The sequence below is a fragment of the Astyanax mexicanus genome, chromosome 17 (genome assembly GCF_023375975.1).
Source record: "Astyanax mexicanus isolate ESR-SI-001 chromosome 17, AstMex3_surface, whole genome shotgun sequence".
Taxonomy (NCBI): Eukaryota; Metazoa; Chordata; class Actinopteri; order Characiformes; family Acestrorhamphidae; genus Astyanax; species Astyanax mexicanus.
This window is the reverse complement of record NC_064424.1, coordinates 34,122,126-34,194,214: the sequence shown is the minus strand read 5'-3', so window position 1 is coordinate 34,194,214 and position 72,089 is coordinate 34,122,126. Positions and strand designations below refer to the sequence as shown.

General features: G+C 39.6%; 1 protein-coding gene and 2 long non-coding RNA genes across 6 annotated transcripts; 2 read left to right on the top strand and 1 right to left on the bottom strand.

Annotated features, from left to right (window-relative positions):
- Positions 1–6,388: 6,388 nt before the first annotated feature.
- LOC125782374 (uncharacterized) lies at positions 6,389–7,639 on the top strand. The gene is made up of 2 exons (XR_007425015.1): positions 6,389–7,418; positions 7,503–7,639. It is a non-coding gene; the product is annotated as an uncharacterized LOC125782374 (long non-coding RNA).
- An 8,550-nt stretch (positions 7,640–16,189) lies between these two features.
- larp1 (La ribonucleoprotein 1, translational regulator) lies at positions 16,190–70,517 on the bottom strand. Of its 4 annotated transcripts, none has more exons than XM_015602156.3 (19): positions 69,817–70,517; positions 49,891–49,952; positions 49,277–49,345; positions 30,818–30,965; positions 29,369–29,503; positions 27,437–27,589; positions 26,051–26,213; positions 25,610–25,754; positions 25,098–25,281; positions 23,450–23,631; positions 21,692–22,060; positions 19,576–19,699; positions 18,862–19,067; positions 18,574–18,680; positions 18,157–18,314; positions 17,866–18,010; positions 17,353–17,462; positions 17,123–17,250; positions 16,190–16,624 (listed from the first exon to the last, which is right to left on the bottom strand). In XM_015602156.3, exons 1-19 carry the CDS (start codon positions 70,202–70,204, stop codon positions 16,472–16,474), a joined length of 3,129 nt encoding a protein of 1,042 aa, XP_015457642.2. In that variant the 5' UTR covers positions 70,205–70,517; the 3' UTR covers positions 16,190–16,471. The 4 variants fall into 4 exon arrangements, with proteins under 4 accessions (XP_015457642.2, XP_015457644.2, XP_015457643.2 ...); XM_015602158.3 differs by having other exon boundaries at positions 23,450–23,607; XM_015602157.3 differs by having other exon boundaries at positions 49,277–49,342.
- Positions 39,270–44,273, top strand: LOC125782376 (uncharacterized). Its single transcript, XR_007425019.1, has 3 exons — positions 39,270–39,328; positions 41,649–41,896; positions 43,881–44,273. It is a non-coding gene; the product is annotated as an uncharacterized LOC125782376 (long non-coding RNA).
- Positions 70,518–72,089: the final 1,572 nt, after the last annotated feature.

Here is a 72,089-nt window from a genome sequence, read left to right as displayed (position 1 = left end):
GAGGACAGATAGGTAGATAGAAAGGAGGAGGGCAGATAGGTAGATAGAGAGGGGGAGGGCAGATAGGTAGATAGAAAGAAGGAGGGCAGATAGGTAGATAGAGAGGGGGAGGGCAGATAGGTAGATAGAAAGGAGGAGGGTAGATAGGTAGATAGAAAGGAGGAGGGCAGATAGGTAGATAGAGAGGGGGAGGGCAGATAGGTAGATAGAGAGGGGCAGGGCAGATAGGTAGATAGAAAGGAGGAGGGTAGATAGAGAGGGGGAGGGTAGATAGGTAGATAGAAAGGAGGAGGGCAGATAGGTAGATAGAGAGGGGGAGGGCAGATAGGTAGATAGAAAGGAGGAGGTAGATAGAGAGGGGAGGGTAGATAGGTAGATAGAAAGGAGGAGGGCAGATAGGTAGATAGAGAGGGGGAGGGCAGATAGGTAGATAGAAAGGAGGAGGGTAGATAGAGAGGGGGAGGGTAGATAGGTAGATAGAAAAGAGGAGGGTAGATAGAGAGGGGGAGGGTAGATAGGTAGATAGAAAGGAGGAGGGCAGATAGGTAGATAGAGAGGGGGAGGGCAGATAGGTAGATAGAACGGAGGAGGGTAGATAGAGAGGGGGAGGGTAGATAGGTAGATAGAAAGCAGGAGGGTAGATAGGTAGATAGAGAGTTACTTTTATAGTGGAGTAACTCCGTTAGTAACTCAGTTACTTTTTTGGAGAAGTAACGAGTAACTATATGTAGCGCCCCCTAACTAGGGGTTACCAGACTACGCCACCCCTTAAATTACTTATTTTATTTAGAGTAAGGGGAACTCTCAAATAAGACACAAGAACTTGACTGTAGTACAAAATACAATGATTAATTTAAAACCGTACCAAAGTCAAATCTACTGTCAGTTTCATTTATTGGGTGAGAGGAAATATATATATAAAAATTTAAGAAAATCACAATTTACCCACGACCACTGGGTCCAGGGTATGGAGAAATATGAAGTCAATCCAATAGGACCAAAAGAACACACGTGAATAAAGTTTACTTAATCACTGCACAGCAAACTTAAAAATAAAATAAACTAAGTACAAAAAAAAGGATCACACTTCTAGTGAACAGGACTTAGCCGAATATGGTTGACTCCAAACCCCCAGTCCCAGTAACAATTATAGCCACAGCTAAAATTGACTAATTGTACCACGTGGTTACCACTAGGCTAGAGTCTATACAGAGCACATCGTTAAAAACCACAATACTTAAAAATACCTGAGCAGTTAATACACTTAGTGCTACAAAATTTATGGTAGAATAAACAAAATAAAAAAAAGAAATACAAAAAAAGAGCAGAAAACAGCAACTGGCAACCACTGGAACTGTGGCTCTCTATGCAAATACACAAAACACACATTAATACATTCATCACATAAAAACAGTGCAACTTGCATTCAAGTACCAGAAGAGACATACCACTTAACTCAAGGTGGAATGCTAACTTCGCCCATGGACAGGGTAGCAGCTTTAAACCTCTATTAGAAATAAATCACACAACAGCAATTGAAACATGATATAAAACCCATTTTGCATTCTGTTCAGAACATAGAGACATATCTTACCTAAAGTCCCCAAGTGACCATTCTAGAAATGGTACTAGTGTTAAATGTAGTAGTAGCAGTTAAATATAATAGCAGCAACCAAAGCTAAAACACTCAAACTATTACAGGCACAGCACATGGAGCTAAAGCAGCTCAAAAGCATAGTGTCTCTAATAATGTACAATTAGAATGCAGCAGACACTTGCCTACTATTACAGAGCATATGGAGACATACATCTTACCTAGAGCCCCCAAATAACTATTCGAAAGAGTACTAGTGTTAACTATAGTGGTAGCAGTTAAATATAGTGGTAGCAACCAAAGCTAAAATAATCAAACTATTACAGAACTTTAAAAAGTGCAATAGTTTAAGCCTACCTGATCAAAAATACCTTCAAAGTTAGTCAGGATAAGTAGGAATTAACAAGCAGCTTAGCCAAGAGCTAACAAACAAACAGAGTGTAAAAAAAGTTAGTCAGAATAAGTAGTGATTAACAAGCAGCTTAGCCAAGAGTTAACAAACAAACAGTGTAACTTAACCCCAGCATATCATATAATTAGCCAGCCTACCTCTTATATCACGTCACCAGGCACAACCACAGACTGTTGCTATTTATAGCCACTCACAGTCGCTCAGCCTCGGGCACTCCTGTTCTCACTGAGTACTTCACTAGCTCAGAGAATCGTCTCCAGCCCACGCTGCTACTCGCGTTAGCTTAGCCACACAGTGCTACCTTCAATAGGACCCCCTATAGGTGCGTATATAAGTGCCTGCAGGACCACACTGACTCGCTAATGCTGGTGCCCTAGTTAATGACGTAACTCGTTCACGCCCCCTGCACCTGCACGCACACACACACACACACACACACACCCACAATAGCTGGCTACAATCCACCCCCTCCAAATGAATCGGCGTCCCGACGATGACACTGGCCACTCATGCTTCCCGTTCAGGAGGTTCTTCCTCCTGCTGCTCTGTTATAGCTGCTCGGGGGAGCCGGTGAGGGTTAGAGTGTTGGCCTGCATTGGATCTACTTGATCGACGTAGGGGCATAGGCACTAGCAAGGCCTCTCCTTCAGAAATGGGGGGACTATTTGGTCTCGGTCTCACCTGGGGTTCTTCTCCTACTACCAGGACAACCATGTCCCCTGATTCGTCCTCCTCCGAAGCTTGAGGGTTGTGTAAATCGGCCTCACTTACAGTAAGGACAGTGTCTGTGGTGTCCTGCTGTTCATCTGAAGCTGCCCTCAGTTCTGATCGATGTACCTGCCGAACTGGCCCTTCTTCATTAGCAGGGACCACAGAATATACTGCCCCCATGCCCACTGGACTTCTGATGACTCTGTAAACACAGGAGTCCCAGTGATCTTGAATCTTATTCCGCCCTGATGGATGGTTTCGCAGGTAGACAAGCTGCCCTTCCTTAAATCCAGAATCATTTACTCTGTCATTATGATTCTGATTTCTCCTGAGGGCCTGCTCTTTTGATCTTTGCCTTACGTGTTCGTGTACTAATCGAAGGCTCTGCTGATGCTTCTGAATCCATTCCTCCAGATTTTCCACACTTGTCATGTCTTCACCCATTCCCAACAGGAAATCTACCGGTAGCCTCGGGTGACAACCAAACATGAGAAAATAAGGAGGGACCCCAGTGGTCTGATGAGGAGTTGTGTTATAGGCAAAGGTCAATTGGGGTAAGTGATGTGGCCAATGTTTCTTCTGGTCAACGGGGAGAGTTCTTAGCAGATCGTGTAAGGTGCGGTTGAAACGTTCGCACTGTCCGTTCCCTTGAGGATGGTAAGGGGTGGTCCTACTCTTCTGAACCCCATAAATCTTACACAACTGTTGAATCAGCATGCTTTCAAAATTCCGGCCTTGGTCAGAGTGTATACGGGCTGGAGGGCCAAAGCGATGGAACCAATGCTGTACCAGTGCCTGGGCCACTGTCCTCGCTCTCTGATCTTTAGTGGGAACAGCCTGCGTATACTTTGTAAAAATGTCAGTCATCACCAGAACATTCTCCCGACCATCTGATGCCGGTTCCAAGACTGTGAAATCGATGGCCAAGATTTCATTTGGTTGTGATGCTTGCAGAGTGCCCCGGTGTGGCCGAACCTTAGGCTGGATTGCCTTCCCCAGTGTGCATCTTTGGCACTGGTGGCACCATTTTTCAACATCCTGGCCCATGCTGGGCCAGAAACAGCGGCTCCGCAATAGCTGAAGTGTTCGCTCGGTACCTTGGTGCCCATGATCATTATGGACACTACGCAGGACTTCTTCTTGAAGACACTGGGGGAGGAGCAGCTGAAGATATTCTGGTCCACCACCGTGTGGACGGACTAAACGATACAGTAAGCCCTCTTTCTCCACAAACCTATCCCACTGGCGCATCAGAGCTTTACTAGCATTGGATAAAGTTTCACGTTCTCCTGCAGTTGGGTAATGCCTTTCACTATAAAACTTCCACACTGGTTTGATCACGGGGTCAGCTTTCTGCAACAAGCTCAGGTCTTGAGGTGAGCGCCCTGGAAATGCAATCAGTTCACTGCACTGGGCACTGAAACCACTTGGCTGTTCACTCAAGGGGGCTAGCGCTAGTTGTGGTGGAACCCCCGTCCCTACTGCAAAACGCTCTATGTACTGCCGGGACAAGGCATCTGCATTTTGGTTGCTCTTTCCAGGTCGATACTTAATCGTGAAATTAAAAGATGCTAATTGGGAAGCCCAGCGCTGCTCAACTGCACCAAGTTTAGCAGTTTGCAAGTAACTCAAAGGGTTGTTATCTGTAAAGATAGTGAAATGGTTACCTAGCAAATATTCCCTGAACTTCTCGGTGACAGCCCATTTCACAGCAAGCAGCTCAAGTTTCATTGAGCTGTAGTTGTCCATGTTTCTTTCCGTGGGCCTTAGCCCTCTACTAGCAAAGGCAACTGGACGCACCTTTCCATTCTGTTCTTGTGAGAGCACAGCTCCAAGGCCTCCATGGCTAGCATCCACTTCAAGAATGAATGGTTTGTTAAAATCAGCATAAGCCAGAACAGGAGCAGAGGTAAGTTTTGCTTTTAACATCTGGAAAGCCTTTTCGCAGTCTTCGCTCCAAGCTGTGGCCAGAGAGGTCTTGGGGGTCTTCCCCTTCCGTCGGGATCCACTAAGCTTTCCAACCAAGTTGTGTAGTGGTGCTGCAAGCTTGGAAAAGCCCTCCACAAAACGTCGGTAATAACTTGCAAACCCAAGAAATGAGCGCAGTTCAGCAAGATGAATAGGGCGCTCCCACCCTTTAACAACTTCAATTTTTGCAGGATCAGTTGCCACCCCTTCAGCCGAGACAACATGGCCCAAGTAGCTCACTTGATATTGAAAGAAGTGACACTTTGACAGTTTCACTTTCAGTTTCTGCTTCTGGAGCCGAGCAAATACTTCTTCCAGCCTTTCCAGATGTTGTTCAACAGTGGCAGAGAACACCACGACGTCATCGAGGTAAAGAAGCACGGACTGGTAACGACAGTCACCAAACATTCGCTCCATAAGACGTTGGAAGGTTCCAGGTGCATTGCACAATCCGAACGGCATTCGATTGAACTCGAATAGACCAAAGGGAGTGCAGAAAGCTGTCTTAAATTTATCTTTTTCAGCCACAGGAACTTGGTTGTACCCGCTTGCCAGATCAAGGGTGGAAAACCATCTTGCTCCAGATAATGCGTCTAAGGATTCTTCTATTCTGGGAAGTGGATAAGAGTCCCGGCGAGTCTTTGAATTCAACTGCCTATAGTCTACGCAAAGTCTAAGACTTCCATCCTTCTTAGTTACAAGCACGATAGGGGAAGAATAAGGGCTACTACTTTCCCTAATTACCTTGCTGTCCAGTAACTGTTGGATGTGGTTTTTCACCATCTCATACTGGGAAGGAACAATCCGACGGTAAGGCTGGCGCACGGGTACATCATCTACCAACGGGATTTCATGGGTGATCAAGGAAGTACAGCCCAAGTCACCATCACTTTTAGAAAAGATACTACCACATTTGCAAAAGAAGGACTGTAGATGGTTAGGCCTTAAAGCAGCGAATGGGCTAGACATTCCATACATAGGTTACCTTGAACTTGATGTTGTGGTTTTGGGGCAGTGCATACCTGGGAGGGGGATTTTAATAGTGAAGGATCCTATGGATGTTGCTCTTCAGGGTCGTAAAGTAGAGACACCAGGCATTTTGGGAATGAATGTGCTGAGGGATTGTTACCAAACCCTGTTTGAACAGCATGGTCCTCAACTCTTTTGTTCTCCCCCAGTGCAGTCGGTGGTCCCGGCGGTGCGGCATGCTCTACGCCACTGTGAAAAGATGGACGCCATTTTGAATGCTGTCATGCCCTTCAAGGTTCGCGTTCACGGACAACTACCTGTGCGCATTGTTGCTGGTACTTTATCGATGGTTCCTGTTACATGCCCTCAGCTGGAATCAGTGGAGTTTCTTTTGGAGCCATTGGGTTCGCAAGATGGACACCTGCCTGAAGGTTTGCTTTTGTCCCCCACTTTGGTCTTGGCAAAGAAAGGTGTATTGTATGCCCCCATTGTTAACGTCAGTAATGCTGATGTGTGGCTTCCCCCTTGTCATGTAGTGGGCATCGTGCAAGCAGTTTCAGCAGTGTTGGTGGAAACAGAGTCAAGTGTCTTGGTGGAGTCTTCCTTTGAGGAGTGCTCGGCTTTCATATCCACTCAAGAAACAAGCATGTCCAACAATTCTTCTGATCAGATTCTAGTTAATCTTGAAGGACTGACCGAACAACAGGCTGCTCAGGCCAATGCCCTCTGATTGTAGCCAGCTATTGTGGGTGTGTGTGTGTGTGTGTGTGTGTGTGTGTGTGTGTGTGTGCGTGCAGGTGCAGGGGGCGTGAACGAGTTACGTCATTAACTAGGGCACCAGCATTAGCGAGTCAGTGTGGTCCTGCAGGCACTTATATACGCACCTATAGGGGGTCCTATTGAAGGTAGCACTGTGTGGCTAAGCTAACGCGAGTAGCAGCGTGGGCTGGAGACGATTCTCTGAGCTAGTGAAGTACTCAGTGAGAACAGGAGTGCCCGAGGCTGAGCGACTGTGAGTGGCTATAAATAGCAACAGTCTGTGGTTGTGCCTGGTGACGTGATATAAGAGGTAGGCTGGCTAATTATATGATATGCTGGGGTTAAGTTACACTGTTTGTTTGTTAACTCTTGGCTAAGCTGCTTGTTAATCACTACTTATTCTGACTAACTTTTTTTACACTCTGTTTGTTTGTTAGCTCTTGGCTAAGCTGCTTGTTAATTCCTACTTATCCTGACTAACTTTGAAGGTATTTTTGATCAGGTAGGCTTAAACTATTGCACTTTTTAAAGTTCTGTAATAGTTTGATTATTTTAGCTTTGGTTGCTACCACTATATTTAACTGCTACCACTATAGTTAACACTAGTACTCTTTCGAATAGTTATTTGGGGGCTCTAGGTAAGATGTATGTCTCCATATGCTCTGTAATAGTAGGCAAGTGTCTGCTGCATTCTAATTGTACATTATTAGAGACACTATGCTTTTGAGCTGCTTTAGCTCCATGTGCTGTGCCTGTAATAGTTTGAGTGTTTTAGCTTTGGTTGCTGCTATTATATTTAACTGCTACTACTACATTTAACACTAGTACCATTTCTAGAATGGTCACTTGGGGACTTTAGGTAAGATATGTCTCTATGTTCTGAACAGAATGCAAAATGGGTTTTATATCATGTTTCAATTGCTGTTGTGTGATTTATTTCTAATAGAGGTTTAAAGCTGCTACCCTGTCCATGGGCGAAGTTAGCATTCCACCTTGAGTTAAGTGGTATGTCTCTTCTGGTACTTGAATGCAAGTTGCACTGTTTTTATGTGATGAATGTATTAATGTGTGTTTTGTGTATTTGCATAGAGAGCCACAGTTCCAGTGGTTGCCAGTTGCTGTTTTCTGCTCTTTTTTTGTATTTCTTTTTTTTATTTTGTTTATTCTACCATAAATTTTGTAGCACTAAGTGTATTAACTGCTCAGGTATTTTTAAGTATTGTGGTTTTTAACGATGTGCTCTGTATAGACTCTAGCCTAGTGGTAACCACGTGGTACAATTAGTCAATTTTAGCTGTGGCTATAATTGTTACTGGGACTGGGGGTTTGGAGTCAACCATATTCGGCTAAGTCCTGTTCACTAGAAGTGTGATCCTTTTTTTTGTACTTAGTTTATTTTATTTTTAAGTTTGCTGTGCAGTGATTAAGTAAACTTTATTCACGTGTGTTCTTTTGGTCCTATTGGATTGACTTCATATTTCTCCATACCCTGGACCCAGTGGTCGTGGGTAAATTGTGATTTTCTTAAATTTTTATATATATATTTCCTCTCACCCAATAAATGAAACTGACAGTAGATTTGACTTTGGTACGGTTTTAAATTAATCATTGTATTTTGTACTACAGTCAAGTTCTTGTGTCTTATTTGAGAGTTCCCCTTACTCTAAATAAAATAAGTAATTTAAGGGGTGGCGTAGTCTGGTAACCCCTAGTTAGGGGGCGCTACATATAACTTATTACTTTTTCAAAGTAACGTGCACAACACTGGTTATATATAAAATGTAAAACAGTTAATTAAAGCATTTAAATAGTTAAAATGAACTGAACAGAATAGAAAAGAGCTGTAGAAGCAAAAATACACTTTTAGATTTAAGCACTAACCCAGAACTCCTACATTCTGTAAATAAAGTGATATGATCGAACACACATTCACACGATGTCCTGTGATGCATTTAAGAGTGTTCAGTATATTTCAGGCCCAATTCAGTATATTCCAATTCCCTTTTTTTTGTACCCTTCCCCTTGTTTTTGAGGGTAACCCCTTCCCTTTGGAACAGAGTTATGATGGGAAGAGGTGAAATCCTCCCCCTAAGAATTGGAACAACAGTTCAAACACCCAATACAAATGTAGCTATAGCGGTGGAGCACTAAAGTTCAGTAACCTACCTGCTGGTTAACTAGTTAACTTTAGGGCATTATTGTGTGTCTTCAGAAAGGGGGCAGGCTGTGCAGAAATTGATTATTATCATCCATTCCTTAATTCCCCTGTGAAAGGGAGCTGAAATTAGCTTTTATTTTATTTTTTATTTTCGTTCCACCTTAACTCCTGCAGCATCTGTGGTCTGTTGCCCCATTTAAGGTGGAAAGAGAAAGTTAGCTAGCTAGCTACCGATAAGAACTACTAGCAATTTATTTCTGCTTGTTAAGAAGAAAAGAAAACATTAAAACTACACATAAAACTATAGCAATATGGCAAACAACCTGCTCTTCTGCGCAGGTGTAGTGCCTGGAATGACTGGGCAAATGCCAAATTTAAAATTGAGTCAGATAAAATTCATTGAGCAGCTGATTGTCTTTTTATTATTTTGGGCACATGATTATAAATATTTACACAAACATTTTGTTCTAGAAATAAAATAAAATTAAGTTTTAGTTCCAACCAAAAATGTGTAATTTCAGTGCATTACTAGTGTAAATAAATATATAAATAAAATAAATAAATAAAGGCTGTGCAAAAAGAAATTACATTAGATGTGGAATGGGTGGGAAAACTTTAACATATATAAACTATATACTGTATAAACTTCAGCATTTCACATATCAAACCTGGTGATAAACGGTCCTTCACCGTCTGAGTGACTGGTCCGTTCCACCAAACCACACTGGATTCAGGTCCAGCTGCGTGTGTGCGTACAAGAGTTCACCACTTTATTATTTTATCAGTTTATAATCTGTCTGGATCACAATCTCTATACTGATCTCTGAACTGCTGCTCTTAATCAGAACTTCATTACCTAGAACTTATTTAATTAAAAAGTTAAAAGGTCTTAAAATAATCCAGAATGAGTGATTTTACCTGTGTTTTGATGTACTGTTTAATAAAGTGAAACACTTCTGTATGTTTTTGTTTTGTTTTGTTTTAATAAATATATATAAAAAAAATCCCATCTGAGCAGATTTTTTTCCGCTGGTTTGAGACGTCATGTAGCATATAATACCAGGTGAAAAAAAATAACCAGCATGATTTAAAATTGTTTGTGTGTAAATTAACTTATTGTGAGCGCAAATCTAAAGCTTGCGAGCAAAAAAGGGGAATTGTGTGAGCACTGAACAAAATATCTCTCTTTTGAGGTTCATTTTTCTCCTCTCGGTTGTTCTATTTTCCTCTCAAATTCACAGTTCTCCTCACGCACCATTACAATTACCTGCGGCTCTTCTTTTGCTCGAGAGAGGCTTTTGAGCTCGAGTTTTAAAAGGGGTGGTTTTGACAGTTTGGGGGCGGCGACTACCTACACGAGCCGGAGGAGGGCAGAGAAAGAAGGACGGCTAAAGTTAGCTAACTAACTATGCTAACCTCCAAACAACCCGCTCTCCGGCGCTGTTATCCTGGGTATAGTGCCCGGATTGACCTATAGTGCACTATACCCTGGCTAACAGCGCCTGAGAGCGGGTTGTTTGGAGGTTAGCATAGCTAGTTAGCTAACTCTCCTGTCGTCCTTTTTTCTCCGCCCTCCTCCGGCTCGTGGAGGTAGGCGGTCCGTCACAATCCCTGGAGAACTGTGAATTCGAGAGGAAATTAAACACCCGAGATTAGTAAAATGAAGCTCGAGAGAGATATTTTGTTCAGCGCGCACACAATCCCTTTTTTTTGCTTGTGAGCTTCACATTTGCGCTCGCAAGAAGTTAATTTAAACACGCAAAATGTTAACTGGTACATTTTTTTTCACCCGGTATTTTTGCACCCCCGACTTTTGATATTGATGTGACGCCATAGTAGCAACAGCAACAGTAAGAGTAACAAGAGTAGTAGTAAATAACAGTTGATCATTGGCGTAGGCTATGATCATTGGCGTAGGAACCGGGGGATGCTGTAACGTGACTTCTGTTCATTTGTAGTTCACAGTAAGAACACTGACGTTTATAAAAGTCTCTATGAAAGGTAAAGTTACATTCTTTTACATAAAAGGACACCATCTTAAGAAGAGCTCTCAGTAAAAAAAAATAAATAAAAGCGCGGCAGAAAATGTAAATTTACAACAGAATCGACATGACATAATAATAATAATCAAATCTGTTATATTATTTTAAATATTAGGTGATAACTGATTATTTTTATCTATGTATGAAACTTAGACATTGTAACATGTTTAGGTTGTAAAATCACCTTATAATAATAATTTACTTTTAAGTAAAAGTAATTTCCACAAATGTTGTTCTAGGAAACTATAGAGTGGGCTTGGGTTCATATTGGCAAATGTGTCCCCCCCCCCTTGTTTTTGACCAAACAAGTTTACATTAACACCAAGGAGTGAATGTTCTGACATGACATGTAATTACAAAGTTATTCTAAATCTAGTTCTGTATTAAATGGCGCTTCATCAGAGTGATATTGTACAGAGGTCTTTAACATTGTGAGATTACAGCAAATACTGCAATTACAGCAATTTAGGTTAGAAATTCCAAGAATGCACAGATTGCTTGATGCCTGGACACTATTGTATGTGAAATTTTCACAAATGTTTTTAATGAATATTTACCTAGAGACTCTACAGTGTGCAGCAAGACTGAAATGGAGGTGATAGGCCAAATATCCAGAGAGTAGTTTCAATATAGCTATTTTTAAACAATTAGCAATCATGAATAAACAAAGCACTTTTTAAACATAGTTGTATTGAAAAATTTGTCAGAGCCACTGTACTAAATATGGCAAAAACAATTAGATGTCAAAATAGTACAGCATGATTGACATATACTCGTTTTTTTGGAACAGCGCCCCCCAGTGGGCGGATTGTTTCAGCACTTTGCAGGTCACTACAGTGTCTCCACCTGAACATAACTGCCAAATATCATCCAGATTGGGCAACATTCAGCCTGCCAAAATGCTGAATGCTGATTGGCTGATGGTGTTCAGCCATGTTGATTGATTAAGTTGCCCTTTGAACATCCTTTAGAGGCTATATGATGGATTCTGCTTGCAAAGTTTCAGCTTGCTAGGTTGCACGGTTGCTGAGAAACAGTGTTTCAAATTTAACCATTGGAGTGAATGGGGCATATATCTGGAGGGACTCATTTGCATATGGTGGCCATATTGTTTACAAATTTCACCTTTTTCTTAATGAATATTGAAGCGCATGCTCTCACGAGTGTTTTGATACCAAACATGTCAGGATTGGTCAAAATTCCTAGGACTAGTTCACAAAAGTATGTTTTGCATATTAAGCAAATTAGCAAAAAATCTATATAGATGGAAGTGCATGGTCCAAATTGGAAAGTTGTAGGTATTGACCCAAGGAATCCATCCAAAAAAGTTTGAGTTTTTGAGAAAATTGTGAAAAATGAATTTCCTTGTTTATAGCGCCACCACTTGACCAATCTGTGCCATTTTTGTTGTCCGCCGAGATGCACTGATACTACATCTACCTACCAAGTGCCATATCTGTAGGAGTTTTGGTTTAGGCTGCACAACTGCTTTTTCAGAGGAAAAAGAATAATAATAAGAAGAAGAAAAAGAAAAATCTGAGCAAAAACAATAGGGTTCTATCCAAATAATATTGGGTAGTAGTAACAGTAGCAGTCATACCAGTAATAGTAGTAGTAGTGGTGGTAACAGTAGGATTTGTCAAAATTTGGTACTAGTAGTACTAATAGTTAATATCAATTCATGAACTCCAGTATAGTCTTCAGTGTGTTTGTATAATAAGAGTAGTCGTGACTGAACCAAAGCTTTTACCTGGAGTTCCACTGTTTACCTGTTCCGATGATTTTCTTAATTTTGATCCATTCTATTAACTGTCACCCTTTCTGTTCCAGAGAATCATCTTTAGTCATATGTTTTCAGTTAAAACACAGGCATATTTGGTAACATCACATCACAAATATTCAAAACACATTTTTTAATGGACTCTTCTAACTGCAGTTAGTCAGTCAGCATGTGCGTCTCAATCACATCTTAGATTTTTCTTAATGTTTTAAAAACTGTGATCAAGCACCAAGTTTCAAAATATAACCATCCTCTTTATATATATATATATATATAACTAGGGAAGCACATCCTATATAGAATTCCATAAATGTGGGGGGGAAAAGGCACGTGTTTGGCAAAACAAGTGAAAAGAATAAACAATAACCAAATGTATAGTCTATTTTAAATTCTGTGCTTTTTTTTCTGTGCTATTCTGGTGTGTCTGCCAGAATAATAAGGTTAAGTGACCAATAAATATTTATTATTTTAATTTTTTATACATTCAGGTTCTTTACTTTTTTAAGTGTTAATGGTAATAAAATGTAAGAAAATACATTCATTATTTGATTTTAAGACTACAGCCAAAAAAAAAAAATCATCATTTTGTATTTTTGCATCGCTGCCAAAAAGGGTTTCAATACTATCAAAGTCAAACACTGTGCAGCACTATATCACTATAAACAACCCTATAGTGTTGATATTCTGCTGCTGAAATCATTTTACAAAATGTAAATACTCTTTACAACAGTTCTGCCCTTGCTGGATCGAGAGTAGAAATGCAGCATTCCAGAGCAGAAACGGAAATTCCTGTTTCCCACTTCAGAACAGTGAAATCTAAAACACAATCATCTCACACCCAGACAGACAGACAGACACTCTTCAATTACAAAACTCCATCGATCATCAGACACAGAACAGAAGAAAGGAACAGGTCAGAGAACTTTGGTTTAGGGTTTTTTTGTCCGTTTTATATATTTTTTTTATTCATTAAGGAAAAGCATAATTACTACAAATTACGAATAACACTAATAGCGAATCACATCAGCCTACAAAGCAGATATCATGAATATTAAATGTTATACAAGTTCTCATTCAAGTATTTTACATTTTCCATTTTATCTTTTTTTTGTTCCTTTTTTCGCTTCATTTTTCACAAGCCCAAGAGAGAGATATAATGGTAGTGAACTATTAACATTTTTGATTTATCTGTTTTTAAACCCCCTATTACACTGCTGTTTATTTTGTATTACATATTTCTATGGCTTTATGGAATATGATTTATTCCTGATTAATTTCTTTCACTGTTGAACACGGAGCCGCTTCACTGCTCTGAGCCAACGGGAGAGAACTGCCGCCCCCTAGAGGAACAGGCAGGCGGGCGATCTCCTGCCTCCCACTCAGTTCAATCAGATTACTGTTATTTAGCCCTCAGTGACTGGAGACCATCGCTAAGACCAGCAGCAGCAGCAGCAGCAGCGGTGAAATTAACAACTCCGCACGGCCTGCAGAAACACACAGATCTTTTTTTCTATCTTTTTTCGTGTGTTTAATTTGTTTTTGCGGCCTGTTTGAGTAAACGATTCTTTAGTATGTCATTAAAAAGATCGCTATCCTCCCCAAATTTAACCATTACTCCCTTAAAAAAAAAAAAGTATAATAATTCTCACTAGTCTGCTTTTTCAACCACTGTGGTTAAAGTAAAACAAAAACAGAAAAAAATAAACATATTAAGAGATTAAAACTACACATTGGCCTGACACTATTTAGGGGACCCATTTCGTCAATTCCTCCTCAACGAAATTTTTACGATTTATACAAGGGGGGGCTCGCACCATGAGCCGAAACTCAATAATCAAAAATCTTTAATTTACAATGGAAGAAAAAAAAAAATAAACATCTGTAATTGAAAACGGCTCATGATGCGAATTATTAATTATTTTATACTTCTGATCTCCAGCTGCTTCTTCATTCATCAAACAGCTTTGTTCACTTCTGCCGACAAACGGCAGAATTCCTGCAGTTATTCTTCCCTTTACGCTCGATGGTGTACGATGTTCCTCTTTCCAAAATAAATGTGACACTGAAACATAAGTTCTTAGCACCTCTACGACACAGCAAAATATAACTCAAATTAAAAAGCTTTAAAAAGTCGATCAGGGACGATAAAAAAGAAAATTATAGTACGTACACGTAAGGCAAATATATCATCTGTACTTTAACCAGTGAGTTTAACAGAGAGCGGTGTGTTCATCTTCAATTCACATTTTCCACAACCAGCAGGAAAACTGATTTCTGATATTACTGGATATTACTGACTGAAGGTGACGCCGTTTTCCCAGCTGAGCCGAGGATTATGGGACTGAAGCCTCCGCACCAAGCCTTGGTCAATCAAAGTTGGACCAATCAGAACAGACCAGTACAGCCCTGATCCATCAGTCCACACTAGGTCTAGTCTAGTCTGGAACAGTCGGAGTAGGCCAGTCCAGGTTGAACCAATCAGCACAGACCAGTCCACACTGAACCAAATGGTACAGGCCAGTCCAGCCTGGGTCGGTCAGTCAGTCAGTGTAGCCTGAATCAATCAGCACAGACCAGTGCAGACTGAACCAATCCTTTCAGGACCAATCCAGACTAAACCAATCAGCATAGACTAGTCCAGATTAAACCAACCAGAAAGCACAGATCAGTCCAAGTTGAAGCAAACTACCTTTGACCAACCAAGACTGGAATAAACCAGACAGAACCAATCACGATCGACTAATCTGGCAAAAAATCTCTACATCCTTAGGAACAGGGTCATTATGAGGTCAGTCGATAATCTTGAGCTGTGTGCGCTTTTTAAAGTTTTTTTTTGTTTGTTTTTTTTACTCCTCCATCATGCGTATCACTGTATATATGTGTGTATGTGTGTGCATGTGTGCATGTGTGTGTGTGTGTGTGTGAGAGGCAGAAGCACAGGACACTCCAGTAAGGTCCTGATTTTTGCAGCCAGCGCACACACACCTGTCCCCTCCCACATTACATCTGAAAGCACCTGCAGCTCCGGCAGATTCACTGTCAGAGCCTCCTCTTCACTCGTTCTTCAAGTAATCGGGATCAATTCCAGTCCTTGAAGTGTCTGAATGATGCGGAAAGATGAAGACGATGAAGACGATGGATGAAGATGCTCACAGTCCTCAAGGCAGAATGAGTTTAGCACAAAGAACCACAAGCACACCCAGTTAACGAGCTTAACGAGCTTCTGTAACAGACCATGTGACGCTCTGGAAGACGAGAAAGAAGGTGAGGTGAGAAAACATGGCGGCAGGGTGGTGGGACTGGGAGGGGGTGTGGTTATAGTGGATGGACTGGGGCGGGAAAGTGTGTGTTGCATGTCTAGACTCCGCCAGTAGGTGTAAGATGGAGGTCTTGCATAATCGCAGTTTTAAATGCTGTACAATCGGCGGTTAAGGTGGCCGGCGCAGGTAAGCAGAAGAAAACCCAGTAAAATAAGGCAACTTTCAATGATCTCGCCCAGACTGAGGGATGGCCAACCAGTTCAAGGCTGGAGAGGTGCGACCCTTCCGCCCCTTTCTGCAGCTCCTACCTACTCAACGGCAACTCTTCTCTCAAAGTCCAACCCACTGAAACAGAAACGCCAGAAAGGGTTCAGCCATCTTTCAGCCAATCGTACGAGGTCAAAAACCCAAAAAAGGGAAAAAAAAAAAAAAAAAAAAAAAAAAATCAATCATGGGGTTGGCGGTACGTCCACCTTCGGTACCACAACAAAATAAAAGTAGAAAAAAAATATAGATGAAAAGAAAAAAAAAAAAGATAAAGAAATAATTATTTTAATAATAATAAAAATTAAGAATGGAACAATTGCTCATCCCTACAGTAGTCTCTTCTCGTTTTTTTTGTCGGTTCGTCAAACAAAACAAAACAGGCTTTCAGATGTAAAAGAAGAAAAAAAAAAACTGAAGAATGGAAGAGCCTTGATTTGTTTTTTTCACAAGCCGTTCGTCGGTCAGTTCGTCATGCTTGCGGTGGCGTTTGGACCCCTATGGTCAGAGGGAGGTTGTTGTAGAGAGCCGGTGGATGGGTGGGCGGTTGGTGGTTACTTTGGCGGCTTGGGGTCGGCGTGTCTCTGGCAGGCGTTTTTGGCCTCGTCTCTGGCGCCGGCCTGGCTGTGGGTCCGACCCGATGGGTGCCGGCGGCGTCCCTCTCCACCAGCCGAAAGCCTCTTATGACCACCGTCCTCCATAGGGGGCTGCAAAAGGGGCGGAGACAGCAAAACATTACATCACTCAGATTCAGCAGGGCTGTAACTATGCATATATATAATGTGCACTATATGGGCAAAAATACTGTCCACCTGCTGAACCATGTTTTCCTCTAAAATTAAGGGGTTTAGAAAGTTTATGCCGCTTTTGTTGGAGTAACTGTCTCTACTGTACAGAGAAGAGCAATGCAGTGAGGATCTGATTGTGTTGACTGTTGCTTTTGCTTGATCACCAGCTCATGATGGAGCACTATCATTCCAGAGAACACAGTTTACACTGTTTTACAGTTCAATACTGGGGGGTCAGAAATCCTGTTCTTTTGGCGCTAATTTACTTGGCTGCTGTAGTTACTAAACTGTTCTAAGAATTTTAAGTGAGAATATTCCATGAATCTGATGTAGAATTTTGGATTAAAACACTTTTATGATGAATTAACGATGAAACTGACTATGCCAATCAAAAGCAAACAGATGATTTTGACCTACATCCACTCTGAAGTCCTCCAGACGTTTGAATTTGCTGAGGTACTCCTGCAGCTTGGGGTCAATCTCCAGGGTTTTGGCTTTGGAATACTTGAGGAAAGCCCAGAACTTCTCCAGTCCGTACAGCTGACCTGTTCCGACAGAGACAGAACCACAATGAATGCAATCAGTCCACAGAATCACACTCACCTACGGGCAGTACTTTATTTTACAGATAGTGCCGGGTTTCCTACCTGCTTCATAATCCTTCATGGTCTCCTCCTGGAAGTCTCTGAATATATCGGGCCGGAACTTTCTCTCCAGACCGTAGCTGTAATACCTGAACAGACACTCAAGACCGTACCTGAGGGGGGCAAAAATTAATGTGAGAAGCTGAGAGGAAAGACAAAGCATAATAGTTTTTCAGTTATAAAGAAATAAATGCAGTTCACATGTGCTTTTGTGTGTACTCACAGTCATATCCACTGGTGGCTAAAATAATCTAATCTTTCTAAATCATTTAGTTTTTTATAAAATAACATGCATGAACTTAAATCACTGGCTCTAAATTCTGACTTTAAATAACAAATAAATAAAATAAAAATAAAACAACAGTCTTTAACAGCTAATATATCACACTACAAGACCGTTATTAAAAACATTTTCAAACTGCAAATTTTAATGAGGAAATATCTTCACCATTAACCTGGTAACTCCAGCATAAAACTACTGATCCTTTCAGACTTCCTGCTCTAGGAGCTCCGTACCTGTATCCCTCTTTCCCGTCCTCCACCACCAGCTGCCTGAACTCCTCATACATCTTCCTGTTAAAATGATCCCTCAGGAAGAACGACCAGAACCGGAACAGCGTGTTCATCTCCTGAGACTGACCGATACCCAGCCGCTTCCGCTCTGCAGCACAAAGAACACAACCACAATCAGAACCAGTTCATTTCAGGATTAGATCCGGGTTTATTATAGGACTAGATCTAGATTAGGATAGGTTGTAATTTAATATCAGAATAAGCAGTGGTGCATGTTTAGGATTAGATGGGTACCATTGAGGCAGCGCCGGCGGTATTTGTGGTAGACGTGTTGGGTGAAGCCGTTCTCCTTCAGCAGCTCGTGGGAGGGGTGCTGGAATTTAGGCAGAGACTGGGGGGTACAGCCGATATTACCCAGCGCAGGGGTGCCCTCTGACGGACTGGCATTAGAACTGCGGCACACAGAGAGACAATCAAGCTCAGCATATAGACACAAAAAACAGCAAATTCAATAATAATTCACATTATAAATGCAACTACAATACTTTAAACAATAACAAAACAAAAATAATAAAATTATTAAAACAGCATTCAAATGAGGAAAACACCTAAGAATATACATTAAAACAAAAGTTTTAATATCTATTTAATCATTAAAGGTAAGACACTTATATCCTAAAAATGTTTAAGCGGCCTGCTGGGTGTGTGTACCTGACAGATGCTGTGCGTGACCGGTGTTCTCTGGAGTCCATCACCCAGCCAATATGACACTCCATCGGCGGGTTCGAGCTGTGCCTCGTCTTCCTCTTACGCGGCGTCTGGAACGAACATTAAACATAGAAAATAGTAGAGAAAATTAATGCAAGAAAGTATTAATGTGAAAACCATTCCTGATAGTTATTTAAAAGTTGTAGTTCTTTAAATACTAATAATATATTATTTGAAATACCACATTCAGTTAATAATTATTAAAAACTACAAAAGTCAGTGTGTGTATACCTTGGCATCGACAGGTCGTCCCTCCTTGGTGACGGGGTAGAAGCGTGGGGTGTGTGTGGGGTCTCGAAGGTGGGGGGTGCGGGGAGTGCGCGGGGTGCGGGCATTGCGGTAGCTGGGTGAATCTGGCACGGCGGTGGGCAATGAGCGAGCGATTGTCGATGGTTCAGGGGCTCCAAACAGCTTATTGGCCAGAGCGTCTGTAGGGACTGTGAAGTAAACAAATAATTTTTTATATATATATATTAAAAAAAAATACCAACAAAAACAGAATCAGTGCTCTCCATATCAGAATAAGGAGTACAAAACCAATCATTCAAACTATTTACACACAACCAGAAACCGTTATAGAATAGTTATCTATGAGAATATATATATATATATATATATATATATATATATATATATATATATATATATATATATATATATATATATATATATATATATATACATACACACACACACACATTATGTGTATATATATATATATATGTATATATATATATATATATATACACACATATACATACATATACATATACATACATATACATATACATATATATACATATATATACGTATACATATATATATATATATATATATACGTATATATATAAACATATATATACGTATATATATATAGAATCATTGACCAGATTATTGTATCAGTATCTGGAGAATGCTGACAGTTCAGAGACTCGGTTCACTCACTGTGCTGTGGTTTCGGGGGGCCAGGAGGGACTTCTTGGTTCGGGTCGACCGGAGGCTCGGGGGTCAGGCAGTCAAACTGTTCACGGCTAATCAGATGGACCTTCTTGAAGTTCTCCACTTCCTGCTGCTCAAACACACACAAAAAACCCACAGTGATCAGTACAGTGATACATTTAGAATCTGTAATGCAATAACCAGTTAGAATTCATTTAAAGCAATGATTAAATCAACACTACAATCCCAAAATCATATTTTATGCTAAACAATCTAATAAAATACCTTTTTACTGAAAAGCACTACATTTAAGTGAAGCTAAAATATAATTCTGCAGAACTTCTAAAGTGGTGGACTTTCCCACTCATAATTTATTACAATATTACAATTTATTTAAATCCCTCAAAATCTTCAAACAAAATCATTAATAAAAATAAATCTCACCACCTGAAAGGTCACTACTACTGATCTGTACGGCTCCATTATCTCCCACAATCCCCTGAGAACAGGCCGAGCGCTCCGCGTGGGGTTTATTTATCAACACGCCGGCCGGCACGTGAACCACCACAAAGCCCAGCAGCACAAAGGCAACAACAGCAGCGCCGGACCGTCCAGAAGCAGAAACCACCACAGGCCAGGCCGTTCCCAGCCCAGAAACAAACCACAGACACTGGAACCTGTCAGAACCGCCCACTTAAACACCTTAAAACCAGTTTACAAGAGTTAGCTTAGCCACATGCTAACTGCAGCATGTTCCAGTGCCCACATTTAACAATAATAGTCTTATGACACTAAAACCTCCAGAGAAATCCTGATTATTACACACACATTAGCTTACCTTACAAAACTCCTCATTTTAACAAACAGAAATGCATCTACATACAATTTTTTTTTGGAGAAAATAGAGTTTCATAAACCTGTTAGAATATAATGATAGTCCAGTTCACTGTTTTGTTCAAGAAAATATGTCTTTTTATTACAATGTGATCAAGTACTTATATGCTCATATACCTAAATGAAGTAGGTTCAGCTGTTTCAGACATTAAACCTATACATGATGAGTTTTGTTTGGATTATCAGTAAGAAATGATAGATTCTTATGGGGAAAAAACCACAAATCTAAAAGTCTGAAATAATAATCTGATAGTCTGAGGGGGCGGAACTTTGATTGTTAGCTTCTAATCATGGTTCAGACCAGTGGGACATATCAGAAGTTTAACTTTTTTTTTAACCACCTGATTTTGTTTATAACCTGGTAGTGTTTGCTGGTCAACAACTTGATGTGAACTGATCCCATCAACAGCCAATGGAAGCAGAGCACGGGAAATATTTCTTATCTATTAGCCATATTTACTTTTCGTGCTCAAATGTGTTGAAATGTTTTTCAGCTACCACGTTACGCAGTCAGGTTTTCATTAGACAAATTTTGATTTAAAATTTTTATATTCCACCTTAAATGACGCAAATGTTAAATACTGCTGCATTACTTAAGGTGGAATGAAAACAATAAGTAGGCTGCGCCCAGAAACTTTTGCCTCTCTCTCCTCTTTCCTCTTCCGTCTCCTTTTCTACCCTTGAAGAAGGTGGAGGAGTCTAAAAGTGCAGAGAAGCAGGAGGGGTGGAGAGAAGAAGCTGTATTGGGGAAATGGGACAGATCTTCTCTCTTTTAATAGAGAAAAGAGAAGATACCACATATATACGGCCATCCTTTTAATTGTGTTAATTGTGGATGTTTAAACTGCTAATAAGGAGTGATGCAAGTTTTACATAAGTGGTGAGATCTTATACATTTACATTATTTCTACACAAATGTACTACAAAATCCATTAAATTAGTTCATTCAGAAATAATAAATTCATTAAAAAAAAGGGCATGGTTGGCAAATTCTTTAAAAGACCTCCTGAGTAGGATAGTCTGGTGTATTCTCCACTGGAAAAAGTTACAAAAGGGATTTTTAGCAGCTTCTTTTGGGTCATGAAGGAGAAAAGGAAGATCGGTTAGGAAAAAGTGGTAACTTTTTCTGGTTTCTGGACGCAGCCCCAGTCTGATTATAATCAGACACTATTTCAAAAGTACTGTAGTGTATTTCGCTTTTACACAGTCTCACTCTGGGTCTGCTTACCTTTATGGTGGCGTACTCGGGCTCGTACGAGTCGTGCCACAAGTCCTGCTCGTAGTAGAAGAGGCCGTCATTGATGACCTTCACCAGCTCGCTGGTCAGTTTGGAGCGAGAGGTGTGGTTTCCTGTCCGGTCTCCTCCGGGGTGTTTCCGCAGGTACGGTGGCGTCTGGGTCACGATTAGGATCTTGTTGAGGTCCCTGTCATCGATCTCTCCATCTGAATCCTCGTCCGACCAGTCTGTGAACGTGTTCCTCCGTCCGTCTATCTGCTCCATCTCTTCATCAAACATGAAGTCCAGCTCCTCTGGTTCGTCCTGCAGGTCCGGAGGTGCCGGGCCGGACTGAACCGGAGAACGGGAGTCGTCCGCCTTCTGTAAAGAGAGAGAGGCTTTGGTCATGAAGTTCTGTGCCATATACCAACAACAGTACAACCATCAGAGAGATTCTCCTAATTAACAGATCTTACAGCTCTTTTTATGTAAGTTTATGTAAGAAAAGGTATATGTGTCTATATAAAAAAAAACATTTACGAAGTTCTTTGCACAAAATCATGCTCACATAAAGAGATATCACCAGCCTCATTCTGGTCAGTTTCAATCCTTTTAAGAATGAGCCGTTTAAGGGCTCCATGTCTTTTATGCAAATAAGCTGTAGCTGGCAACGGCCCATGTTAACGTTGAGCTCTTAGCACACGTTAATCTTAGCTTGTGCTAAAGGTAATTTCCCCAGGTGGAACATGAAGCAGACTGGATGACTGTCAGCGGCTAAGCAGAGTAGCTGAGCAGAGTAGCTGCGCTCCCTCATCTGCTAGTCTGCAGATCTTTAACTGATCTAATGTGTGGGGCTCTTGTGGGGTTGAAGGGTAAGAGGTGGTGCCAGGGTGGTTCTACTCAGGTTTCTTATTGTGACATCATAATAAGGGAGCCATCCAAATGACTCATAAGTGCACATTAGAATCCAGACAAACTTCTTTAACTGATTCACAGAAAATGGGAGTTTTTTTTGTGCGTGAAGTGTTGGGCAGTTGAGACAAAAAAAAAAAAAAAAAAAAAAAAAAAAAACAGAAAAAGCACACTAAAGGTGAGTTGTGCACTTTAGTATGTCACTTTAAAGAATAATTTATATCAAATAATGACTCACTGACTTGAAATCATATTGCAGTTTTTTTTTCGACAGGGGTGGCAGACCCACTCTTGCTCACCCTTTGCCTTTGGTTAGATATTCATTTTAATTTTGGTGCATCCATATAAATTATTATTTTTCTTCCTGAGATCTACTTATTACAAATATTTCTGTAGGATTTAACAACACTAATAGATACTCTTACACTCTGTGAAAACTGATATGATTTTTAAAAAGCTGCTGGCAGAATATTCTGTTCTAATTTACTGTCTCTCAACTTAAGTTAGTGATATTAATATAACAAACAGTACATGCCTGTTTTTTACAATGCCTAAATATCACACAATATAAAAGGCATGCACACATATGCACACTTTACTTCTGTCATGCAAACACCTCGTATCACCAAATCAAGCTCTTTACAGGATAAAAAAACATCCTTCTTAACAGTGAATGAAAGTCAGCATAAAAAAAGAACGATCCAGATTTACATTATGGAGAAAAGTTAAAAGCGCAGGAAAATGCTTGGAGATAACATGCTGTTTGCCACAATAGTAGCAGTTACACATATACACATTCATAACCAAGACACAGTGAAATGCTGTAAAACCTGAAACTGTCTGTCAGTCTAAGTGTACCTTTGGTCTGGCTGGAGAGGGCCGAGGTCTTTTCTTTACTTCGATCCAGGATTCGGAGTCCAGGTCCGGCAGACTGGCTGATAAACCCTTAGGCATCGTCCTCAGGTTACTTAGGTCCTCTTGCTTCGGTAGATCTGGAGTGGAGGCTCTCGGAGATCCTGCAGAAAACAGAGTTAACAGTCCTAATGATTCGGTTAATCAAGCTCACTGGTGGAGTATTAGTATCCAGTAGATATTAGCTATGTTAACTTCATATCCCAACTGCTGATATAATATTCTACTGCTTGCTAGCACTAAAGCTACAAGAATAAAGTAGATAAGCAGTTATGGAATTTACAATTAGCATTAGTGATGTATCGATACAGACTTAGGAATGGTTACATAACACAACCTGCAATCAATTTAATGAATCATTGTGACGTAAAAACATGCATGCTTGTGCTTTCCATGCGGGTTTAAACATTATTTGCGTGATTCTTCTCTGTGCTATGCTCCATCTTAACTTTAGGTGGCAGCACGCTGCTGTCTGCCAAACTTGTGTGCTTGTGTTGAGCATCACACAAGACAATGAGGTTATACGCTCTCCTTTTGGACACAAGTTATGGCTGTGGAAGTTTCAGAAAAAGAAAAAAAAGACGGACAGACAAGACCTTTCCCGTTTGCAAGGACTAAGTGTGAATTAAGGTACTAGAGTAATACTACAAACTTCCCCATTCACCTAAAACAGCCGTATGGTTTTGCTGAAGCCAATGCCTGCAATACCAGAGACACTCCTGCATTTATATACATAGCACTGCAGGTGCCACTGTTCATTCTGAGCAGAGTGCTCTGTCTCCTGAACATATTGGTCTGGTAATTTATTTAAAATGAAAACCTCTCACAGAAAACCCCTAAAAAACTTTCTTTTGCTGTAGAGATTACACTCTGTGGTTACACTAGGACAGCCCAAATATGCATATCCAATTGATATCCAGTTTATTTTCTTTTTCTTTTTTTTTTACTTTAGCCCTATTGCATTAGTGGGCTACTGTATTGAAACCAGTCACTGGTAACCTAGGTTAAAATGCTATATACTACTGTGTACCAAGAGCAGTAAAAGGAGCTTTGCTGCTGTAAAGATTTGCAATATGACTGCTCTTTGTTTAACCTCTCTTTTCATTGTGTTAATTGCACCCGTTTACATTATATGTAAATTATATGCTCAGCAACATTGTAAATGAGGGTCACCCTCAGTGTTTTTCCAGAGTGAAAATTAAGGTTGATTGATTGATAGATATGTTAACTGTGAAGTTGTATACTGCTTAATATACTACATTTTTTATTTAATAATAAAACATTCAAATTTTATTTCTTGCATTTGTGAGTTCTTAGAAAATTAACAACACGTATCAAATCTCATCATGACATATTTTGAGGTATTGAATATTTTCACATTGTTGACTAAAATAATCATTATTTGATCGCATTGTAATTAAGCTTGGGATTTACACCCCTAATTAGCACTACAGTCACAAGGCTAATGTAGCTAATTGGTATTGGGTATTAGCATCCGATGCTTGCTAGCTACATAAGCCTCCTAGCTCCAGTGCTGGCTGGTAAGTAAACTGGTTGTAAACTAGTGATACACTATCACTTTAAAAGGTCTAACCTGGCCAGCCGGACTGCCTCCCCATAGGCTGCCGGGGAATAAACTCCGGACAGTTGATGAGCTGGGAGAAATCCGTCTGGGAATGTTCTGGAACGGAGAATCCGGGTAGAGGCCATTTCTCGGGCTCCTCCTTCCGGCGAATTTTCATATCGATAATCTCCACTTCCTTACTGTCCTTCAGAGCCTGAAACACACGCACACATTTAAATTAACACCTTAGGAGCCAAAGAAATCACTATTTACTTAGACATTACAGATTGATTTTAAAAATATATATTTTATCCAAATTTTCAAATCAAGGCTCATTTCCTTCTCATCACTGCAACCCTCCCAATACTAGGTGGGCGAGGTTGAGCACAAGCCCCTGACCAATATAAGTAAAGCCAGCCTCTTTTTCAACTGCCATCAATTGAGCAAACATCAGAATAGAAACGCTGTTGCATTAGAATAGTTTGTTTTCTGTAGTCTAAATGAATCAGAGGGAGTTAATCAGTAAGAGTGAGTTATTGTACCTCCAGGATGAGACTGACGTCAGTGGTCAGGGCCTGGACGCGGTGGAAACTTGCGATGAGCGCTACGGGCAGGAAACCCTCCAGATCCATCTTCCTCCGCAGGAAGAAGTCCCTCTCCAGGTTATCCACACTGAAGTAATACTCACTGCAGCACAGGGACAAGACAGGTCTCATCAGTATTGATTCTTATTGGTTGTGCATGTAATACATTTCATTTGTTTTAGATACATCGACAAATAACTATAAAATAAAAATAGCCTAAATGTATGTAATCATGCATTTCAAAAAAAACAAAAAAAAAAAAAAAACAAACAAGACTACACTTTACTGAACATTTTTTACACTCCAGCAGATATACCAACAAAGCACAACATGACCAAAAACAAATTAGAAAAAAAAAAATACTTTAAGTTATTGTGACCATGAGCTTTATTTTCTCACATTTGTCTTTTGATGTAGTCCTTCAGCAAGTCCTGATCCACAGAGTACAGCTCACTGCTGCTGACGCTGTCGTAGTAATAAGTCACTGTGTTGCTAAACTTCTGACCGTACGCTCCGTCCTTGCCCTCGTACGCCTTATAGCCGTAGTGATAGTCGTAGTGGCCTGGAGAAAATGACAGGAAATCAGCAAGATTAGCTATTTATGCCACCACTACAAGGAGTATGGAGACAATAACATTCATACAAACATTAAGTTGTAGCAGTGCCAGGGTGCAAACATTGCAAAGAAATGTAATCTTGATATTCGTTAAATATATGAGCAATTCTCGATTTTTGATTCTTACACAAGTGAGAAATGTTTTAGATGTGCCAAAATAGTACGTCACCACCTTTTGCAATGTTTTCTAACATTTATTTTCAAGGCAGTCAAACCTGTGCAATAAAAGTTTCATTTAGCTATATTTTTTAAAATATTTTTAAAGAATAAAAAAAATATATTAAATGGAACAAGGTGCAATCTTAATATTTCCTTATTTTTCAGTTTACCAAAAGTGTAAATTATGAAAATTACTTCTTAACATGTTAGACAGAACTTGCTGGAGAGAATCTAAGCAGACTGGCTTATGCTTCTATGTGTAAAGATGTACAATTTCCATTATCCCATTAAAAGAAAAAAATAATAAACAGTATTTAACAGTAATTAAAATGCTGCCAAATTGAAAATATATATTTTGTCAAAGTGATTTTTCCATGAAAAGACAATACACTGAGTCTACACTCTGGAACATATACAGCAGTTAGGTGAGAAATGGACAGAACTGTGGGTGCTGATCTGTCCTGACCATCCTGTTACCCAGAAACCAGGAGGCCCTGATTTCCTGGAGAACTGAGTCAGGAGACCTGCTGCCAAAACCAACAGACTCCACAGCACAGAACTGAACCCTGACCCACTCAGCACCACCACGCTCAGACTGGTTTAGTCCTGGTGTTTGAGACCACTGACACAACGTGGCAAAACCACACCAACTGACCCCAGATCAGTCCTTTAGCCCAGAGTTACAGCACAGCATGCCCACAGTCAGGCTTATTTTATAACAACGTTTTAAAAAAAACTCAAAGTAAAATTATCTGTGAGTGTGAGACTTCTACTTTTGTTTACTCTGTTGTAAACATTTATCACAAACATATATGTTTTATATTTTATACTGTGAGAATAATCAGCTACAGTGTAAATAATGGACATACAATAATGCAAACAATTAAATTTACTATAAAAAATAAATAATAAATTGTAATTAATTTAATAAATAGTAGTTAATCCCACCAAGTGTGTTCGATCCACACTATATTAATTCCAAACACTTTTATGCACATAAATATTCTCACCTCTGCTCCCACCTCTTCCTCGGCCTCGGCCTCTTCCTCTCCCGCGGCCACGCCCCCTGAAGCCACCTCTAAAAGGAGCCCCCTCGCTTTTCACACTCGACACTTCATCATGATCGTCTCTGAAATCTCGCTCGTACTTTCCACTGTGCCAGTCTACACACACACACACACACACACAGTATAGTCTCAGTTATTGAGTATAGTGTCAGTTATAGAGTATAGTGGCAGTTGCAGGTGGTTCATATGAATATAGGCAAAGTCTATCAGAGTAAAGTAGAAGGGGATGTGTGTGGGACTGGAGAAGGCTTATTAATATTGGAGTAGCCAATCAGAGTAAGCTGGTGGGATTGGGAGGGCCTTGTGGATGTGTGTGTAGCTAGAATGGGTGTGGCTGATGTATAGAGTAGTCGATCAAAAAAAAAATGGGGCCTGGGAATCTGGGACACTTGGTAAACTTGGTGGGACTCATGCATGCTAAAAGAGTACAGTAGCAATTATGGGAGGAGCTTAGAAATATGGGTGTAGCCAAAAAGAGCAAAGGGATAGGACTGGTGGGAATTATGCATGTTTCTCCTCAGAAGCAGCTGTGTAAATATTAGTGGGAGTTTGGTTTGAGGCTTGTAAAACTGTGTGTAACCATTACATTACATTACATTACATTACATTTGGCAGACGCTTTTGTCCAAAGCGACAATAGTTGAGTACAATGTAAAATAAGTTTAAAGGTAAAACATCTTTGGATAGGGATAAAAGGAGGACAAAGGGGAATAATAGGATAGAGGAGTGAAGGAGAGGAAGAAGGAAATGAGGTTAGAAGTAGTTAGTGTGTTAGAGGTGTTAAGAGAGTAAGTGCTCTTTGAAGAGCTCTGTCTTCAGGAGGTTCTTAAAGATAGCGAGAGATTCTCCTGATCTGGTAGTGGAAGGTAGTTTGTTCCACCATTGGGGAACTCTGTATGAGAACAGTCTGGATTGCTTTGTGTGAGTTTTTGGCAAAGCGAGGCGACGTTCACTGGAGGAGCGCAGCGGCCGGGAGGTAGCGTAAGCCTTCAGGAGCGAGTGCAGGTAGGAAGGAGCCTGTTCTGTCATCACCTTGTAGGCGATTGTAAAAGCTTTGAATTTGATGCGAGCATCAACTGGTAGCCAATGGAGCTCAATGAGCAGCGGGGTGACATGTGCCCGTTTTGGCTGGTTGAAGACCAGACGTGCTGCTGCGTTCTGGATCATCTGGAGTGGTTTTACTACACAGGACGGGAGGCCAGTTAGCAGGGCATTGCAGTAGTCGAGGCGTGAGATGACGACCGCTTGCACCAGGAGTTGGGTGGCCTGTTGCGTCAAGAACGGCCTAATTTTTCGGATGTTATAGAGCGCAAAGCGGCAGGACCGAGCAACCGAGGCCACATGGTGCGTGAAGGAGAGTTGGTCATCAACCAGAACACCCAGGTTCCTAGCAACCTTTGTCGGTGAGAGAGAGAGAGAGTCGATACTTATAGAGAAGTTGTGTTGAAAAAATGGTTTTGCTGGTATAACCAGAAGTTCAGTCTTTGAGAGATTTAATTGAAGGTGATGCTCCTTCATCCATGAGGATATGTCAGAGAGACACTGCGATATCCGTGCGGAGATTGAGTGATCTTCAGGTGAGAACGACAGGTATAGCTGGGTGTACCAATCAGTGTTAAATACTAGAAATGGGTGTGGCTGGTGAGAATGGGTTTAGTCTATAGGCAAAACAGTGGGACTGGCTGGAGGTATGAAATAAAATAGAATGTGACTTAATGAAGGTTATTCAAAATAAAGAGAGTTGAGGGGTGTGGCTTACACATTTGCATGTACAGCTACTGGGCTGGAACATTGGGAGGGGTTACCAAAAAAAAAAAAAAAAAAAATCAGCAAACAGACTCAAACATCAGAATACATTTCTGAGAGATGTGTTACCTCTGAGGTCGTTGCGGTTGTTGTGGGGCATTCTGGGAGGTTCTCCTTGGCGGGCGTTATTCCTGGAAGCAGAGCGCTCTCTTGGGCCCTCAGACTTCACGTCAATCTTCAGAGGAACCCATTTATGTTTGTTTCCTGTTAAAGTACACAAGATAATACATTAAGAGAGCGTTCAAACACATAATAACAGGTCTTAATTCAGTTTTATATTGCAGTTTATTAAACTCTATGCTCAAATGTTTGTGGACACACAATAAGATCATCGGAGTCCCTCTTCCCTCCATCACCGAGATCTACACCACACGCTGCATCCGCAAACCCATCCCTCACACGGACTCTTCGCTCTGATGCCATCCGGCAGAAGATACAGGAGCATCCGAGCCTTCACTACCAGACTCTGCAACAGCTTCATCCACCACAGTCAGACTCCTCAACACACAGCGACAGAGCTGAACCCCACCCCACACACCCAACACACTCACACAACTGAACGCAGCAGACACATATGTGCAAATGCACACACACAGCTTGCCCAGTCCCTACAGAAGCGAAGTTTTGCCAAAAGAATAGAGTTCTCGAATAGATATACAAAACATTACCCTGATGGCACAGAGCCTATTTTTTGGCATGTTGAGCTGTGGAGCAGTGGAACTGTACTCTCTGGAATAATTGAGCTCCAGATTCAGGGAGTTGGGGATGGGGTGAGGTGATCATTCAACACCCTGGACAGTTGCACCAACAAAAGCAGGGACAATTATTTTTATTTACCCTTGATTTGGAAAGAAACACTGAATATATATATAATATGTGTAGCAAAATTAAATAAAACAGAATATTCTCACAAAAATATGCTGAATTACAAATGTAATCATTCCCAGGTATCAAACCAGAGGCTTCCAGTGAACAGAACTATTAATCCCAAATGTTAGTATACACCCGTTTATACAGCAGGGGGCACCAATGCTCTTCCTGCACTAAAAACTAATGGGAGTAAAATGCTGATAGAGTGACGTGGCCCTGCACTGACACACCACGTGTAGAACACACAGAGAGAGAGAAAGAAAAAGAGAAAGGAAAAAAAGAGAGAGAGATAGAGAGATAGAGAGAGAGAGAGAGAGAGAGAGAGAGCGCTTGTGCAATAAAATGCACAGAAAACACTGCTGTATGAGTAGACATGGACACCCCACCTGGAGGAGGCAGACACACATTGCACACACCCTAACCACAGCAATGCACAGAGAGTCTACCTCATAGTGCTGTAGTGTAGTGTAATGTGGGCAAAGAAAAAAAAATATATATATATATTATAAATTTATATATATATATATATATATATATATATATATATATATATATATATATATATATATATATATATATATATATATATATATATATATATATACACATACACACACACACACTGTCCAGCAGTGTAAACTGTCCCACCTTTCTTTCTCTGTCCGTTTTTCTGAGAGTCCTCGTCTCCGTTTTTCTCCTCACCAGAGTCGTCGGATTTGGTCTTCTGATTCTCTTTGCTCTCTTCGTTCTCTCGCTTCTCTTTTGATTCTTTCTTCACTATCCCCTTCTTAGGAACCTGAAAACATTACAGACAGATTCAGAATATTACATCACTTCCACTTACACCTGAAGAGTACAAAATAAGAGGCAAATCCATCCCTCAACCAGACGATGGGTCAGGACTGGTCTGGAATTGTAAAAAATAAATTCAAACAAATTTAATTTTTGAATTTTAATTTAAATTCAAAAATTAAAATTAAACATTAAAAAAAAAAAAAAATCAATTATTGCATAACATGATATGGCACATCCCTTACAGAGATATAAAAAAAATACAATAATTTTCATCAGATAACAGAAGTCAGTGATCCAGAATGTCATGATACTAAAAATGCACTCCATATATCCAGGATTGAAGTAAAATGAATGATAATATACAGATTTAAATCGATATCGATAAAGTCTCTAGTAGATAAATAATGGGAGATAAGAATAGTGTGAATTCCCCTTTCTTAAAAATAGCAAAAAAGTAGCACCCTGATGTGATAATTAGGGGTTGCTGATATATTAGGGTATAATATTCACGATAGTTGGCGATATTATTGCGCACAATATAAGACACGCACACGTTTGGGCACACCTGATCATCTTCAAGATTTTCCAGTCATTTCAACAATTTCAGTTAAATATATCATATAGCAGAAGAACACAGTGATATGTGAGAAGGAGCCACACAGCCCCACAGCATGATGGAACCGCCACCAAATTTTACAGTGAGTAGCAAGTGCTTCTCTTGGAAAGATGTGTTCTTTTTCTGCCATGCATCCCCCTCCAAATAACTCAATTTTAGCTTCATCAGTCCACATCACCTTATTCCAAAATGAAGCCGGCTTGTCATAATGTGCTTTAGCATACCTCAAGCGACTCTGTTTGTGGCGTGTGCTCAGAAAAGGCTTCTTCTGCATTACTCTCACATACAGCCTCTCCTTGTGTAAAGTGCACTGAATAGTTATACGATGCACAGTGACACAACCTGCAGCAAGATGATGTTGTAGGTCTTTGGAGCTTTTCTGAGAGTTGAATATGACTGTTCTTTACCAATATTCACCTTGGCTTATCTGAGATTTTCCCTGGCCTGCCAATTCAAGCCTTAACTAGAACTGTGCCTGTGGTCTTCCACTCCTCACCACGTTTCTTATAGTGGAAACTGTCAGCTATTTTTTGTTTACAGGCTAACAAGCCTTACAAGTGCTTTACTCACTCAAATAAACAGTTTTCAGGAGAGCTAAGTGTGTAGATTAATCAAGGGCTCATCAGGACAAAAGCATTTGGAGCTACTCAACATTCCATTTATAAGGAATTGAACATATTTTTTATTTTATAATTGAAGATACCAAAAAAAAAAAAAAAAAAAAAAACTTTTCAGAAGTGTCCCAGAATCACCTCTATTTTAACTGATAATACAGTAAGATGAGAAATGTGTTTAAGGGAGAAATCTGAATACAGTCAGCAGTATGAGTAGTAAAACATCCCTGCTGAAACAATAACCTTTCAGTGATGATCATAAAAGGATTTTTGCCGTTTGGTCATTTTTACAAAACTGTGGTTAACAAACTCCATTACAGACTCCGCCATTCTCATCCCAGCATACAGACTGCTAATCGGACGTGCCAAATCAGTGAAGAAGCATGTGACAACCTGGCCTCCAGGAGCCATCTCTGCTCTTCAGGACTGTTTTGAGCACACTGACTGGGACATGTTCAGAGAAGCTGCTACATGAGATGACTCCATCAACATGGAGGAGTACACAAATTTAGTAACTGGCTAAATCAGCAAGTGCATTGAGGATGTTTCTGTCTCCAAAACAATCACAACCCGCCCCAACCAGAAGCTGTGGATATCTGCAGAGGTGCGTGTGCTGCTGAGAACCCGAGACAAGGCCTTTAAGTCAGGGGACAAGGCTGGCCTCAGAACAGCCAGAGACAAGCTCTCCCGGGGCATCGGAGAGGCAAAGCGCATCTACGCAAAGAAAATCCCTGCCCACTTCCAGGACACTACTGAAACTCGACGGACGTAGCAGGACACTTCCACCTGCTTGTAACAGTGATACCTCCCTTCCAGACCCACTGATAACCTTCTAGACAAGGTTCAAAAACAGAGATGTATGACTGCAAGGAATACCACACCTACTCCAAATGTCCAGATCTTGACCTCTACAGAACTCTACAGAGTCAACCCACATATGCCAGGACCAGTCAGCAGACCTGGTAAAGTGCTTAGAGGATGTGCAGACCAGCTTGCAGATGTTCTCAAGGACATCTTCAAAATGTCTCTGAGCACTGCTGTGCTTCAAATCCACCACCATTGTTCCTGTGCCAAAGAAGTCCCCGGTGTCCTGCCTCAATGATTACTGTCTCATTGCGCTCTCTCCCATCATCATGAAGTGGTTTGCGAGGCTGGTCATCAGGCATTATTTAAGAGACCCTCACCTGGTCCTATAACACCAGCACCATACCCAAGAAAGCCCAGCAGCACTTCATCTGCAACGCCACCAGCATAGTGGATACCCCCATCCGTTCCTCACACAGACAGCACACAGATGCCGCTTAGCAGAAGATACCAGAACATCTGAGCCTCCACTACCAGACTCTGCAACAGCTTCATCCACCAGGCAGTCAGACTTCTCAACACAGCGACACCGAGCTGAACCCCTGCCACTCAACACACATACACTTAACACACAGAGACTAAACTGTCCCCATCATTTTCAGCAACATATGCTGCAAATTCTTATTCCAATAAGTTCTGTATATTATCTACCTCAGTAACTGCTATATAACCTATATGTACGTTACATACATCTGGGCCTTCTCTTCACCACACAATTTTTTATTGTATCGTACCGGTACTGCACTCTCCTGTCAAATTGTATATTGTCTGCTGTATTTATTATATTTATTGTAGTTTCACAGTTCTATGTTGCCCATTCGTGGTAAAAATATCATAAAAATATAAAAAAAAAAGATAAAATACTGCCATATTGCCCAGTATTAATGTAAACTATTAATTATGACAATAATATATACTGTGATCCTGATAGACACATTATTGCAAAATGTAATTGTGGTATTTTAACACCACTATCATAAAATAAAACTATAGCATTGTAAAATACTGTAATAATAATAATAATAAACAAATATAGCCGCAAGCGGCAATCATCGGGTTCAAGCACCAACTTGCACAATGGTGCCTACTGGAGCATTGAATGGTGATGTGTAAGAAGGTCTAATATGATTGGAGATGCCCTGTCACATTTAGAAATTATCAAGTTTTTCACCTGTTATTAATGTTGAGCAGAGGCCTTTCAACCTGATCAGTGCTTAAATTCACATGTAAATCTAGTGAACTTTGTAGGATATTCATTAAGTGAGTTAGAACTAGTCAAAAGGTGTCTACATGTTATTGGTATTGATCAGGTGGCTTCAACCAGAATGTTCACAAAGTGGTATTCAGATTGACCTTTGAACCTTTGCAGAACAAGCTGAAATGTTTGACCAAACAAGTTTAAATTAACACAAAGGAGTGAATGTTCTGATATGACATGTAATTACAAAGTTATTATAAATCTAGTTCTGAATTAAATGGCGCTTCATCAAGCACCAACTAGCACAATGGTGCCTACTAGAGCATAGGATGGTGATGTGTAAGAAGGTCTAACACAATTGGAGACATTCTGTCACATTTAAAATGATCAAAAGTCTTTCACCTGTTATTAATGTTGAGAAGAGGCACAAAGGAGTGAATGTTCTGATATGACATGTAATGTCAAGTTATTCTTAATCTAGTTCTGTATTAAATGGCGCTTCATCAGAGTGATATTGTACAGAGGTCTTTAACATTGTGAGATTACAGCAAATACTGCAGAGTTACAGCAATTTAGGTTAGAAATTCCAAGGACGCACAGATTGCTTGATGCCTGGAGAGTATTGTATGTGAAATTTTCACAAATGTTTTTAATGAACATTTACCTAGAGACTCTACAGTGTGCAGCAAGACTGAAATGGAGGTGATAGGCCAAATATCCAGAGAGTAGTTTCAATATAGCTATTTTCAAACAATTAGCAATTATGAATGAACAAAGCACTTTTTAAACATAGTTGTATTGAGAAATTTGTCAGAGCCACTGTACTAAATATGGCAAAAACAATTAGATGTCAAAATAGTACAGCATGATTGACATATACTCGTTTTTTTGGAACAGCGCCCCCCAGTGGGCGGATTGTTTCAGCACTTTGCAGGTCACTACAGTGTCTCCACCTGAACATAACTGCCAAATATCATCCAGATTGGGCAACATTCAGCCTGCCAAAATGTCTGCTGAATGCTGATTGGCTGATGGTGTTCAGCCATGTTGATTGATTAAGTTGCCCTTTGAACATCCTTTAGAGGCTGTATGATAGATTCTGCATGCAAAGTTTCAACTTGCTAGGTTGCACGGTTGCTGAGAAACAGTGCTCCAAATTTACCTCTTGAAGTGAATGGGGCATATATCCGGAAGGACTAATTTGCATATGGCGGCCATATTGTTTACATATTTCTACTTTTTCTTAATGAATATTGAAGCGCATGCTCTCACGAGTGTTTTGATACCAAACATGCCAGGATTGGTCAAAATTCCTAGGACTAGTTTGCAAAAGTAGGTTTTGCATATTATGCAAATTAGCACAAAATCTATATAGACGGAAGTGCATGGTCCAAATTGGAACGTTGTTGGTATTGACCCAAGGAATCCATCAAAAAAAGAATTTTGAATGTAGGTCTTATGGTTTTTGAGTTATTGAGAAAATTGTGAAAAATGAATTTCCTTGTTTATAGCGCCACCACTTGACCAATCGGTGCCATTTTTGTTGCACTGATCCTACATCTACCTACCAAGTTTCATTTCTCTATGACTTACGGTTTAGGCTGCACAACTGTTTTTACAGGAGAAAAAGAATAATAATAATAATAAGACTAGAAAAGGTAAAGTTCGTGAACGAACTTTAAGTTGGCTTGGAAAAGAACGCTAATAATGTTAAAAAGTTAAAATGGTTGCTAAACGCTAAATGCCAAAAACACGGAAATCTAAAAACGTTTGGTTAAACGTTGAAATCTAAAAATGTTTGGTTAAAGCTGAAAACTAAAAATGTTTGGTTAAACCCTGAAATCTAAAAAAATTTGGATAAATGCTAAAATCTTGAAAGTGGTTGCTAGGCAGTTGCTAACGTCTTACAGGTGGTTGCTAAGCTGTTGCTAAGCGGTTGCTAGTTATTTGCTAATGTATTACACATGGTTGCTAAGTGGTTGCAAGGCGGTTGCTAAACAGTTGCTTACGTTTTCCTAGTGGTTGCTAAGGTGTTGCTAAGTGGTTGCTAGGCAGTTGCTATCGTTTCTAATGTGGTTGCTAAGCTGTTGCTAGGCTGTTTCTAACGTTTTCCTGGTGGTTGCTAAGGTGTTGCTAACTGGTTGCTAGGCAGTTGCTATAATTTCTAAAGTGGTTGCTAAGTGGTTGCTAGGCCATTGCTAACGTTTTCCAGGTGGTTGCTAAGGTGTTGCTAACTGGTTGCTAGGCAGTTGCTATAATTTCTAAAGTGGTTGCTAAGTGGTTGCTAGGCAGTTGCTAACGTTTTCCTAGTGGTTGCTAAGGTGTTGCTAAGTGGTTGCTAGGCAGTTGCTATCGTTTCTAAAGTGGTTGCTAAGCTGTTGCTAGGCTGTTTCTAACGTTTTCCTGGTGGTTGCTGAGGTGTTGCTAACTGGTTGCTAGGCAGTTGCTATAATTTCTAAAGTGGTTGCTAAGTGGTTGCTAGGCAGTTGCTAACGTTTTCCAGGTGGTTGCTAAGGTGTTGCTAAGTGGTTGCTAGGCAGTTGCTAACGTTTTCCAGGTGGTTGCTAAGGTGTTGCTAACTGGTTGCTAAGCAGTTGCTATAATTTCTAAAGTGGTTGCTAAGTGGTTGCTAGGCAGTTGCTAACGTTTTCCTAGTGGTTGCTAAGGTGTTGCTAAGTGGTTGCTAGGCAGTTGCTATCGTTTCTAAAGTGGTTGCTAAGCTGTTGCTAGGCTGTTTCTAACGTTTTCCTGGTGGTTGCTAAGGTGTTGCTAACTGGTTGCTAGGCAGTTGCTATCATTTCTAAAGTGGTTGCTAAGTGGTTGCTAGGCAGTTGCTAACGTTTTCCAGGTGGTTGCTAAGGTGTTGCTAAGTGGTTGCTAGGCAGTTGCTAACGTTTTCCAGGTGGTTGCTAAGGTGTTGCTAACTGGTTGCTAGGCAGTTGCTATAATTTCTAAAGTGGTTGCTAAGTGGTTGCTAGGCAGTTGCTAACGTTTTCCTAGTGGTTGCTAAGGTGTTGCTAAGTGGTTGCTAGGCAGTTGCTATCGTTTCTAAAGTGGTTGCTAAGCTGTTGCTAGGCTGTTTCTAACGTTTTCCTAGTGGTTGCTAAGGTGTTGCTAACTGGTTGCTAGGCAGTTGCTATAATTTCTAAAGTGGTTGCTAAGTGGTTGCTAGGCAGTTGCTAACGTTTTCCAGGTGGTTGCTAAGGTGTTGCTAACTGGTTGCTAGGCAGTTGCTATAATTTCTAAAGTGGTTGCTAAGTGGTTGCTAGGCAGTTGCTAACGTTTTCCAGGTGGTTGCTAAGCAGTTAATAGGTGGTTGCTAAACCCTGGCTGGGGTGCCGGGGTGTCCAAACTTTTGACTGATAGCTGCTCCATACAGCAGCTCCTCCATACACTCACAGTACTGGAGGAGCAGGGGAGAGAAGGGGTTCCGTGCGCAGAGCTGCTCGTGTGTGAGATGGAACTCTGGGCCCCCCATTCATTTCTATGGGAAAACTTCGTACGACAATTGTACGAAAACCGTACGACGTATCGTCAAAACGTTTACATTTTCGGAAAGAACGTGGTAAGGTCTATAGACCGTCCGATTTTTGTATTTGTATGTCAAAAATTGTGGCGGTTACGGACGTTTAAAATTTCGCCCCATTCATTCCTATGGGAAAAAAATGCGTACGTTTACGAAGTTTTTACGAAAACCGTACGATGTATCGCTTCAAAAAGCACAAGCAACCTATTCGGGTATAGGTCCTACGATACTGCAAAATTTCGTGGTTCTACGTCAAAAGCCCTAGGAGGAGTAGTCGATTAAATTTTGAGCGCGGAATAATAATAATAATAACTAGAAAAGGTAAAGTTCGTGAACAAACTTTAAGTTGGCTTGGAAAAGAACGCTAATAACGTTAAAAAGTTAAAATGGTTGCTAAGCTTTTTCTGTATGAAGAGTGTGAAGAGTCATTGATATGCTGTTAACGCTAAATGCTAAAAACGCTGACATCTAAAAACATTTGGTTAAACGCTGAAATCTAAAAACATTTGGTTAAACGCTGAAATCTAAAAATGTTTGATTAAACGCTGAAATCTAAAAACGTTTGGTTAAACGATGAAATCTAAAAACATTTGGTTAAACGCTGAAATCTAAAAACGTTTGATTAAACGCTGACATCTAAAAACGTTTGGTTAAACTCTGAAATCTAAAAACATTTGGTTAAACGCTGACATCTAAAAACGTTTGTTTAAACGCTGAAATCTAAAAACGCTTGTTTAAATGCTGAAATCGTAAAACTTTTGGTTAAACTTTTGATTGCTAATGTGTTGCTAGGCGGTTGCTATCATTTCTGAAAAGGTTGCTAAGCTGTTGCTAGGCAATTGCTAATGTTTTCCAGGTGGTTGCTAAGCCGTTGCTAACTGGTTGCTAGGCAATTGCTAACATATAACAGGTGGTTGCTAAGGTGTTGCTAGGTGGTTGCTAGGGTGTTGCTAGGTTGTTGCTATCATTTCTAAAGTGGTTGCTAAGTGGTTGCTAGGCAGTTGCTATCATTTTCCTAGTGGTTGTTAAGGTGTTGCTAAGTGGTTGCTAGGCAGTTGCTATCATTTCTAAAGTGGTTGCTAAGTGGTTGCTAGGCAGTTGCTATCGTTTTCCTAGTGGTTGTTAAGGTGTTGCTAAGTGGTTGCTAGGCAGTTGCTATAATTTCTAAAGTGGTTGCTAGGCAGTTGCTAACGTTTTCCCAATGGTTGTTAAGGTGTTGCTAAGTGGTTGCTAGGCAGTTGCTTTCGTTTCTAAAGTGGTTGCTAAGTGGTTGCTAGGCAGTTGCTAACGTTTTCCAGGTGGTTGCTAAGTGGTTGCTAGGCAGTTGCTAACGTTTTCCAGGTGGTTGCTAGGCAGTTGCTAAGTGGTTGCTAGGCAGTTGCTAACGTTTTCCAAGTGGTTGCTAGGCAGTTGCTAAGTGGTTGCTAGGCAGTTGCTAACATTTTCCAGGTGGTTGCTAAGTGGTTGCTAGGTAGTTGCTAACATATTCCAGGTGGTTGCTAGGCAGCTGCTAAGTGGTTGCTAGGCAGTTGCTAACGTTTTCCAGGTGGTTGCTAAGTGGTTGCTAGGCAGTTGCTAACGTTTTCCAGGTGGTTGCTAGGCAGTTGCTAAGTGGTTGCTAGGCAGTTGCTAACGTTTTCCAAGTGGTTGCTAGGCAGTTGCTAAGTGGTTGCTAGGCAGTTGCTAACGTTTTCCAGGTGGTTGCTAAGTGGTTGCTAGGCAGTTGCTAACGTTTTCCAGGTGGTTGCTAGGCAGTTGCTAAGTTGTTGCTAGGCAGTTGCTAACGTTTTCCAGGTGGTTGCTAAGTGGTTGCTAGGCAGTTGCTAACGTATTCCAGGTGGTTGCTAGGCAGTTGCTAAGTGGTTGCTAGGCAGTTGCTAACGTTTTCCAGGTGGTTGCTCAGTGGTTGCTAGGCAGTTGCTAACGTTTTCCAGGTGGTTGCTAAGTGGTTGCTAGGCAGTTGCTAACGTATTCCAGGTGGTTGCTAGGCAGTTGCTAAGTGGTTGCTAGGCAGTTGCTAACGTTTTCCAGGTGGTTGCTAAGTGGTTGCTAGGCAGTTGCTAACGTTTTCCAGGTGGTTGCTAGGCAGTTGCTAAGCGGTTGCTAGGCAGTTGCTAACGTTTTCCAAGTGGTTGCTAGGCAGTTGCTAAGTGGTTGCTAGGCAGTTGCTAACGTTTTCCAGGTGGTTGCTAAGTGGTTGCTAGGCAGTTGCTAACATTTTCCAGGTGGTTGCTAGGCAGTTGCTAAGTTGTTGCTAGGCAGTTGCTAACGTTTTCCAGGTGGTTGCTCAGTGGTTGCTAGGCAGTTGCTAACGTTTTCCAGGTGGTTGCTAAGGTGGTTGCTAAGCAGTTATTAGGTGGTTGCTAAGCCCTGGCTGGGGTGCCGGGGTGTCCAAACTTTTGACTGATAGCTGCTCCATACAGCAGCTCCTCCATACACTCACAGTACTGGAGGAGCAGGGGAGAGAAGGGGTTCCGTGCGCAGAGCTGCTCGTGTGTGAGATGGAACTCTGGGCCCCCCATTCATTTCTATGGGAAAACTTCGTACGACATTTGTACGAAAACCGTACGACGTATCGTCGAAACGTTAAAATTTTCGGAAAGAACGCGGTAAGTTCTATAGACCGTCCGATTTTTGTCTTTGTATGTCAAAAATTGTTACCTACACAGTCGTTCAAAGTTGTCCCCCATTCATTTCCTATGGGAAAAAAAAGCGTACGTTTACGAAGTTTTTACGAAAACCGTACGATGTATCGCTTAAAAAAGCACAAGCAACCTATTCGGGTATAGGTCCTACGATACTGCAAAATTTCGTGGTTCTACGTCAAAAGCCCTAGGAGGAGATAGTGATTAAATTTTGAGCGCGGAATAATAATAATAACTAGAAAAGGTAAAGTTCGTGAACGAACTTTAAGTTGGCTTGGAAAAGAACGCTAATAACGTTAAAAAGTTAAAATGGTTGCTAAGCTTTTTCCGTCTGAAGAGTGTGAAGAGTCATTGATATGCTGTTAACGCTAAATGCTAAAAACGCTGACATCTAAAAACATTTGGTTAAACGCTGAAATCTAAAAACGTTTGGTTAAACGCTGAAATCTAAAAATGTTTGATTAAACGCTGAAATCTAAAAACGTTTGGTTAAACGCTGAAATCTAAAAATGTTTGATTAAACGCTGAAATCTAAAAACGTTTGGTTAAACGATGAAATCTAAACACATTTGGTTAAACGCTGAAATCTAAAAACGTTTGATTAAACGCTGACATCTAAAAACATTTGGTTAAACGCTGAAATCTAAAAATGCTTGTTTAAATGCTGAAATCGTAAAACTTTTGGTTAAACTTTTGATTGCTAATGTGTTGCTAGGCGGTTGCTATCATTTCTGAAAAGGTTGCTAAGCTGTTGCTAGGCAATTGCTAATGTTTTCCAGGTGGTTGCTAAGCTGTTGCTAACTGGTTGCTAGGCAATTGCTAACATATAACAGGTGGTTGCTAAGGTGTTGCTAGGTGGTTGCTAGGGTGTTGCTAGGTTGTTGCTATCATTTCTAAAGTGGTTGCTAAGTGGTTGCTAGACAGTTGCTATCGTTTTCCTAGTGGTTGTTAAGGTGTTGCTAAGTGGTTGCTAGGCAGTTGCTATCATTTCTAAAGTGGTTGCTAAGTGGTTGCTAGGCAGTTGCTATCGTTTTCCTAGTGGTTGTTAAGGTGTTGCTAAGTGGTTGCTAGGCAGTTGCTATCATTTCTAAAGTGGTTGCTAGGCAGTTGCTAACGTTTTCCCAATGGTTGTTAAGGTGTTGCTAAGTGGTTGCTAGGCAGTTGCTTTCGTTTCTAAAGTGGTTGCTAAGTGGTTGCTAGGCAGTTGCTAACGTTTTCCAGGTGGTTGCTAAGTGGTTGCTAGGCAGTTGCTAATGTTTTCCAGGTGGTTGCTAGGCAGTTGCTAAGTGGTTGCTAGGCAGTTGCTAACGTTTTCCAAGTGGTTGCTAGGCAGTTGCTAAGTGGTTGCTAGGCAGTTGCTAACATTTTCAAGGTGGTTGCTAAGTGGTTGCTAGGTAGTTGCTAACATATTCCAGGTGGTTGCTAGGCAGCTGCTAAGTGGTTGCTAGGCAGTTGCTAACGTTTTCCAGGTGGTTGCTAAGTGGTTGCTAGGCAGTTGCTAACGTTTTCCAGGTGGTTGCTAGGCAGTTGCTAAGTGGTTGCTAGGCAGTTGCTAACATTTTCCAAGTGGTTGCTAGGCAGTTGCTAAGTGGTTGCTAGGCAGTTGCTAACGTTTTCCAGGTGGTTGCTAAGTGGTTGCTAGGCAGTTGCTAACGTATTCCAGGTGGTTGCTAGGCAGTTGCTAAGTGGTTGCTAGGCAGTTGTTAACGTTTTCCAGATGGTTGCTCAGTGGTTGCTAGGCAGTTGCTAACGTTTTCCAGATGGTTGCTAGGCAGTTGCTAACGTTTTCCAGGTGGTTGCTAAGGTGTTGCTAAGTGGTTGCTAGGCAGTTGCTAACGTTTTCCAGGTGGTTGCTAAGGTGGTTGCTAAGCAGTTATTAGGTGGTTGCTAAGCCCTGGCTGGGGTGCCGGGGTGTCCAAACTTTTGACTGATAGCTGCTCCATACAGCAGCTCCTCCATACACTCACAGTACTGGAGGAGCAGGGGAGAGAAGGGGTTCCGTGCGCAGAGCTGCTCGTGTGTGAGATGGAACTCTGGGCCCCCCATTCATTTCAATGGGAAAACTTCGTACGACATTTGTACGAAAACCGTACGACGTATCGTCGAAACGTTAAAATTTTCGGAAAGAACGAGGTACGTTCTATAGACCGTCCGATTTTTGTCTTTGTATGTCAAAAATTGTTACCTACACAAACGTTCAAAGTTTTCCCCCATTCATTTCCTATGGGAAAAAAAAGCGTACGTTTACGAAGTTTTTACGAAAACCGTACGATGTATCGCTTAAAAAAGCACAAGCAACCTATTCGGGTATAGGTCCTACGATACTGCAAAGTTTCGTGGTTCTACGTCAAAAGCCCTAGGAGGAGATAGTGATTAAATTTTGAGCGCGGAATAATAATAATAATAATAATAATAATAATAAGAAGATTACGAAGAACAAGAAGTTGGCTTTTCCAAGCCAACTTAACTAGAAAAGGTAAAGTTCGTGAACGAACTTTAAGTTGGCTTGGAAAAGAACGCTAATAACGTTAAAAAGTTAAAATGGTTGCTAAGCTTTTTCCGTCTGAAGAGTGTGAAGAGTCATTGATATGCTGTTAACGCTAAATGCTAAAAACGCTGACATCTAAAAACATTTGGTTAAACGCTGAAATCTAAAAACGTTTGGTTAAACGCTGAAATCTAAAAATGTTTGATTAAACGCTGAAATCTAAAAACGTTTGGTTAAACGCTGAAATCTAAAAATGTTTGATTAAACGCTGAAATCTAAAAACGTTTGGTTAAACGATGAAATCTAAACACATTTGGTTAAACGCTGAAATCTAAAAACGTTTGATTAAACGCTGACATCTAAAAACATTTGGTTAAACGCTGAAATCTAAAAATGCTTGTTTAAATGCTGAAATCGTAAAACTTTTGGTTAAACTTTTGATTGCTAATGTGTTGCTAGGCGGTTGCTATCATTTCTGAAAAGGTTGCTAAGCTGTTGCTAGGCAATTGCTAATGTTTTCCAGGTGGTTGCTAAGCTGTTGCTAACTGGTTGCTAGGCAATTGCTAACATATAACAGGTGGTTGCTAAGGTGTTGCTAGGTGGTTGCTAGGGTGTTGCTAGGTTGTTGCTATCATTTCTAAAGTGGTTGCTAAGTGGTTGCTAGACAGTTGCTATCGTTTTCCTAGTGGTTGTTAAGGTGTTGCTAAGTGGTTGCTAGGCAGTTGCTATCATTTCTAAAGTGGTTGCTAAGTGGTTGCTAGGCAGTTGCTATCGTTTTCCTAGTGGTTGTTAAGGTGTTGCTAAGTGGTTGCTAGGCAGTTGCTATCATTTCTAAAGTGGTTGCTAGGCAGTTGCTAACGTTTTCCCAATGGTTGTTAAGGTGTTGCTAAGTGGTTGCTAGGCAGTTGCTTTCGTTTCTAAAGTGGTTGCTAAGTGGTTGCTAGGCAGTTGCTAACGTTTTCCAGGTGGTTGCTAAGTGGTTGCTAGGCAGTTGCTAATGTTTTCCAGGTGGTTGCTAGGCAGTTGCTAAGTGGTTGCTAGGCAGTTGCTAACGTTTTCCAAGTGGTTGCTAGGCAGTTGCTAAGTGGTTGCTAGGCAGTTGCTAACATTTTCAAGGTGGTTGCTAAGTGGTTGCTAGGTAGTTGCTAACATATTCCAGGTGGTTGCTAGGCAGCTGCTAAGTGGTTGCTAGGCAGTTGCTAACGTTTTCCAGGTGGTTGCTAAGTGGTTGCTAGGCAGTTGCTAACGTTTTCCAGGTGGTTGCTAGGCAGTTGCTAAGTGGTTGCTAGGCAGTTGCTAACATTTTCCAAGTGGTTGCTAGGCAGTTGCTAAGTGGTTGCTAGGCAGTTGCTAACGTTTTCCAGGTGGTTGCTAAGTGGTTGCTAGGCAGTTGCTAACGTATTCCAGGTGGTTGCTAGGCAGTTGCTAAGTGGTTGCTAGGCAGTTGTTAACGTTTTCCAGATGGTTGCTCAGTGGTTGCTAGGCAGTTGCTAACGTTTTCCAGATGGTTGCTAGGCAGTTGCTAACGTTTTCCAGGTGGTTGCTAAGGTGTTGCTAAGTGGTTGCTAGGCAGTTGCTAACGTTTTCCAGGTGGTTGCTAAGGTGGTTGCTAAGCAGTTATTAGGTGGTTGCTAAGCCCTGGCTGGGGTGCCGGGGTGTCCAAACTTTTGACTGATAGCTGCTCCATACAGCAGCTCCTCCATACACTCACAGTACTGGAGGAGCAGGGGAGAGAAGGGGTTCCGTGCGCAGAGCTGCTCGTGTGTGAGATGGAACTCTGGGCCCCCCATTCATTTCAATGGGAAAACTTCGTACGACATTTGTACGAAAACCGTACGACGTATCGTCGAAACGTTAAAATTTTCGGAAAGAACGAGGTACGTTCTATAGACCGTCCGATTTTTGTCTTTGTATGTCAAAAATTGTTACCTACACAAACGTTCAAAGTTTTCCCCCATTCATTTCCTATGGGAAAAAAAAGCGTACGTTTACGAAGTTTTTACGAAAACCGTACGATGTATCGCTTAAAAAAGCACAAGCAACCTATTCGGGTATAGGTCCTACGATACTGCAAAGTTTCGTGGTTCTACGTCAAAAGCCCTAGGAGGAGATAGTGATTAAATTTTGAGCGCGGAATAATAATAATAATAATAATAATAATAATAATAAGAAGATTACGAAGAACAAGAAGTTGGCTTTTCCAAGCCAACTTAATAATAATAAGATTACGAAGAACAGTAAGTTGGCTTTTCCAAGCCAACTTAATAAGAAGATTACGAAGAACAATAAGTTGGCTTTTCCAAGCCAACTTAAAGAAGAAGAAGAAGAAGAAGAAGAAAAATCTTAGCAAAAACAATAGGGTTCTACGCACCTTCGGTGCTTGAACCCTAATAATAAGCTGTGAAGATATTATGCTGTGAGTAGTGGTCTGTGCGCTGCAGGTGCCGCAGTGCTGGGCTGGTACAGGGCTCAGCAGGGTTTATTCCTGGTGTCTCTCTGACCTACATGTGAGCAGGTACGGCTGAACCAGCCCTCACACACTTCTAAAAAAGGGCCTTACTCCAGTCACCCCGCATCAGAAATAGCCCATCCGTTACACACGCACGCCCAGATCACCACCACAGACTATAAAATCAGCCTTTATTTAATAGCAACAATTAATACATCTAACTGTTTATTTAATAAATCTTATGGGGGGGGTTGGGGGGGGGGGGTTGGGGGGTAGAGGATACGGCAGAAATCAGAAAACTGATTAAGTACATAAATCATTTTTTTGTTTTTTTTTTGTGGATACCTCAACAAAACTGCCATTGTGAAAATTTTTAATATAAAAAAAAAATACATTCAGTTTCAAATAATTCTGCCAGAACTCAATGATAGAACATGCCATGACATTAATAATTAACCTGTGTAACCAAAAAAAGTCAAATAAATAATTTAAACAAATAATTTTAACAGGCCGTTATAATCTGCTTCTTTTTTCATGGGAAATAAAACTGTGCTTTTTATCTACTAGAAATAAGCCTGAGTTTTATTAAAATTTGCCTTATGCAACATTGCACAGCCTACCATGTGACTATTGTACATGCACAAATGCCACATTGTGCAGCCCTAATTAAAATGCATAAATATAAATTAAGATCCTAAACTGGTTTAAAAATTCTCCAACGTTTTTCAGAACTTGGCTTGGCTGCACTGCCTCATCCAAGATAAGTAGTTTGGTGTGTTTATTCATTCTGCACATCTGTTTCACTTTAACAGTTTTTTAGGGTCATAGACCACAGAACATTGATAGCCGACATATCTATATTAACCTCCTAATTACAAAACAAATTATAGGATACATTCACACAGGCCAGATGCTCTTTTCAAGAGATTCTAGGATACACAAATTAACAAATTAACAGAATTAATGTAACATTGAATTTGACCATGTTTTGATAAAAAAAAATATATATATATTAATCGTCTATTTTAAAGAAGCTTTTGTAATATGTTACTGACAGTGTTGTGTATTGTTTGTTTATTTATTAGTTTTTAATTATTTTGTTATTAATATTTTCCTTTGTAATGCACCTTATATTGTCTCCGTAACCTGATACCTTGGCCAGTCACATGATCAAGCCCCCCACCTGCTTCGGGAATCAAAAAGCCTTCACTGCAAACCAGTAAAAATTACAACATACTCTGTTGTAAACATCTGTGACAACCTTAGATATTTGGCTAATTTAAACGTCTGAAGAGCGGAGGTGGAGCTGCAGCTCATGGTAAACTCAGTCTCTGCTTTCTCTGTCGCTCCAGAGACAACAGAATGCACTAATTGTTGGAATTAAATAATAAGAATATGTTTAAATGTATAACAAGCTGATGTACACTGAGTTCGACTGTTGTCCTTTCCTTTATCTGGTGATTTTTGGGGACACGGAGAGCAAACAGTGTGTGTGAGAGCCAATTACTCCTCACAGGAATTTCTCCACAAATGAGGTGAAGTGCGCTCAATCACATATTAACAGCATGATGATAATGAAATTTTGTCAACAATTGTTTTAAATCTACACTGTTGATTACGACAACTTATTGTTGTAGCTCTAGTTAAGAGCTCCCCTCTATAGCTGCATATGGATAAAGCAGATTGAGATTGCTGTTGACTTTTACGATGTTATCACAGTAACAATAAAACAATTTATCTTCAGCATTTACCATTGTGTTCATTAACATGGTGTGGGTAAGTAACTTTTTAAAATTGTTAAATTTTGAAAATTTAGTTGGTCATTTATATTATTTAGAATACTTATTTTTTTTAAATTTCCATTACAGTGTCTGCATATTTTTAAATCATTCAAAACACATGTAATTATTTTATTACCAGCGGTAAAATTTAATCTTAAAATAGCAATATATGATAAAGGTAAGTATATATAGTATACAGTAATGGTAATAAAGTAGAGATATAGTCTACTTCATTACACAATAACATTGTTAACTGCAATCACACCTGGGATGTTCTAGAAACATCCATTTTCTGGCCTTTTTTCATACATAAGGCACACCGCATTGTAAAGCGCATTTTATTAAAAAGAAAAAATGAGCACTGTATGTTAATCTACACAGATTTCTCTCCTGAAAACTGTTTATTTGGGTGAGTAAAGCTTAGATTTTCACTAGTTTAGCACGTAGCTTGTTCGAACACGGTAAACGCAGGCTACAGTACAATATACCCACCTCTGAACTATGAAAGAACTAGTGCTGTGGTTAGAGGCAAATGCTAATAGTGCTCCAGCCTCAGTGCTGGAGAAACTTCACTGAAACCCCTGTATAACGCTGTACTTCAGCAGAGTAACTTTACTGCTTCTTAGAACCTGACGGGTAGAATTCATACATAAGGCGCACTGGATTATAAGGCGCACTGACGATTTTTGGGGAAATTTTAAATGCATCTTACAGTGCGAACAACACGGTACATGATGAAAAACTTGTGAACTGCTGAAGATTTTGAAGCTTTTTTTCAAGCCTTAATCATTAGATAATCAGAAAACACAAATTCGTCAAAATTTGACCATTTTCTTAAAAATGTAATCCATACATAACATACTAAATCTACTTTAAAATTAAAAAGTGCCAGGCAAAAAGTGTTGATGCTGCTGTTTTACACCAGTTTCACCAGTTTACTTCTTTACATTAAAGTGATAATACAAAAATCATATCCACAAATTCTAATTTATATGTATTAGAGTAAATGTTAAAAATACAAAAAACAAATTAAAGATCAGAATATAAAAACAATTGGCTTATGAATTTTCAAAATATGAGAACACAAATCATTATATAAATAAATAAATATTCACCAAGTTCTAAAGCACACACACTTATTTCAGAGTAAAACCTGGCAACCTATCAGACATTCAGATAACGTTACTCGTCTCCAGCAGCCGAGCGCCAGCAGCTCAGCCTGGCAGAGTGAGATACAGCAGGGTTCTCCTATCAGCACTGCGGAACCTGACCTGTACACTGCCTTTACAGCGGGAGCGCCCAGCGCCAAATCAGACCCACAGGGTGAATACAATGACACACTGACCAATTACATAACTCCCCATAATTACTTCCATTACTTATTTGTATCGGCTTTTAATTATTTGTACTTCATGATTTACTTATTTATTTACTCCTGTTTCTATTTTGTGTTTCTTATTTTAGATTCTTATTACTGATTTAGCATTGCACTTAAAGTCAGTCATTTTAGTTCACTTTAATTCCTCATTAATTTAAAGCTCTCATTTCATTGGTTACTTTTCCCTATTAATCTTTAAATCTTAGTTTAATTTCTTAAAAACGCCCCTTGTATTTAACATATTTTTGACATAAAATTATCAAATATATTTAAAAAAATAAATTTTGTCATTTGACTTGTAATTCTTTTTGCCACTTATTTATACATTTTACATGTATTATGTATACTTAGTACTTTATTTTACCAATTAATTAGAACTACATTTTGCTCATTTTTCACATATTTTTTTATATATTATTTTTGTTGATTTCAGCTTTATTATTATTATATTTACTACAACAGAAATAAGGGTCAAAGAGGGCTGGAGAATAATTCTATATCAATAAAGATACAAATATTTCATTATTTATTTACAGCAAGCAGACATAAACCAAACAATATCATATCAACTGAAATTGAGAAATGTATTGCATTGTAAAAGTGTGGGCATATAGTCATAGTCACAGTCACACTTATTGTAATTTTACACTTAATTTTTCTTCAATATGAACTACATTATTGTAAGTTTAATGTGTTATGTCAACAATAAAATAATTGCACTGTATATCTGATACTTATAATTGATAAACTCACCTGAACTTCTTTCGTAGCAATTTCTCCAGGGGTGGGCCAGTTGTTGGCATCTCCAAAATCACCAACCTGCTAAAAAAAAAGATGGAGACTTAGTTACAAGCTAATTCTGCACATAATATTACAGAAATATTTCATGTACTTAAGCTGTTTTCACAAGAACAAGCTTTATGTCATCATCTTCTGTTCCCATAGCAAAAACATTTACCAGCTTCCCCAGCACTGCAACACCACAGGTACCATAACAGTACATATTTTCAAGGTGAGAAAGTGTGATGACTGAGGTGTGTGTGTAGATTTCCCAGAATTCCCCACTACATTAAGTAAATATTCTCTTGAGGGAGTAATAGAGCACTGATTAGAAGCAGAACTTACACTCACAACTCACTGTGAGAGCAAAACTACCATACAGCTTCGAAACATGGTGGAGGTAGTTACAATAACTGCTCACAGAGAGAGCTAACCAGTCAATGTGGAAATAACTTTTATCCATCGTGATGAACCCAAATTATTTTTGAAACTTGACCTTTTTGGGTGATGTTTAAAGATCTGAGATAAACAAAAGTACATTTTGTGATTAGAGCCCTTTACTTGCAGGAGAACCTGCCAGAACTTACCTTTCCACCTCTCCTGGCTCTGGGGTTGCCTGCTCTCACCACTTTGGCCGGTCCGGTTTGATCTGATAAGAGAGAAGAATTAGATTAAATTAGACCAATGTGTGCAGTATAAAAGAGAATGCACCTGTAATAAAAATATATTAATTAATTAATAGAACATCAGAGTAAATTCACAGCAAAAGAGGCATAGCATTGCCCATCTAAAGAAATCGCTATTTTTATACCATTTACTCAAAGTAGCTTTACGTTTCATTGGTAGAATTCTAAAGGTACCTGACATTTAAAACGAGGCACTGAAAACTTTGAAAGTGCACAGGATTTTTTCTAATAACCAACTGATTAGCACAAATGAAAAGGTAGGATAGGGGAACAGATTGCTAAATTTATGACACTCATATTCTGCCATCTTTGCCAACTTCTGCTGCACTGTAGCAATTTGAGTCCAAACCTAAAGTAAGTATTCACATGACTTATCAGCTGTAGCTTCATTCATGCTGTGTGTATAAAGTGTTAGTTTATTTAACTATCAGAGCACTTTCAGAGTACTCAGTGCCTCGTTATAAATCTCAAGGCCCTCAGAATTCTACCAATAAATAATGGAGATACTTTGAGCTTATTAATGGTGTAAAAAATGATTTCTTTGCATAGGCAACGAAATGTCCCTATATCTATCTTTGTAAGCCTGTTGGGAACTTTGGCTTAAAACGCACTGTTTTTTTCAATTTCCCACCAGATTTATCCTTTCAAAATGGTTTACACTTCTGCATTGAGTCGACTCATTCTCTACAGCATAGCCTGAGCAAGTGCTCTACACTGCAGTCCTTGTTTATACTTCTGCGTTTGGGTGTTTGTGTCGCTCTGAAGTTTGAACTACAAAAGCAGGAATGTGTGGGCAGGAACATGAAGCTTTGCAGACCAATCACAATCGAGGCAAAGTTGCAGTAAAAAGATGGCACCGCTGGGTGTCACGTGTACGAAGCATGATTCTAGCAGTTAGCAGTGTCATGGCTGCTGAGGAAGAACTCTTCCACCTGCAATGTCTAAATCACACGTATGGGAGTACTTCAGCTTGACTGTAACAGTTACTGATGGCGGTGGAGAAAACAGTTACAGTATGCAGACACTGTTGCACAAGGGCACTGGCTGGGCTCCCAGGAGAAATCTGGAACTAAACTTTGTTTTTCAAAATACTTTCGTCCATATTAGCTCAGAAGAGCGATGCTGATACCCATTTATAACTTACAAACAGACTAGACACCCCGGTTTAACTTTACAATTAATAAAAAATAATTTTACTTTAACCCACCCGTGCAATGAACATGAACACGCGGGCAACACGCGCGCCATATCGTATCTTATGCAATTATATAAAAAAAATCTTGAAAGCAGTGCATTTTGTATTTGTTTTTCTATTTGTGTTACTTTAATCGTATGTGTGCAGTAGAGTTGCACGGTGTACCGAAGGTTCGATTCTTTTTCAATACTACGTCATCACAAACGATTCGGTTCTTTAGCGTTCGATGCTTTCGATACTGTATGTAGCCCAGTCACTAGCTTCAAATGAGTCAAATTAGTAGGCGCGATTTGATTCAGTTCATAAGAAAACTGATTCACACCGCAGCAGTCGGTGTGGCAGGATTCAGATAAACTTAGTGTTCTGAACAAATGAATCGATTCACGCGCAAGCCAGCAGAGCAGCAGCGAGTGTAGAATGGCGACGGCTAAAATAACATGTCTCTCGTCCGCGACTTGTGGACAAAACGGGCGCGAGGAGTGAAGTGTGGGAAAATAGTCTGAGATGTAGGCATCTGTTTTTTATTTATATTTTTATTTTTAAATAAAATAACGAAAATAACGAAAACTGAAAGTGAAACTAAACTACTTTATTAGCGCTGTTTTCACTGCCGCAGTTGTACAGCGGGGGGTGTTGTGCCGATTCTGTCCGCGAAGCGGGAGTCGGATTCAGTAGCGGATTCGGCACAAGCGCGGCGGCACCTCGCGGTCCGCGGTGTTAGTTGTAAGCGCTCGCGCTAGCCGCAAAATACGACAGAAAACACTGAGGGAGCTGCAGACTTATGTGTGGGACTAGAATATGAGCACGAGGAGATAAAAGAGAACCTTTACCTGTGAGTAGCTCACATCAGAACACGCAAATCTCTCTCTCTCTCACTCTCGCTGTGTCTCTTTCTCTGTTTCTCTCTCTCTCGCACGTGAACGCCTCCGCGTTTGACCTGCAGCAGTGTGTTTAGCTGTTCTTAAAAATCATTTTAATTAAATAATAGTTCTATGCTTCTATGTTACAGTGTTATTTAACATAATAGCAGACAAGCACCCTGATCTCTACAAAGAGCTGAGAAGTCGACAGGTTAGTGGAGTTAGTCAAGATACACTCTGTCTGTAGCTTTACTAAGATTTACTAGCGACTGCTTATTAAAAACGGTAAACGGTTGATTAATAAAACGGAGCAGTGAGTGTTAAAATGAACATAACATTGTAATGTTCTTCTGTCTCTTTATTTTCCTTATTCAGAACTTAACTTCTGCCCGCCCGTCAGGTTCACATAGTCAGGCTACCATTACCTCTGGTTTTAGTTTTAGTTTTTAGGAAGTGTTTAGATAATTATGTTATAGTTAAGGTTATAATAACGAAACTTGTTTTTTGTTCAAATGTTTCATTTTAGAATAAAAACGTTTGCACCGATTGTTCAGTGTTCAATCCAGTTCAGTCAAAAATAAACATTTTATGTTCAGATATTTTTATTGGTTTTTTTTTCTTCCAAGTATCGTTTTGGTATCGAGAATCGTGATACTACAGTTGGTATCGGTATCGAAGTCAAAATTTTGGTATCGTGACAACCCTAGTGTGCAGTAGGGGTGTGTTACATCGTATCATACACAATAAAATCCCCAACATTTTTGGATATCATGAACCACAGTTTTACCATGAAATATCGTGCCCCCACCCCCATTCCCCCGTTATCAAATCAGGGTTCTACTTTTTTGCTGTTTTTAGCAAAAGAAAAATTCACACTGTTCTCAGTTCTCAATCATATATCTACTAAAGCCAGATTAGATCTGTCCAGTAACATTTATTTTACTTTATTACTGGTTTTATGAAGATATTTAAAGTGTAATATTAGTATCGTAACATTTTGGATCATTACTTCTCGTACAAATCTGATAAAATTATTCTATTTTTTTAATATCTCAGTTGTGGGTGTGCCATATTATATTGTATGCAATAATACAACTTAATTTTCATTGTGTTCAGTAGTGTATTCATCCTTTTTTTAATACAGTGTTTTGTCATATCGCCAAGAGTATCGCAAAAATACCATGAAATATCGTGATAATATTTTAGGGCCATATCGCCCATCCCTACTTTATATGCATGCACTAATTAAACTGCACGTTAACTTGACTACTTATTTTATACAAACTTAGCGTTTTGGTACTGTTTAGGAAATAAACAAAATGTTTACAGATTTCAGTTTCTACTAAATGTATGATATTTTACTTTGTACTAAATATTAATTATGCTCTAGTAGTATATTCCTGAAACAAAAAAAAAAATCGTAAAAATATTGTTATAGCAAAAATAGAATATAATATATATTGTGATATTGTTCTAATTTGTCCAGTCACATCAGGCTGATGGGAGGAACTACTGTAATTGAGAGTGGCAAAGCTCGAATCCCCATCGCACACAAAGCCAAAGGGCACCCTGCACCCACCACACAAATTCGGCCTGGTCCAGGCAGCGTCCACACTCTACTGCCCTCAGAACACAAAGGCTTTGTGCTCTACAAAGAGTTAGAGTTCCTTTAGCCGCTTATAATTCCCAGATTCCCAGCGTTCCCAAATTTAGCTCTGCACCTCCTCAGCTTAAACAGTAGCCTACAAAGCAGGGGTGGGGTGGGGCTTGGCTCTTCCGTGCCTGAGCAATAGCTTCGGAACCTGGACACAGCCAATAGTGTGCCAGCCCATAAAGCCATAAAGCACCATGATATTGCAGTACTGATCCAAGCTATTCTACAGTATTAAGGGTTCCCTCAGCAAAAAGTCCTGACCAGAGTCTGTTGATGTTGCTCCATTTAGATTTGTCTTCACACTGCAGTTTAGTGACAGAGCACTAAAGAACTTTACTAAATCCTGGCATCCTCACCTACAGGGGGGTAGAGTCTCCCTGTACCTGATACTAATTGGCTTGTAGAAGAGTGTGCTGTATCAGACACTGGTATGTTGTCTCCTGGTGCCTTTCCAGGTGTTAAGCCAAATTCTGCATCCCTGCTGGAATTACAGACTCTATTTTTTTGAGTGTAGGCACATCCCACAGCAGAATGAGTGCAATAGATTTTTCCTTAGATTCCCTTCGTTTCATTTCATTTATAAATCTACAGTTACAGTAGATACAGAAATCAACAGCGTGATCTGTTGTACTCATACGGCTAAAAGATGCGCTTGCACGCAAAAGGGAGACAGATTTCAGCAGAACATTGTTGTTTAATGAGTGACAACAGCCTGCCTTAACTTCCTAGAACTAGTCCAAAAGTATGAACCGTCTAAACAAGTTTTCACACTGCAGATGATCTGAATCTAAACTACCTCTATTAGTCAGACCAAATTTTGGCCCCAAGACCGTGTTCATATACCCTTTACACCTGCTAGTTAAAATCAAACAAGACGGGTATGAATGCGGTCTCAGAGTAATACAGTAACATTCTTCTTGCCTCAAAAATTACCCAGATTACACCACAGAAAAACCAAGACTCTATATAAGGCTACCAGAACCGGTCTAGTTATTTTTAACTGTAAAATAGTGAAACAGAACACCATCTACTACTGTTTATATCATCTGATTCCGCAAACCCAGCATTCCATATAGACCACTTACTCAACACAAACCTTAAGGGTTAAAAATAGCACACAAATAAACAAATCTTCTATACAAAATGCAAAAGGGGGGGGGTCTTATGGGAAACTTGGCATAGCAAGTGTCGTAAAAAACAGTTAGAAACAGTGTACGAGGAGACCATCTACTTGTTGAACTATGACTGGAAGTTTTTTCCTATTGCTTTAAAATGGTCATTTACAAATAAGGTCCGGAGTCTTAATACAGCACCAAACAGGTTGCTGGTAACACCACAGGAGAAGATGGATCAATGTAGTGGTAATAGGGAAAAGCCAAAGTTGGTGGAATGCCATGTCAATCAACTACGGAGCTTCAAAAGTGGTAACAGTAAACAGAAAGACTGCTCCACCAGCTGAGCTACAAGACCAGCAGATATGGATGGACTTCAACTTGCCAACTTACTAGTAGACAACTAGTTTATTTTAAATGTTAATTAAAAAAATAGGACATGTTACTTTACTAACATTTGTCTCACTTTAAACTCACTAAAACACTAAACACTAAAAAGCAACTATATGTATTAAATCTGGGGTCTGACCACTATGCTTAACTGGTGCAATTACAATTAATTATAAAATAATTAGTAAAAAGAAAAGGTAAGACAAAAAAGGATGACCTTTTTTTAATAGAAAACAGAAACTACTGTAACAAACAGTAACAAACTACAGTGAAGTTTAAGGTTTCTTGCCAACCTCTATTACAAACATAATCCTTTACAAAACAAAATGTACTGTTTTTTCTTTAAGGCAGGGTGAGGCGGCGAAAATGCATTTTAAAATATTTCCTAATTTTGGTCAACACAATATTTACTACGTCCACCTTGTATTAGAGAAAATATGAGAAATATTAAGTGAAAATTATATTATTCAGCAAGTGTCTTCAGTCCCTTGAAAACAAAAACAAATGTATAATGAATCATCTTAAAAAAATTTTTTAAGAGTATAGTTTCCTAAGTTCTGGTGGTTGAAGCTTCACATCAGCAGCTTCTCCTCTTCCAGCAGACTGAAGCATGACTCAACAAAAACCCTGGAACAGCCCCAAAGACCCACAAGGACTGAACAGTGAGTCAGCACTGCGCTGAGGTACGGATTCAATACAACCTGACAGGAAATCGTACACCAACCAGGCCGGGATTACAGAGCCCTTACCCCACCATCTCCATTCACAGGCATTTTTACCAGAAGTCACCAGAAATCAATGATTTAATATAAATGATATTAACTATTTAGTCTCTATAGGCCAGTTACAATAACTATTTTATCAGACATCACAGTGTACAGAAAAAATGACAATAAAATATATTAATTTTAAGAATATTTAATTAATAATAATAATAATAATTTCATAATAATGCAATTACTTGGAATGTCAAAAACTTGCATGATTAGATAATATGTCTGTCCCAGAAACAAATAATAATTTTATTTGTCATTTAAGATACTGCATTTCATGCAATTGGTATAATGATAAAGTAACAGCATAATATTGCAATTACACTCTTGAACATATTCCAACAATGGACATGGTTTTAAACAATGTTTTTTTTTTTTTTTTTTTTAAAACAAAGTTGACATACAAGTTTGTCTCCCCTTGCAAAAAAAAATTATAATAGACAACATGAAGATCAATACTCAAATCATTGCGACAGGAAAATAATTAATATTGGGCATACATAATCTGTCTACTATATTTACCACGAAAAAATTAGACATGTATGATTGTTGTAATACAAAATCTTATACACCTTGTGCGTCACTGTATTTTCTGAATTGTCAATATTGTGTTCACATTCTGTTGTATGAAACAATACACACTACTGACAAAAAGTATTCACGTCTGGCTTTGCACGCATATGAGCTTGAGTGACACCCCATTCTTAAGCGACGCGGTTTAATATGATGACGGCTCACCCTCTGCAGCTACAACAGCCTCAACTCTTCTTGGGAAATGTTTCCACAAGGTTTAGGAGTGTGTTTATGGGAACTTTTGACCATTCTTCTAGAAGCACATTTATGAGGTCAGAAATTGATGCTGGACGAGAAGGCCTGGCTCACAGTCTCTGCTCTAATTAATCTCAAACGTGTTGTGTTAAGCTCAGGACTCATCTATGTCGTTACAGACCTTGCTTTGCAAAGCCAGCAGCAATAAACTGGTCAAAATTTCTTGGTATGCTTAAGCATTAGGAGTTCATTAAGTATTTAAGTTCTCCTGGCAACTGCCAAACCCCTACATTTCCATCGGACTGCCAGGTGGAAAAGCGTCGCTCCATAGAACACGTCCCTACTGCTCTAGAGTAAAGCGACCGGTGTTTACACCACTGCATTCAGCGATTTGCATTGCATTGCTTGGTGATGTAAGGCTTGAATGCAGTTATTCTGTCATGGAAACCTACTCCATGAAGCTCTCTACTCATTGTTCTTGAGCTAATCTGAAGACCACGTGAAGACGGTAGGTCTGTAGCAATCGCTGACTGTGGAATATTCAGTAGTAAGTAAATTTCCCGACTGGACTATCACGGCACTCTAAAGATTAAAAGACCATCCCAACGGTTATCAGCTGTAAGTCCAAAAGTGAGGGTCTACTATGAAAAAAAAAAAAAGAGTGTTGGAACACTTCTGCGATGAAACATTAATGCAGAAAATTAGACGGAGATCTTAGAGCAAGATATGCTGCCTTCATAACCACATAATGTACATGCACTTATTTAACAAGACGATGCAAAACCACATACTGCCCACATTACAAAGGCATGGCTGTGGAAGAAGAGGGTACAGGAACTGGACTGGCCTGCCTATTGTCCTGACCTGTTCCAGTAGAGAATTTACGGGTCATTTTTAAACTAAATATTACAGTAACAACCCCATATGTTACACACCTTAAACTTGTTTGCAGGAGGAATGGAACTAAATAACACTTGAATAACTTAAGTGTTGTGAGAAGGAATGGCAACATTACAAAACAGGAAATGCCTTACTGGCTGAATATTCAACTCAACTGCTGTTCAATGATGATGAAGGATGACAAAATATTATCACAATATACAACAAAAAAGGTAAAATTAAACAATTAACAATAAAGCCAGTATACAACAGCACCAGTATAAACAGTCAAGTGGTGGTGTTGGTATGAGGAGCTGCTTCACACACAACCATATATGGAGGAAACTACTCACAGAGGGTCACATGACCCACAGGGTGACATCACCACTCACACACTCATTCATACAAACACACACACACACACCCCACTACATCTTAGCCCCAAAGAGACAACACACGCGCACACACACACACACACCAAAAGTCTTAGCCATTAAGAGAACACAGACATGCAGACACACACATGCACGCACACACACGCACGCACACGCACGCACACGCACGCACACGCACGCACACACACGCACGCACACGCAGAAACGCACACACGCGCGCAGAAACACACACACGCGCGCGCAGAAACACACACACGCGCGCGCAGAAACACACACACGCGCGCGCAGAAACACACACACGCGCGCGCAGAAACACACACACGCGCGCAGAAACACACACACGCGCGCAGAAACACACACACACCGGTGTGATCAGTACACAGCAGAGTGGCCCAGCCCAACCACCACCACAGACTGATAAAGAGAAAAGGGCGAGGCTTCATTCAGCTCATCTCTCACACACACACACACACACACACACACACACACACACCTCAGAGTTGGAGACAAATCTCTCTTCCTTTGATGTGACAAACGTTCCTTTAACATAATATGTACAAGCGTGTAAAATGGTGTAAAACCGTGCACCGCAGTCCAAATTCAAAACACTGGACAACAGGTTAAAGACACTAAGGGTGTTTTCAAACCAGCACTCATTTCTATTATCCGTTTTTACTCTTGGTGCATTTTCTTTGAGCAGGTGTTAAATCAGTAATCAGACTCAGGGGCTGAACGAAACAACTGCGCACAAACCCTCAAGAAAAAGTGGTTCCAAACAAACTCTAAAGTGGTTTATTTGTGGTGAGAATACGATCTCGGGCTAAACGGCTGTTCAGGTGCAGGTTAACTTGATTTACTCCCCAGATTATTACTACAGATATATACTAATGCTATTTTTGCTGGTAGTAACTGTAAAGCCATTTTCACACTAAACACAGTATGTGCAATGCTTGCCACTTATGCAACACACACAACAGATCAGACTGCACGGACATATGCATAATGCATCCCACTGAAAACGTTACTTGAAATCGTAGTGGCAAATTTCCTGCGTTCATTGATAAAGCAGCTTTACAATGCACTGTACTCTCTTGCTGTTTTTATTTTATTAGTGCACCAGACAGCACATATCAGTGTGTTTAGGTTTGTGGCTCTGTAAAAACTATTGAAACAAACAGGGAAAATGCTTCAAATAACCACATTTTTCTAAAGAAGTAATCAGTTGTGGCTTGCTTGTTCCTCCTTGCAGTTTATACTAGCATGTTATCATAATGGCATTAGCCAGTACTAGGTCTGTATCAATTAACCTATCTCCAATTCTCACTGTCTTAATAACCCAGCTGCACTCAGTTGTGCAGTACATTGAGTATAAATAAGAGACTTAAAGTTGAAATGACCTGGGTTGCAATGCCCATCCGTACTAGTAGTAGGCACTGCTAATCTGGTTAATCAGCCAATCACAACCCTACAGTTCATAAACTCTTCTATAGTTTATAACATATCACACTTTTGGAGCAATCTTAACGGAGTTTTAATTTCCCAAGTCTCTTTTGTTCTAATTGTCTGCATGATCAGAATGATCAGGATTTTCATTTGAGCAAAAGACCTACAAAATAAACCAACTGCACCAAGGTTCTTTCTCTGTAGTTGTACCAAAGCACAGTATAAAGATGATCATTCCCAGGGTTCTAAAGGCTGATTTTTTTAACCGATCCACACTCTTCGAGCTATCAGTTCAGTGTACACTTTTAGAGCAATAACAACAATAATAAACTCTCATTCTAACGAACAACATTTTTGGAGGGGTTTAATGAGAGTTCTCTCCCATGCTACCAATTCAAACGACTGGAGTAATCACATTGGAGATCAATTGGCTGCATTCTCTAGTTCCAACAACCTATACTACCAAAGTGATCTCACCAGGGGTGTAAAGTCTGGGTCCTCTAAACAAATCACACTATTACAACAATGGCAGTAAGGTTCTAGTGGCAGAGTTCTCCCTTTTCAACAACCTGTACCACTAAAGTAATCACACCAGGTTTCAAATGCAGTCACGAATTCTAACACAACAACAGTGACAGACGTCCCCCACAGTCACTGCCAGCCTGGGGGTGAAGGAGACGGGAGTCAAGGTAATTCTCTTTTGTATGTAAAATACGTTTAAGCACCTTCTAAATGTTGGATTTAGAAACATGCAGTAAACAATCCAACAAAATTCCTTAACAGCTGAAACCTAACATTATGCAGAAGACTAGTATATGAGATGCACCAAAACAAAAATGTAAGACTAAAATAAAACAGAACATTAGGAGGAATACCAAACTTTTTTCACCACTGAATGAATAGCCTAAACCTATTTTGTCTTTCTTTCAAAAGACATGATTACTTAACTACAATTTTAAAATATGTATTAAAAACCTTTTTTAAATACCAGCACATGCACCAACAAAGCACCATAAATTTACCTCAGCAAAACTATTAAAATCTACATTTTACCTCAGCATTGCTTATCATCATACATTTACCTCAGCAGTGTTATTCCAATCACAAATGTACCTCAGAAGTGCTACGCAAGTTACGAGTGCAATTTAAAGTTTTTGGTAAATAAGCAAATATATATCACTACTATACTAGCCCTGTACACCTTCTACACCATCTTTGAGCTGGAATACAGCCAGTTGGTGAAGTAGTAGTAGTAGACTCAGCAAACTGATAGCAAGCATGGAACATGATGTTGAAAGCTTAACGAAATTTAATTAACAAGAGTTCATTCATTTACAAGGCATTTATTTATTTTTTAAGGCATTTGGTCTATACAACAACACTCTGATACAGAACCCTACACTGTGCTACTGATAGTGATGGCCAAAAAAAACATAAAAAGAAAAAGTACCATATGTATAGATGGGCATAAGCAATTACTATATTATTTACTTTACATTGTGATAAATTGCTATAGTTGTACACAGTTAACATTTCTGAGCATATTGTGGTTGCCTTCAAGCGATATACTGCATGTTTTGTTAGAGAAGGTATAATTAGTGCAGCTTAATTAGATGATGTGCAGCAAATGCAGTGGTGCAAAAGAGTTAGACCTCTTTAAGATTTATTTTTCTGTATGTTTGAAATCTTAAATATTTCAAATACAACAAATGTAAAAATTAGTCAAAGAGTTAACACAAAATTAAGTTATTTTTTAATTAAAAAATTTAATTATTATTAGGGGTAGAAAATCCAAACCTACATGATAACATAACTGATTGGCCAGGTCCTGAAGCAGCAAAACTTTCCCAATCACACGACCACCACCAGAATTTACTGTAGGTATTTTGCCACTTACGGGAAGGTTTGCCACTGTTCCACGTTTTCACTATTTGTGGATAATGGCTCTTATTGTGGTTTATTAGAGGTCAAAACTTTAGGAATGTTTTTCTTGAATTTCTTTGAATATTGGCATGCTTTTGAGCTTCTTTTGGTATACTTTCCAGGTCCTATTTAAGTGATTACCTGATTGGGAACAGGTGTGGCAGTAATCAGGCCAGGGTGGGGCTAGAAAAATTTTACTTGGTTGTGATAAACCACAGTTAAGTTACGTTTTAACAGGAGGAGGACAAACACTTTTTGTTCTCCCTTAATAATGAAAATTTAGAAACTGCATTTTGTGTTGTTAACTTGATTATCTAAAACATTTAAATGTAACAAACATGCAGTTTTATAAGTTATACTAATGCAGTTTATCGCTATTGATGCAACTGGCCAACATGTCAACACAGGACCTTAAAGATACATGTTAAAGTACTATGAAAATCTATTGGAGATGTGTAAGTCCATCCAGTGTTTGTTAGTAATGTTATCTTAGCATCTCTTGCTTTACATTAAAGAAGCTCACATCAGATAAACAGGTCTTGACTAATCAACCGAATCTAAAGTCAAACCCCATATGTACACTAAATTGCTGCATAAAAGGGAGCCATTTTACATACTTCTGTATGTATGAATAAATACAGCACTTTCACTTTTACAACAGTGTTTCATCTGTACTTTCCCCACTACTGCCAGTCAAACCCATCAGTGTGATACACAGACACACATTTTAAAAACAAGTTCATCTAACTTCCTAATATATGCTTGCACTCGTCCCAACATAAAAGGACATTCCACCATTTTTCCAAATGTTCTGCATTATTACAATGTTAAGATGTAAACAGTAATTCCGTGTGGGTTTTGGTGCTGGGTTCTACATAATCTGCAACAGTCAATATAGTGTACAGATGTGGTCAATTGAAGATCAGAAGCTCTGAAAACTCCTGATAAAGTTATTACACCAAATTGTTATGAATGTACTACCTGATGCCAGATTGAGAAATTTGAATATAAAAAAACCTGTTTTTAAAACGGCACATCATTCTGATGGAGTGATACATGCTACAGAGTGTTGTGTGGCAAAAACTAGCTATTACAGAAACTGTATTTCTTTTGAACAGTAAATCCAGCCAGTGGATGAGTTACATACAACACCGCAGAGACTGAAAAACAGAGCAAACCAAACAAATCAATAAAAGATCATTTAAAGAGTCAGAAATTTCCCTTTAAGTGTTTAACCTAACCAGTCCAGATACAATGGAGACCCTTTATTTTTAGGAGAGTAAGCTCAGATCAGTCAAAACTTAAGCTGAAGCAGAATCAGATGTGTTCGTTCAATGCTTGGATTTAAGAAAAATAAATAATCTTCATTTGATTAACATTAATTTGTATAAACCATAGATTGATTATTTTATACAGATTAGATTAGATTATTTTATACAGGAGAAACACAAAATAAAACTAGAAAAGGCAAAGTTCGTGAACGAACTTTAAGTTGGCTTGGAAAAGTACGCTAATAACGTTGAAAAGCTAAAATGGTTGCTTAGTGGTTGCTAGGCAGTTGTGATCATTTCTAAAGTGGTTGCTAAGCGTTTGCTAGGCAGTTGCTAACGTATTCCACATGGTTGCTAAGTGGTTGCTAGGTGGTTGCTAAGCAGTTGCTAACGTTTTCCAAGTGGTGGCTAAAGTGTAGCTAACTGGTTGCTAGGCAGTTGCTATCATTTCTAAAGTGGTTGCTAAGCAGTTGCTAGGCAGTTGCTAACATATTCCACGTGGTTGCTAAGTGGTTGCTAGGCAGTTGCTAACATTTTCCAGGTGGTTGCTAAGATGTTGTTAAGTGGTTGCTAGGCAGTTGCCATAATTTCTAAAGTGGTTGCTAGGCAGTTGCTAACGTTTTCCTAGTGGTTGCTAAGGTGTCGCTAAGTGGTTGCTAGGCAGTTGCTATCATTACTAAAGTGGTTGCTAAGTGGTTGCTAGGCAGTTGCTAACGTTTTCCTAGTGGTTGCTAAGGTGTTGCTAAGTGGCTGCTAGGCAGTTGCTATCGTTTCTAAAGTGGTTGCTAAGTGGTTGCTAGGCCGTTGCTATCGTTTCTAAAGTGGTTGCTAAGCAGTTGCTAGGCAGTTGCTAACATATTCCACATGGTTGCTAAGTGGTTGCTAGGCAGTTGTTAACATTTTCCAGGTGGTTGCTAAGATATTGTTAACTGGTTGCTAGGCAGTTGCTATAATTTCTAAAGTGGTTGCTAGGCAGTTGCTAACATTTTCCAGGTCGTGGCTAAAGTGTAGCTAACTGGTTGCTAGGCAGTTGCTATAATTTCTAAAGTGGTTGCTAAGTGGTTGCTAGGCAGTTGCTAACGTTTTCCTAGTGGTTGCTAAGGTGTTGCTAAGTGGTTGCTAGGCAGTTGCTATCATTTATAAAGTGCTTGCTAAGTGGTTGCTAGGCAGTTGCTGATGTTTTCCTAGTGGTTGTTAAGGTGTTGCTAAGTGGTTGCTAGGCAGATGCTATCGTTTCTAAAGTGGTTGCTAAGCTGTTGCTAGGCAGTTTCTAAAGTTTTCCTGGTGGTTGTTAAGGTGTTGCTAAGTGGTTGCTAGGCAGTTGCTATCATTTCTAAAGTGGTTGCTAAGTGGTTGCTAGGCAGTTGCTAACGTTTTCCAGGTGGTTGCTAAGTGGTTGCTAAATGGTTGCTAGGCAGTTGCTTTAATTTCTAAAGTGGTTGCTAAGTGGTTGCTGGGCAGTTGCTATCATTTCTAAAGTGGTTGCTAAGCTGTTGCTAGGCAGTTTCTAACGTTTTCCTGGAGGTTGCTAAGGTGTTGCTAACTGGTTGTTAGGCAGTTGCTATAATTTCTTAAGTGGTTGCTAGGCAGTTGCTAACATTTTCCTAGTGGTTGCTAAAGTGTTGCTAAGTGGTTGCTAGGCAGTAGCTAACGTTTTCCTAGTGGTTGTTAAGGTGTTGCTAAGTGATTGCTAGGCAGTTGCTATTGTTTCTAAAGTGGTTGCTAAGTGGTTGCTAGGCAGTTGCTAACGTTTTCCAGGTGGTTGCTAAGTGTTGCTAACTGGTTGCTAAGCAGTTGCTTTAATATCTAAAGTGGTTGCTAAGTGGTTGCTAGGCAGTTGCTAACGTTTTCCTAGTGGTTGCTAAGTGGTTGCTAAGTGGTTGCTAGGCAGTTGCTATCATTTCTAAAGTGGTTGCTAAGTGGTTGCTAGGCAGTTGCTAACGTTTTCCTAGTGGTTGCTAAGGTGTTGCTAAGTGGTTGCTAGGCAGTTGCTATCGTTTCTAAGGTGGTTGCTAAGTGGTTGCTAGGCAGTTGCTAACGTTTTCCTAGTGGTTGTTAAGGTGTTGCTAAGTGGTTGCTAGGCAGTTGCTATCGTTTCTAAAGTGGTTGCTAAGTGGTTGCTAGGCATTTGCTAACGTTTTCCAGGTGGTTGCTAAGGTGTTGCTAACTGGTTGCTAGGCAGTTGCTATAAATTCTTAAGTGGTTGCTAGGAAGTTGCTAATGTATTCCAGGTGGTTACTAAGTGGTTGCTAGGCAGTTGCTAACGTTTTCCAGGTGGTTGCTAAGGTGTTGCTAAGTGGTTGCTAGGCAGTTGCTAACGTTTTCCAGGTGGTTGCTAAGGTGGTTGCTAAGCAGTTAATAGGTGGTTGCTAAGCCCTGGCTGGGGTGCCGGGGTGTCCAAACTTTTGACTGATAGCTGCTCCATACAGCAGCTCCTCCATACACTCACAGTACTGGAGGAGCAGGGGAGAGAAGGGGTTCCGTGCGCAGAGCTGCTCGTGTGTGAGATGGAACTCTGGGCCCCCCATTCATTTCTATGGGAAAACTTCGTACGACATTTGTACGAAATCCGTACGACGTATCGTTTCGTAAAGCATATTTTCGGAAAGAACTCAATAAGTTCTATAGGTCATCCGAATTTCAGCTTCATATCTTAAATATTGTGACGTTCACGGCCGTTCAAAATTCTCCTAGTTCATTGTCTATGGGAAAAAGGGCGTACGTTTACGAAGTTTTTACGAAAATCGTACGATGTATCGCTCCAAAAAGCACAAGCACACCCCGCGGCTATAAGTTCTACCATCGTGTGAAGTTTCGTGGTTCTAGCTCAAAAGCTCTAGGAGGAGTAGTTGTTTATAAAACGTGGCGAGAATAATAATAAAAAAAATAAGAAGATTACGAAGAACAATAAGTTGGCTTTTCCAAGCCAACTTAAAAACAGCATGAACATTAAGTTTCTCTTTTCATATGCAAACAAAATCTGATGTCAGAAACGTGGGAAATCTGTTGTCTTAAATTGGACATTTCTAGTGGGAGTTTTATATTTCAAAACGAGACACCTTTATCAGATGATCTTTGATAAGCAAAAGGTGTCAAAAAGGTAAAAGTACAGATAATTGAGCTTAAAATACTTCTGTAGAAGTTGAAGTATTACCTTAAGCTTTTTCCTCAAGTAAAGGTGTAAAAGTACTGGTTTCAAAACTATTTCTAGTGAAAAAAATTAAAGGATTTGCAAGGGGGAAAAACTACTCCCTAAAAGTCACAAATCACAAAGTTATATTAAAATGTTAATGTTGAAACATTTGGGATGCACTAGGCTACCGTTTTCAGCTGCACATATGCCGATTGAAAATGAATGTATTATAGTACAATGCACCTAGACCAAATAACCATACTTGAGACATTTTGCTACACATGTCTGCTATGTTCTTGCAAGAGTGTGCTGTGACATGCAGGTGTGATGGCTCACATGTAAACCAAAAGGGTGTTAAAATTGTGTATGTTTCTACTTATCTGGATAGATTTTATTTATTGTTTTGTACAAAAATTAGTAGAGACAAGCCGAAATGAATGCGACTTCCAATAATGATGTACATTTAGTAATAGAATACATAGTTCAACATTTTTTTTTTTCATTAATTAATAAGAGTAACAAGGCTATTTCTTTTTAATGTAAGGAATAGAAAGTTCAGATAATTGTGTGAAAATGTAAGGTCAATGTATAGATAACCAAAATTTCAAAAATATACAAAAATGTACAAAAAACAAAAGCTTTTTGTACTTTGTTACTCAAAACGTCTGTTAATAAGAGCCCTTAAGAATGTCCACTCAATCCAGAAGTTTACACACAACACTGCAGAAACAAAAAAAACTTAAAGAAAAAATTGCTGAGAATTTTGTACATTTGGTGAAATTCCCCTTTGAGGTTGCTGTAATCACTGTGTGCAGACCCAGCAGCTTGAATATGGGGGATGGGAGGAACCACTGGAGGCCAAAGGGCTTTATTTACCTCCTTTAAAGCAAGCAGTCTAACTCCCAAACACCTCCACACAAACACACACTTCACTGCTGCTCTTACAGGGCCTGCCAGGCTGCTCAGCCCCATCCACAGCTGCTTACTCCACATTCTGCACAGTCACATGGTCTAAAACCACGTTGTCTTCATACTGGAGAATTATGGGATGGTTTAGCATGAAGCATAGTACTTTTACACGCACTTACTGCAAGAGAGTGGGTTTGAACGACCTGAATTTTCTTGAAAACACTGCAAAATACAATATTAGTGTCACAAATCGGCCGGATTGTGCTGCTGGTGTTACATAACACGCTGTGAGAGGAGCTGAGCTGGCTATAGGCTAGCTAAGCTAACCGCTAACCTGTGGGGCTACGTAGCCCAGCTGTGTGATTTAACAGCTCATAAAACACACATCTCCACCTCCAACACACATCGGCTAGTTCCCAAAATATTTAATCTTTAAATCTGCAGGAATGTGTGGACTTTAGGGGGAAAAGCTACACAATAAAAGCCCGACATGAAGCAAACACGTGGATTTCACACGTGATCCTCCACAACAACCCCAGCTCTCACATTCAGACTAAACCCCGACAATCTATCAGAGCCTTAAACACAAAATACAAACACAGTTACTCAACACGACTAAGAAAACACCCAAATACGAGGTAATACAGAAGCACAGCATATTTAAGCTTTAAATCATCAATAAACCAGGGTCTGCATGAGCTGCTTCTGTAGGCCCAGACTGCTATTGTTAACGTTAGCAGAAAACAGCTGCTTCATTACAGCGATTTCTAAAAAAAAAAAAAGTTAAATCTTATTAAATAAAACACATCAACACCACAAAATTAATAATTTAAACACTACAGCACAATAAAGTTTAGTGCTTCCTGTTTAGGGCAGGAGTATGTCAGCTAAGATTGCTAACATACTTAACCTAGCCGCTAACAGCTCAACATCACTCTCGCTACAGACTGAGATCCTTAAGCAGCCAGTTAGCAACATGCTAATGCAGAATGCTACATTCACTGGTGTACAACAGCAGCCAGGGTGCTAACAAATCTGCTATGCTAAAGTTATAATATTAACCACTGGTTACTATTTTACTGGCTAATATTAGCTAGCTAGCTAACTGCATTAGCCAATGTACTTAGGGTAATAGTTTATAACAATAGCCAGCACATACTACACAGGCAATGCTTTTACAGTTCTAGGCACTACAAACCAATAGTTTATAATTAAAACAACAATAATACCAATAATAAGCCAGAATGCTAGCGAAAGCTCATGGTTCAACACTGTTATAGACAAAAAAAATATTTTTATTAGCCACCAAGCCAAAATCAATGATAGCTTATACTATAGAACCAAGGGTTTTATTATTTGCCAATAACATTGTAATAATATTACAAGCCAGTATACAAAAGTTAATAGTTAATAATGATAGCCAGTACGATTTTTATATGCCACCAAGCTAAAGCCAATGTTAACCTACACTTTAAAGACATAGTTTTTATTATTTGCCAATTACGTTATAATAAAAGGCCAATAAGTTGTTAAGTTACCCATATGGTGCAAAATATATTTAAAATGTACACTAAATATATTTACATTTATAGATTATAAATATACAAAAATGGCTTGTTTATTACACAAGATCAAACTTATGAATATGCTACGTACTCTACATATCTGATTTAATATTTCATTGTGTATAGTGCATGTAACGGTAATGATTTTTTCATAGGGTGATATATTGTGACGATTATTGTTTGAAAAGATGTCTAAGATTCTGCATTTTAGGTCACTGCCAAAAGGATAATATAATAGCTTGATGATGCTACTTGGCTTGACAGGATAGCCTAGTCATATACATATATTGCTCCAGACAAATTATTGTAACTAATAATGTTCCTGTTACTTTAAAGCACTGTATTTTATTCCACTGATGGAATGGTGATATAATGGAATAACCATGCAACTCAATTCTCATTTTGTTATTACAGTATTAACTTAAAATGTAAGGGCAATATCAAGACCAGCTATAGTTGTATGTGTGTGCGCGTGTAAAAGAGAGAGAGAGAGAGAGAGAGAGAGAGAGAGAGAGAGAGAGAGAGAGAGAGAGAGGCCTACAGACTATTTTTCAAGTAACGTTAAGTAACAAACTATCTAAAATATATGTTCTGTTTATAACATATTTTATAATGCAATACATTTGCAAATAATGATCACCATTTATGAAGATGCATGTCTATGTATTTCTGTTAGCTAGGAAGCTAGTTAGGTTAGCTAATGCCAATAGTTCATAGCTGCTTCTAGCAGGCTAGCTAAAGCAAGCTAGTGGGGTTAGCCTAAAAGCTAAAGCCAATACTTTCAGCCCGTTTTCGTTACTGCTGGCATGCTAAACTCCACCTATCCCACTCCTATCGCTCAGGTAATCAGCTTTAATGCCATCAAAAATCCCCTGTCACCCCCTGTAATCAGACCGATGAATACCTTTACAATCTGCCCTGAAATCAGCAGAACTGGGGTATTTAAAGCTAGCTCAAGCGACTCGATCATTGGCAGGGCTCGGCTAGCTAGCTTTTATGCTAACAACCACATGTCATTTAGCCAGCTACCAGTCTAAACAGATTAACGCCTGCATTTGCTGTTTTTAAAGACGGGTATAAATGGATTAGGCGAAATTCATTTTAAAAAGGCGAAACACATAGGGTGTTGTTGCATTTTTTACGTTTCATCGTCATTTTATAAACTCTGAAATGGCCAAACGCTGGAATCTCAGAAGCACATGAAACACATGGGTTAGAGGTGGAGAATCCGTGTCCGGGGAAGTAAAATCCACTCCAAGATTTCGTACCAACTGCTGGGCTAGCTCTCGCTGCGACAAGCGCCAGGCAGGCAGTTGGTACAAAATACTGGAGTGGATTTTCACTTTCTGGATCTGTACGAGCCAAAAATGCTTTAAGTCAGGGTTTGGCTGGGTTTAAGCCAGGTTTTAGTCAGATTCTGCAACACCCAGTAGGTTTAACGTGGTTTCGAGGGGTTTTAGGGAACACATAGCAAAAATTAAAGGTTAATAAACACGAATGGAGTCAGCTACAGGATAGAATTAGCTAGATTAGGTAGTTTGCTAGTTAGCTACCAACCGTTGTGTTGTGTTTGTCCGTTCACGCTGACCACGGTCACGGCGTTCATCTTCTTAGTCCAGGGGTTCACCTTGGGTGGAGGTGCTTCAGTAAACTCCTTTTTATTAAAGTTACTCCTCTTGCCGCTTTCTTCTCCACCCTGCTCTCCCTCCTCGCCCTTCTCAGACCCAGACACCACCACCACCCTGTCCTGCTGGCCCATGGTCATGTTCTTCTCCTTCTCCTGCAGGTTGCTCTCCTCCTTCGCCTGCTTGAGGCTCTGCTCTAGGCCGGCTCTCCCGCACGCTCCCTCGGCCTGCTGGAGCTCCGTCTGCGGGCCTTCACGCTCCTCGTCCCCCTTCTTCAGCAGAGGGTTGCTCGGCAGGAGGGTCTCCACCTGAGCGGCCATGACTCCGTCTTCTCCTTCCTTCTTCTCCCCTGCTTTCCTCTCCCCCTCTCAGCCCAAAAACGTGTTCCCGAGCTCTCCGACCCCCTCCGGAAAAAAACAGAAGCTCGACTCGGCTCGGCTCGGTCCTCCACTCCACCCCTAGACCAAAAGGATTCAGTCTAAGACGCAGAGTGGCGAGTTCGGATCAACACATGTAAAACCGGATCGAACACCAATCATGAAGCTCTCAAAAAAAAAAACAGCTAGATTCGTGCTGATGATCTCCGCCAGGCTGGGTGAAACTCCACCACGCCACTCACGGGAGCGCGCACGCTGCCTGTGTTCGAGTCGCTAACGAATCGGTTCGTTTGAACTGCGCCCCTTTCTGTGGAAGGCTTGAGCCGACTCGCGAGTCGGAGTCGAATGTTGTGAATTGTAAGCGGCCGTGTCTGAGCGATGATGAAGCAGATTTGATTACATGTAATTATAATTTAAAAAATGATTCAGCATTGTAGAAAGAAAAGCGTGAATCGATTCACGAGTCTGAATCAAGTTTTGTGAGGCATCTGTGTGATGATAAAACGTATTTGATTAGATCTAATTATAATATATTAAACAGTTGTATGTAATGCTTTAAATTGGAAGTTTGCGCTTGTGAAGCATGATTACATCTAATTATATTATAAAAAAAATATTTGAGTGTTTTTTAGGATTTGTGTGATGGTAAGGCATATTTTATTACATCTGATTATAATATTAAAAATGACCTGATTGCAAAATTTAAACAAATGTAAACTGTTAAATTGTAAAAAAAAAAAATGTTTTGAAGCATTTATGTGAGGATAAAGTATATTTTATTGCATCTTATTATACGTTAAAAAGATTCAACATTGTGCAAAGAAAAGCCTGAGTCGATTCATGAGTCAGAGCCTAGTGTTTTGAAGTAGATGTTTGTGTGATGATAAAGCATATTTGATTACATCTGATTATAATATAAAATTATTAACATAAAAAGTTTATAAAGCGTAAGTTGATTCACATTTGATTACATCTAATAATTATATAAAATATCCTCACTGTAAAATTGTCAAATGTTAAAAACTGTAAAATAATGTGTTAAAGCAAATACATGTTTTGAAGCATTTGTGTAAAGATAAATCTTGTGTAAAGATAAATATGAGGAAGCATATTTGATTACATCTAATTATATTTTAAAAAGATTCAACTTTGTAAAAAGAAATGTGAGTCAATTCACAAGCATAAAGCATTTGATTTCTTTCAATTATAATATAAAAAAAATAATATTGTAAATAAATGCTTCTGAAGCGAGTGATTTTAACTGGAATTGTCTGTGTGATGATAAAGAATATTTGTTTACAACAAATATGAAAATTGTAAAAAAGAAAATCAAACCTTGATTCGATTCATGAGTCTGAATCCAGTTTTTTGAAGCATCTGTGTGAAGATAAAGTGTATTTAACTTTAAAATACTATACATTGTGAAAAATAAACAAGTTGAAGAGTGTAATGAGTGTAAAGCATGTTTGATAACAACTAAATATAATATAAAAAAGATTAAAGAAAATAAAATCAAAGAAATTAATTGATTCTGTGTCTAAATCAAGTGGTTTAAATTAATAGTGTCTGTGAAATAGTGAAGCATATTTGATTACAACCTTTATAATTAAAAAAAGATTCAACAATGTCAAAAAAGTATATAATGTATATATAATGAAATACATTTTTCTCCCCAATTCACAAGACCTATTATCCAGAGGTGGAAAAAGTACTGAAAAATTGTAATTAAGTGAAAGTAGCTTTACTTTGCTAAAATTCTACTCAAGTAAAATTACCCATCTAAAAATCTACTCGAGTAAAAGTAAAAAAGTACTAAATTTAAAATGTA

Coding starts and splice junctions, on each gene's coding strand:
- larp1 (XM_015602156.3), bottom strand. CDS start 70,204: ATGGCCGCTCAGGTGGAGACCCTCCTGCCGAGCAACCCTCTGCTGAAG. Junction 49,346..49,890: donor GAGCCAGGAGAGGTGGAAAG/GTAAGTTCTGGC, acceptor CTTTTTTTTTAG/CAGGTTGGTGATTTTGGAGA. Junction 17,251..17,352: donor CATGAAGGATTATGAAGCAG/GTAGGAAACCCG, acceptor CTGTCGGAACAG/GTCAGCTGTACGGACTGGAG.